Source organism: Ochotona princeps, chromosome 1 (genome assembly GCF_030435755.1).
Source record: "Ochotona princeps isolate mOchPri1 chromosome 1, mOchPri1.hap1, whole genome shotgun sequence".
Classification (NCBI taxonomy): domain Eukaryota; kingdom Metazoa; phylum Chordata; class Mammalia; order Lagomorpha; family Ochotonidae; genus Ochotona; species Ochotona princeps.
Genome location: NC_080832.1, coordinates 41,645,281 through 41,717,369, shown reverse-complemented (window position 1 = coordinate 41,717,369; position 72,089 = coordinate 41,645,281). Strand labels below are relative to the sequence as shown.

Genomic DNA, 72,089 nt, shown 5'->3' with positions numbered 1-72,089 from the left:
CCTCAAATGCAGGTGTGAGATAATGGGTTCAGCTAATGGAGCATGTGTGCTCAGCAAGGAATCCTGTTCTCCGTCTAGCACGTGATGACCTCTTGGTGCTCTCAGAGTCATGTTAGTGGTGAGAATGGGGATGTAACTTCAGAATCAGTAAAGAAATTTGATATCCTCAGAAAATTACAACTGCTGGGAAGAGCTCAGTAGGGTTCCCCTCCCTTTCTGTACTTTGTGTTTCTGGCTCCTTCTTGTATCTAGTTGCATGTCACCTCCCTTTTCATCCTGGTTCATGCTGTGTAGGTCACAGCAGTACTGCTCAAGAATGAAATTAAATTGTTTTAATATTAAAAAATAATGGATTTTATACCCAAAGGAATCATACTACCACAATGCTAAAGGAAGAGTGTTAGGCCAAAGTATAGTATTACTGTATGAAACAATAAGATACAAACCTGCACTGTGGTGAAGCTTAAGTTCATGTCTCAGTTACTACATTTCCAATTCAGCTCTTTGCTGGCTTGGTCCAGCACTGGCTGTTGAGGCCATCGGAAGAATGAACCAGTGACTGGAAGATTATCTTCTCACTCTCTGTCTCTCTGTAATTCACCCTTTCAAATTAAAAAAAAAAAAAAAAAAAAAAAGAAAAAAAGAAAAAAAGAAAAAAAAGCACTTGGGATGCCCACATTCCAATATGGACCTGGATTGAGTATCAATTCAGTTCTGGATTTCATCTTCCTACAAAAGCAAAATAACCCTGGAAGGCAGAGGTTACTGTTTAGGTATTTGGCCTTCTGGCTATCCACATGAGAGACTGGATAAGTCTGAGCTTCTGGCTTTGGTCTAGTCCGGGCCTGTTTTATGCAGGCATTCTGGGAGTGAACCAACAAAGGGTAGATTCTCTCTCTCTCTCTCTTTTTTTTTTCCTCTCTCTCTCCCTCCTCCCTTCCTCTCTCTCTGAATTCTTTCCAAATAAAAGAAATAAGTAAACAAAGAAACTTGAAAAGTAAATAGCTAGTTTTAAAAAATATATAGGACAAGAAGTAATCGAACCAGGCAATAAGCAAATGTGTTTTAAAAATCAAAATATACTTCTTTGGTGAGATCAAATAAGATAATAAAATAGTACAAAAGATTTAGTGAGAAAAACAGATAAGGCATGAATGATCAAGATCAGTCATAATTAAGGAGATATTTGTATAAATCATAAAGCTAAGAAAGTTAAACAAATTCCTTGAAACAGAAATTAATCAGATTTCTCCTTCCATTGAGCACCTAGGCACCTTTCTTCTACGGGGCTCTTATGTGGCTTCCAGGAGCCTGGATTTCCATGCTGGGAGCAGGTGTAGTTAAGAGGGCCTGAGAACTCCCCCACATGTGTTGGTTCCAGGCAGGCAGAGTGACACCAGGCTGACATGCTGGTGTGTTGTGCTGATGGACTGGGCCTGGGGACTTGTTAATATGCTTGAGTCTTGGATGGGCAGACGGGTTGGATTCCAAGCCAGGATGTGTGCCAGAGGACTGGATCTCGGGGCCCGAGTGGGTAGGCAGAGCTTCAGACCAGCACACCACCCTGCCTGAAGACCAGATGGGGGAACCCATGTGTTTACGAGCACAGGGGCTGTGGATTGATCAGGAAAGAGGGTATGAGATGTGTGCAATAGCGGACTGCTAAGAGAGTGTATTATAGGTGAGGAATGATTTCTGAGGGACTTCTGCCAAAAAGGTCGCTGTACTCCCAGGAAAGTGAGGGAACTGAAGTCAAGCAGTTTGGAGGAGGGAAGCTAGAGGACCTTTCTGGGTCAGGCCAATGCAGCTCCCAACGTGGAAGGCCTGAGCTGGGCTATTTAGCATCGAACACCACTGACCACCTACCACCCTCAGCTCACACTAAAGTTAGGGCTGGAGATACATCTGGCAGGGCTAGATCATGGTATCTGCCAATGAGTGTCGGGACAGGGATGACAGATCATGTTTGGCTGAGCCATGACACTGACCAGCACGTGAGAGAACCAGGTCTTGGAGAAGATCCTGTGTGGGAATTGTGGGCTCACTCCTGTGGGACTAACATACCAATTGATTTGCTAAAAAGATGATGGCTGTAGCGGGCAGAGCTGAGCTAAGAATGAGCATGGAAACCTGACACTAACGGGCACTGGCGTTGGGACCAGTTTGAACTGGCCCAGGCTGCAAGGCCTGGCAAACATGAGTTATGCATCTGGGAGTGGGCCTGGTGGGGGAACTTAGGGAACTTCCCTAGTGGGCTGTAGCTCCCACTGGTGAGCAAAGGAGTCATGGATGAGTCTTGGTCAGGCAAGGCAAGGGTACTCCACTTGTCAGCCAGTATGTGGGCTGGCTTAGAGGGGTAAACTGTGGAGGGCCTGGCCAAAACTTAGCACACTGGCAAGTGCAGGAACCAGGACGGAGTGTGGGCTATGCTGGGCTATGCTATCACACCTACCATTTTGCATGAAAACCAGGGATGAGGGCCCAACACAAGAGCCTCATGACTAAATCCTTGCCTTGCATGTGCCAGGATCAAATAGGGTGTCAATTCATACCTCATATGATCCACTTCTCATACAGCTCCCCACTTGTGGCTTGGAAGAACATTATAGAATAGCCCAAACACTTGGGGAATTGTACCCATGTGGGAGACCTGGAGGAAGTTCTTGATTGCTGGCCACCTGGGGAGTGAAATTGTGGATGGTTCACTTTATCTCAGTATCTCCTTATCTCTGTGCAACTGTCTTTCTAACAAAAATAAATAAGTTATTTTTAAAAGGATGCCAAGGGGGGACTGGCGCTGTAGCCTAGCAGCTAAAGTCCTTGCCTTGCATACACCAGAATCCCATATAGGTTCGTATCCAGGTGACCCCACTTCCCAACCAGCTTCCTGTTTGTGGCCTGGGAAAGCAGTCAAGGACAGCCAAAAGCCTTGGGATTCTGCACCCATGTGGGACACATGGAGGAGGCTCTGGGCTCCTGGCTTTGGGTGGGCTCAGCTCTGGTCATTGTGGCCACTTGAGGAGTGAATCAATGGACACATCTTCCTCTCTGCCTCTACTCCTCTCTGTATATCTGACTTCTCAATAAAAAATAATGAAATATTAAAAAAAAAACAGGAATGAGGATAAACTTGGATGGGCAGGGCTGGGTTGCAGCATCCACTAGCAAAAGTTGGGACATGTCATGGGCCAAGCCTGGCCAGGGTGCAGCACCCCATGGCAAAGGCCAAGGTGAGGGAAGGGCTATGCTGGGCTGGGTCAGAGCAACCACTGACATGTATAAGATCTATGGCTGGGAGCAGGTCTGATTGGGAGCTAAGGAGTTAACCTGGTTGGTTATGCTTCCCATTAATGAGTGTGACAGCTGAAATGGGGCCAGCAAACTAGGCTAGACATGGCTGTAGCATCCCTCAGCATGGGTGTGACCTGGGCTTGGGGTGTGCCAGACTAGGCTGGGCTCCAGCACCCACTAGTGGTTGCAGGAGCCAGGGTGGGTATAGGACTGGCTGGGCTAGATCTTGGCACCTGTTGGAACACGTGAGAGATGCATCTGGGCTGAACAAGGTAGGACTGGACTGTAGTACTCAACAGTAAGAGCCTGAATGGGTGTTGGATTGGTCAGGCAAGGCCACTTTGCCTGCAAAGTCAGGCTAGGCATAGAACCCACCAGTGTGTGCGAGATCTGTGACTAGAGGCGACTTGATAGAGGAGCTTGGGGAAATCCTCTGCTAAGACTCATTCCCTACAGGTAATCATATTAACCATGACTGGGAACAGCCCAGACCTGACCAGGTTACAATAACAGCCAGCATTTGTGGGGGTCAGGTCTGGAGGTGGGCCAGGCTGGACAAGTTCATAACAGCCACTGGCAGATATGAGAACCAGGACAGGCTGAATTGGGCCATAATACCAGCCAGTTCACACTGTGGCCAAGACTTGGGGGCAGTTCAGGCTGGGCTAGGCACCCACCAGCACAAGCTGGAACTAAGGGAAGACCAGGTTAAGTCAGGCTGCCAGTGAATGCCAAGATGAGGTGATAAATGCCAGACTGGGCCACAGTACACACCAGCACACATAAGAACAGATTGAGGAGGAAGGGTGAGCCAGGTAGGTGGACAGCCAAGACTTCCCTGCTGGGCCATTGCTCCTGGTGGTAAGTGTGAGAACTGGGACTGTGGGCACACCATGCTGGACTGGACTACAACACCTGTTGAACTACATGTGGGCTGGATTAGGTGAACAGCCAGGCTAGGCTTAGCAAGCATATCCAGTAGTGCACGCATGAGCAAAGGTAAGTACAGTCTGATCAGGATTTGCCGAGTAAGTGATGGTAATGGGGGCATGTCCTGTTAAGCTAGACCACAGAACCATCAAGAAAGTGCCAGACCTGAGGCTGGGACTGGGCCTAGTAGGAAACTGTGGGCACCATGCTGATGGCCTGCAGCTCCTATCAGTGAGCATGAGACCAAAGCAGAAAATGGACTTACCTGGACAGGCAATAGTACCCACCATTGGATTGTGGGATTGGTCAGGCTGAGTTAGGTTCCAACACCCATTGGTGTGTATAAAAGTAAAATAGTGGGGCTGGGCCTTGGGGTTGGGGGCGGCTTGCAACTCCCCAGTGTGGTGGTTGTGGGGGGTGCCCCTGCTGGGCTGGATCCAAGGCTGGGGACTCAGGCCAAAGCCAGTGCCAAAAGGTAGTGACTGAGTCCTTGGCTTTAGGTGGCCACTGCACCAAATGCTGCCAGGCTCTGCCAGCTGGCTGCCCAATGGCAAGCTCTGGGGTTTTTAAGGTATGAAATTGGTGCTTAGGATCAGCTGACAGAAGCTGGCACTGGGGGCTAATTCTGTCAAGTCAAATCACAGAACCACCTGGAGAGTGCATAATCTGGGAGTGGGAAGGCCTGGGAGGGAAATAGTGGACTCCTCCCTCTTGGGTTACCACTTCCACGGGAGGGCACGAAAACTAGGACAGGGGCAGGGGTGGCTAGACAGATACCCAACAGCATCTGTGAGGGCTGCATAGTGGAACTGGTTAGATGGAACTAAACTTTAACACCCATTGACATGTACGGAGCCGAATGGGGTGTGGGACCGACAGGACTACTGCTAAACATACTGCCAAACCAGGGTAGGGGGCCGGGCCTGGTGGGGGTTATTGTGGGTCTCTCCAACTAGGCTGCAGCTTCTACTGGTTTATGCGAGGGCCGAGTATGTGCTGTGCAGAACCAGGCTGGACTGCAACACCCATTGGTTCCAGTGGAAGTCGGAGCTGAAAACAGAACCAACCCAGCAATTGCAACCACCAGCTGATCGGGGCGATGGACTATGATGGGCCCTGTACTTGCTAGTACATACAAGAATCTTATCTGAGAACACCTCAGACAAAGTTTCTTTGGAGATCTCCCCAATCGAAATGCTGGACTCAGGACCCTAACCAAGAAAAGACAGAAGACAGAACAGGTCAATCAACCATCTCAGCCATCTCTTGGCAGTGAAATACAGGGCAAATGGAGACTCTATGATGAACTATGACAATCAGTGGATTCTTCAAAGACCTCACCATGCTTGGAGTGGTGAGATTGGCAGTGATTCATAACTGTTGAACCTTCAAAACCACTTGAGCAAGAACCTCGGAGCATGCCCTACATCCAGGACCTGGGGAGGGTGGGAAATTGGGTGGGCCTTCTCCCTTAATATCCCCCTTTAAACATGAAGCAAACAATATGGAAATAATAGTCTTACCCACTTTCCTATAGCCCTTGAACCTTTTTACCCTAAATAACTATGTAAAGATTATAAAAAATATAAAAAATATATTAAAAAAAAAAAAGAAAGAAATTGGTGCTTAGGGACACCCATGATTAATGCCAGCTTTAGTGTAGGTGAGAGATGAATTCTGGGTGATTCCCAGTAGCAGGGTCATGTAACTTTCAGGTAATCATGGGGACTGAGACTTGAAGGTTTGGAGGAAATGTCCACAAAATCTATTTGGGCCAGACTGATTCACCAGCCAAATTAGGAATCCTGAGATGGGCTGTTAGCATAGAGCATCACTGACTGCCTCACACCAGTCCACCTCAAAGCTGTGGATGGGGGCCTGTCTGGCAGGGCTAGGTACCATACGTGACTGGGTCATCACATTTGGTGGCGTCAAGACACTAACCAGCACGCGAGAAAACTTGGTCCGGGGTTGCTTCTGTGGGGGAAGTGTGGGCGCAATCCTGTGGACATGCAAGTCATGCAGGTTAGGTCACGAGCTGGGGTGGCGATGGGCTAAACTAGGAGTGACCGTGGTACCTGCCATCACTTACGGGTAAAGGAACTGATGGCAATCTGGGCAGGTCAAGGCAGCACCACCCAAAGCTGCAGTCTAAAATAGGGTGGGGGGTGGGCCGAGCTGCAACTGGAATGGGGAGAACCTGGCAGAGCCAAGCAAACTTCGCCTCACAAAAAAGAGTAGAAATCAGAATGGAGCACATGTCATTCCAATCTAGGCTCTTACACAAACTGGTCTGCATGAGGCAAGGATACTAGGCCACAACATCAAAGGCAAAGGCTGAGACAGGTGAGGGGCTAAGCCAACCGGGTCAGAGCGTCCACTGGCATGCATGCAATCTAGGGCTGGGAATAGACTCAGTTGGGGAGCTGTGCGAGAACACCCTTGCTGGGTTGGGATTCCCACAGGATGGTGTGGGGGCTGGAGTGGCGATTGCTTCTGGTCTGGATATGGCTGCAATCTCCCTAGGCACAAATATGGACTGGGACTAGGCACACAAAGCTGGGATAGATGCCTTCACCATCTGGTGCTCTGGAGAGCCTGGGTAGATGTAGGGTCTCTGCCCCTACTGAGCCATGTGTGAGCAGTGTCTGGGTATGGACAAGCCTTGGCTGGGGTGAAACAGCCAACACGAAGAACTGGAATGGATTGAAGGCCAGCAAAGAAGGCTGGCCCATGGGACTACCAGTATGCACAAGACCTGGCATAGGGAGAGGTTCTGAAGGAGGAGCTTGGGAAACTCCTCTGACAGAACACAGCCCCTACAGGTGAGCTCAAGAACCAAGATATGGAGCAACCTGGACCAGGCCAGAGGAAGATACCCACCATCATACATCTAGCATAGGTGGGAGGCAGACCAGGCTGAAGCCGTTCACATCAATGGCTGGTGAATCTGAGCGCCAGAACAGAGTGTGGTTCAGCCAGTTTCGGTCACAACACATACCAGTGCACATTAAGGAATGCCAAGGTGAGGTGAGCCGTAACAGATGTGGTTGCAGTGCCCAAACAGCACACGTGAGAACCAGGGGTTGAGTGGGGGAAGGGGAGGAGCCAAAGCCGGCAGTGGAATGTGAGCTTCCCTGCTGGACAGCATGAGTTGGGATGGGGTCAGACCAGGCCAGGCAGGGCTACAACACCTATGGGCCTCATATGAGCTAGATGGGGGAAGACCAGATTGGGCTGACTGTTCCAACTGGTGCAAGCAAAAATTAGAGTGGCTGAGGGTTGGTTGGGCTTTGCCACATCATCAGAGGCTGGCACTGGGGGCCAATTTTGTTAAGTTAAATGCCAGAACCACCTGGAGAGTGCCCAATTCAGAAGTTGGAGTGGCCTAGTAGGGAGATAGTGGGACCTCCCTCATGGGTAACCACTCCCACTGGAGAGCATGAAAACCAGGACAGGGGCAAGGGTAGCTAGACAGAAAAGCACCTGCCAGTATGTGTGTGGGCTGGATAGTAGGTTGGTTGGGTTGAACTAGGCTTCAATGCCCATTGACATGTACGAGAGTTAAATGGGATGTGGGACAGACTGAACAAGCCTGCGGTACATGCTGGCATGCATGGGAACCAGGGCAGGGAGCAGGCCTGGTGGGGGTTATGGGGATGTTGCCCCAACTAGGCTACAGCTCCCACTAGTTTACGTGAGGACCAAATATGAAGTGGGTAGGATCGAGCTGGACTCCAACACCCATTGGTTCAAGTGGATGACAGGGCTGAAAACAGAACTGACCCAGCAATTGCAACCACAAGCATATGCACAAGCTGATTGGGGTAACGGACTGTGCCAGACTCTGTACTGGCAAATTCACACAAGAATCGGGTTTGGGATCATCTCAGATGAAGTTTCTTTGGAGATCCCTCCAACTGAACTGCTGATCTCAGACCCCTAACCATGAAGAGACTATGTCAGTCAGTGGATTCTGAATAGGTTTCATCACGGTTGGAACAGCGAGATTGGCAGCAATTCAGAACTGTTGAAGTATCAAAACTGCTTGAGCAGGACCCTTGGAGTGTGCCTCACATTGAGGACCTGGGATGGGTGGGAGGCTGAGTGGGGCTTTTCCCTTTGTTTCTCCCCTGACCCCAGATACGGGGGGAGGGTGGATGATACTAGTGTGGAAACAATGGCATTACCCACTTTAAAAAAAAAAGTCAAATAGAAGTTCAAAACTTGCATTTTCTAACATATTGGTCACTCAATTCCATGTCAATTAACTCCATGATGTTGTAAATTATTGTTGATGTTATGTTGTGGCTTTTAATTGGAGGGGATGATATTCTGCCAGCTGTACTTTCAGACCAAGGAAACTGTGGAATTTATCTGGACAACAAGAGGCTGGACTGTATGCATAGTACATGCTTGCAAAGAAGGAATCATGACTGGATATGAACTGTACTACTGCAACAATGTGGAGGAATCCAACATGGAGAGAGGGCATGGGGAGAGGTTGAGGGAATCCCAGAGCCTATGTAACTGTGTCATAAAATGAAATTTAGAAAAAAGAAAAAAGGTCAAATGGGATGTGGAATAGAGCTGTCATGTGCAGGAACTAGGGCTGGAAGCAGGTCTGGTGGGGATAATTGGGGGTCACTCTGACTTGGCTGCTGTTCTCCCTGGTGTATGTGAGGGCTAAGTGTGTGGTTGACAGGTTTGTGCTGGACTGCATAAGAGATAGGGCTGGAGACAAAATGACCTGATGACTGCAACCACCAGTGTATGTATAGACTGATGTGGGTGATGGACTAAGCCAAACCCCACAATGGCTGGCACACACAGGAGTCAAGTCTGGGTCAACTCAGATGAGGTTTCTTTGGGGACCTTCTCAACTAAGCCAATGTATTCAGAATTCCAACCACAGGGAAAATCACAACATCTGTGGTCTGACTGTAGAACGCACGTGTCAGAACTGGACTTCTCATTTGTTGAAAACAGTAAATAGATGGCCTGGCCTGATACTCATTGGGGTGTGGCAGTGCACTGACATCTAGTACCATAGTAGAGGATGAAGGACAGAATCAAATTGGACAATTCTCCCAGCCAAGTTTTTACAGTAGGTATCTGGGTGAATGGAGACTCTAAGGTGGATTGTGTCAGCCCATGGACCTTGAAAATATTTCCTTAGCCTTGAAGCAATGAAATCAATAGCATTTCAGAACTATCAAAACCACTTAAGCAGCACCCTCAGAGCATGCTCCACATCAGGGACCCTAGGATGGCATTGGGTAGCCATCCTCTATCCCCAAATACTGATACTGTTAAAATGCTAGGTGCAACTTCTCGCCAGATACAGGAAAAAGAAACTTGCAAGCAGGTTTCTACTCCTTGACTCTTTCCACCATAATCAGTGGTCCACAAAGGCATGCATCCTTCCCAACTATGTTAAGAGCATCAAAAATTAAAGTAGAAGAAGAAGAAGAAGAAGAAGAAGAAGAAGAAGAAGAAGAAGAAGAAGAAGAAGAAGAAGAAGAAGAAGAAGAAATAATTAATCAAACTGATTAGCAAGAGAAAACCTGGGGACGCCTTGGGGCTTAGCATACTAGTCCTCTTCCTGCAGCACCAGTATCCCTATCCCATATGGAGGGCTGTTTAAGTTCCGGATGGATACTCCACTTCCCACCCAGCTCCCTGATTGTGGCCTGTGAAATAAGTCGAGGATGAACCAAATCCTTGGGACACTGCACCTGCATGGGAGACCTGGAAGAAGCTCCTGGATCCTAGCCAGGTTGCAAAGTTGAGGAGTGAACCAGTGAATATGCAAGATAAGAAATATAATAATAATAATAACAAAAGGTTAAAAGATTTTTATCTCCTCTGTGTAAATCTGCTTTTATGATAAAAATAAATACATTTTTTTAAAAGAGAATAAAAAGAAAAAACAGAATGAAAAAGCGGAGAAGAGCTCAAGTGTTTGTTCTCTACCCACATGAGACACCCTGGGGAAGCTTCCAGTTTTTGGCTTCAGATCAGTTCAGATCAACTTTAGCTGTTACAACCATTTGGGGAATGAACCAAAAAATGAAAGGACTCTTTTCCCTCTCCTTTTCTCTCTGTAATCTGCCTCTTAACTAAAAATAAATAAATAAATCTTTTAAAAATGAAAAACTCACATAACCTTATATAATTAGAGAAATTGAATTCGTAATTGAAATATTTACACAAAGAAAATTTGAAGCCCCAATGTTTTACTAGTGAATTTTATCAAGAACTTAAAGAAGTGATATTAATCCTTCAGAAACTGATTCACAAAGCAGATAGAACACATGCTTCCCAAATTATTTATAAGAACAATATTTTCTGATATGTAAATGAGACAAATACAAAGCAAGCAATATGATTTTAGATCAATATCCCTAATAAGTATAGATTCAAATAGTCATACTCTTCACAAAATTTTAATAAATCAAATCTATAATCAAAAAGTTGAATCGACTATCAGCAAGTGGGATTCATCTTGAATGCAAGCTGTCTCAGCACATGAAAATAGTGCATTTCAGCATAACAAGAGATCTGGAAAAATCACATAGGTCATCAACTGAATACCTAAAAAGAAAAAAACATTTTACAAATGCATAATCTGTTCTGACTGAAACTCAACAAAAAGGTGGGGGGGTGGGAAAGAGACATTTTTCAACTTGATGAAGAGTATCAGCAAAAGATCCAGAGCTCCAGCTGTATGTAGTTTTGGCTGGCAGGATGGAGAGCAGCTTAGGCTCCTGAGCTGGGATTTCCACACCACCAGCTCCCTAAATACAGCTGTCGAGGTCTTGGATCAGATGACCAGGACACCATTGGTGTCAGGCAAAGCCTTTGGGCCACCTGATGGTGAGCTTTGGGGACTTGGAGTATGAGCCTAGAGGGGTCTGGTGGATGGTACAAGTGGGGGCATGTAGGAACCTGAGGGTTCACGTCCAAGTGAGGAATGACTTCTGAGGCACTTCCATGGACTTTGCTACTGTTCTAAAAGGTAAGCAAGGGTGCTGAGACTGAGTTGTTTGGAATGGAGAATGGGAGGACCTTTAAGGATCCACACTAAAGTACCAGCTCACCTGGGAGGTCTGAGCTGGGATAGTTAGCATTGACCATCACTGAGTACCACTCACAGGCACACACAAAAAGCTGGGTTGGGAACCTTCCTGGCAGGGCTGGATCAAGTTGCCCACTAATAAGAGTTGGAACAGGAAATGGGGGATGTGTTTTTGGGCCATGACACTGATCAGGATGTGAGTGAATCAGGACTGGAGGCAGAATTGTGGGGCATATGGGTGCTCACCTGTGTAATAACAATCTCCATTGGCATGTGTAAAAGCTGTGTATGCAAACAGACCTAATTGGGGAGCTAAGGGGATGCTTCAGGTGGAGTGGGATTCTCACTGGTGTGAGCAAGAGTCAGAAAGGGGGCAGTGGCCTAGGCTGGACATTGATGCAGTCTCCCTCGGCATGGGTGTGGTCTGGGTCTGGGGAGTACCAGACTGGACTAAACTCCAGCACTCACTGGTATGTATAAGAGCCAAAATGGATGTAGAATGTGCTGGGCTAGATCTCAGCTTCCACTGAACCACATGAGAGCTGTGTCTCAGTGTGAAGCAGGTATGACTAGGCTGTAGCAACCAACAGTGAGAACCAGAATGATGTCAGCTGGTTGGGCAAGGTCACTGTTCATGCCAACCTGGGCCAACAACCCACCAGTGTGTGCAACATCTGTCATTAGGAGCAGACCTGATAGAGGAGCATGAGAAAACCCTTTCACAGAATGCAGTCCTTGCAAATGAGCTCAAGAACCAAGGCAAGGAGCAGCCCAAATCAGGACAAGATACAATACTGGCATACATGTGGGTCAGGTCTAGGGGCATTCTAGGCTGGGCCAGTTCATGACATCCACTGGCAGATCTGAGAACTAGAACAAGGTACAGGAGGGGCCAGATTAGGCCGAAACAACAGCTAGTCCACATCAGGACTGAGACTGGGGTCTCATGGGCCTGGATAGGCTGCAACCCACCAACATACGCTGGAATGGCGGGGTGGGGGAGGGGTGGGGGTGGGGAGCAGGCTGGACTGAGCCAGGCTACAGCACCCTCTGGTGGATGCTAAGATAAGGTAAGCCATGTCAGTCAGGGAGAAATGGGTGCTGGGTCTGTGAGCCCCAGGGAATAGGGGATCTTGCAGGGCCCAGGATGCCTGGCCCAGGTCCTTGGCCAATCTGTGTGGTGGGTGCAAGATCCATGAGTCCCAGGGATGAGGGGACTGGCAGGGCCTTGGTCACCTGGCCCAGGTCCTTGGCCTGCTCTTGAATTAGGTGCCAGTTATGTGATGCCCGGAGGCAGGAAGTCTAGTGGGGCCTGGATCACCTGGCCCCATCTATAGCCTGCCTGTGTGATAGGTGCTGGGTCCATGAGCCCCAAGGGTAAAGGATCCAGCTTGGCCTGGGTCACCTGGCCTAATCCTTGACCCACCTGCGCAGTGGATGCCAGGTTCATGAGCCTCATAGGTATGAATCCAGCAGGGCACAGGTCAACTGGCTTGGGTCCTTGGACCACCTGTGAGAACAGGTCCTCCTCAGTGGAAAAGATGGAGTAGTGGATGGCTGGCCCAGATACACATGGAGATTATGAAAGCACATGGAGCCCTGCAGGGGCCATCTGTACCATCCTAAAGGAAAGAGGACCGAACAAATTGTACAACTACCTCAGCCAAACAATGACAGTAGATATCTTGGCAAATGGAAACTCTGAGGTCAGCCATGTCAGCCAATGGACATTCAAAGGGTTTCCTTATCCTTGGATCAGTGAGATCAACATTTCAAAACTCTCAAAACCACGTGGGCAGAACCCTTGGAGTGTGTGCCAGATTGGGACCCTGGATTGATTCTGGGTAGCCATTTCCCATCTCTTGGTTCTTAGGCTGTTGGAAGGCTGTTAGTGGCCTTTCTCCTAACTTTTCTCCAACCCTTGACCCATCCCATTTTGATCCACTATGTTAATATCATATAAAAAAAAGATCCAAAAGAAATCTTATATCCAACCAATGAATATTTTATAACATATTTTCCTTCAGACCAGAGATGGTCTCACCAAGAAACCATTGAACTTACCAGGACAATAAGATTCTGGACTTTATGCATGGTAAATACCTCCAATGAAAGAATCTCAACTGAATTTGAACTATGGTAATGCAACAAGGTGGAGCAATCCACTGTGGGGGGAGGGTTTGCGGAGGGGCCAGGGGGAATCCCAGTGCATATAAAAATGTGTCACATAATGCAATGTATTTAATTTAAAAAAACATTTTTCTGCTAAATAATTTGAAAACATTACAATTATATGAGGAAGTATAAATAAAATCATTTTTATTTCTGTAAAATAAAACGATCCAGAGCTAACATCACATTTAATGGTTAATTATTGAGTCCAGATATTTTAATACTTCTTTATCTAAAATAAGGAAAAATGCAAAAAGGTATCTGCGTACAACAATTAACCCAGCATCATACTGGGCATCCTAACCAACACAAGGATAATAAAATAACTAAAAGGCAAAGGTTTAAGAAAGAAAACAATGCTTGCAATGGGGGAATCTCAACTGAACTTGAGCTGTGGTTGTGCAACAAGGTGGAGGAATCCACCATGGTGGGAGGGTTTGGGGAGGAGTGGGGAGAACCCCAAGTACCTATGAAACTGTGTCACATAATACAATGTAATTAATGAATTAAAAATAATACATAATAAAAAAAGAAAACAATGAAATTGTCTGTGTTCATAGCGCAAAATTCTTGGGAGTATATTAAATCATTTCTAACCTAGCAGTGGATTTTATAAAGTCACAGGATAGAATAATAAATGATAATAAATTTTTATGTATTGCCTATTAATAATTTCACATAAAACACAAAAATTTCACTTATAAAGTATCAATAGCAATAATACATTTAAACTTAATAAAGCATCTGTAGATTGGGATCTGTAAACATTATAGAAAACCTAAATAAATAGAAGGATATGCCATATCCATGAATTGAAAGATTCAGTAAAGATACCAGTTTTCAACAAATATGTACTTTTATACTATCCTTAGCAAAATCCCAAGAATTATATTACCTTTATCTCTCTTTTTTTGTGTGTGTGAAAATCAAGCTGATTTTTAAATCAGAACACGTAGTTAACTAGAGTCAATGCAACTGTGAAGAGTTAAAAAAAACTACAGAAATTATGCTAGCCTACATCAAGACATATTGTGTAATATGTAAGTAATACAGCATTACTTCTATTGATGCAATGAGAGATTAATTTACCAATAGAAAGAAATGTCTGATTTATAAAGATTTATGTGTTGGTGATCACTTAACTTATGATCAAGAAAACTGCAATATCACAATAAAAGCAAGATCTGTTTTTTTTTCTTTGTTTTGTTTTGTTTTGTTGTTTGTTTCTTTTTTGCGGTTGCAGAGAGAGACAATTCCACCCAAATCTCTCACATATGGGTAGCAGGGGCCCAAGCACTCTGGCCATCTTCTGTTGCTTTCTCAGTCATATTAACAAGGACCTGAATGAGAAGTGGAGCAGCCAGAAATTGAACTGGTGCCTATATAGGATGCAGGCACTGCAGGCAGTGGTTTAACCTGAAGCAGCACTATGTTGGAACCAAAGTGAAAGTTTCTTTAAAAGATTATAAAGGGGGGGGGGGGCAGAGGAGGGGGAAAGATATCATTGTGTAGTAGTTTAGACCTGCACCTCAGGCACCATCAACCAATGTGGACACCAATCTGAGTCCATGCTGATAGCCTGGAAGGGCAGAGGAGAATGGCCCAAGTGCTTCAGTCCATGCAACAACGCCGGCTCCTGGCTTTGGACAGGCCCAGCTCCAGCCATTGTAGCCATTTGGGAAGTGAGGCAGCAGATGGACAATCTCTCTGTCTGTCTTTTCCTTTCTCTATAAACCCACCTGACAAACAAAAATAAAGAAATCTTAAAAAATAAACAAGCAGGGCCTAGTAGCTAAACACCTCACCTTGTATGTGCTGCGATTCCATATGGACACCAGTTCATGTTCCAGCTGCTCCATTTCCTATCCAGCTCCCTGCTTGTGGTCTGGGGAACACAATGGAGGATGAACCAAAGCCTTGGGACCCTACACCTGCATGGGAGAACCAGAAGAATCTCCTGGCTCCTGGCTTCAGATTGGCTCAGCTCCAGCTATTGAGGCCACTTGGGGAGTGAATTAACATATGGAAGATCTTTCTCTCTGTCGCTCCCTCTGTGAAATCTACCTTTCCAATAAAAATAAATAAATCTTTAAAAAAAAAAAAAAAGAAAAAAAGATTATAGCGGGCCCGGCACTTTGGTATAGCATATTAAATGATTAAATGTTGCCTTGCAGCACCAATATCACATATGGGTGTTGATTTAGTCCAAGTCCTGTTTGCTCCACTTTTAATCCAGTTCCCTGCTAATGCAACTAGGAAAGCAACAAAAGATAGCCCTGCACCCACCTTAGAGACCAAGAAGCTCCACCTCCTACCATCTGACTACTCGGCCAGCTCTACAATTCCAGCCATTTGAAACTGAACCAAATGGTGGAAAATTCCTCTGTCTCTCTTCCTGTAATTCTGATTTTCAAGTAAAATCAATAAATCTTAAAAATAAATAAAACAAAAGCAAATAAAATGAGAGACAACCATTGTGAGTCAGCAGGTTAAGAGGGACATCTCTTGAGACACCAGCATCCCATGGCTGGGTCTCTCTTTCTCTGTTACTCTTTCAAATAAATTGCTGTCTTCTCAAAAATTCTTGAAAAAGGAATGATGCTTGTCTATACACAGTATGAGTACATTGGCAGCCTAGCCTCCCCTAAAAATAGAAGTCTGAGTTAACCAATGATGGTCTAGTTTATCGGGATTCTCCATAAGCAAAACCACGGAGATACTAGAATAAACAAGAGGTTTTCTGTAACTGCTTCTCCAATCTGAATCCAAAATTGCAGTTTTCATTGTCTAATTAAGGCCCTAAATGGAGATTGATTTTATGTCCTATCTTGCATAGTGGTCACTTCATTAAAATGTCTGTTGAAACTGGCCACATTTTAGAATTTGGTCTATGTACAAAATATGCCACCATTTTATGGATGAGTGTAATTCAAAAGACCTGATTCAGACTCTGCAGTGTTTTCTTCGCTGGGTAAATTGTTTCATAAAAGGCAAAGTTACCAGAAGTCTTAACATAGAAACACATAAAACCAGAACATCGCTTTGGTGCAGGACAGCTCAGGCTGCACAATATCCACAACCTTCACTTCATGTCAAGAAGGAAGTAGCAGCTAGTCAGAGATTGGCAGAACAAGCACCAAGAATTTCACTGAGAAAACAAAACAAAGATTCCACAGAGTGGGGCCTTTTTGAAGGGGACTGTCCAGTCTCTGAACTGTGCTTACCATTACACGGGACCTTTAATGATGGGGGAAGTGCATTCTAATAAAAAGGAGGAATATGGGTGATCCTTCTGGGAAGTAGGTGGAGATTGCCCACACTGGGTAGCCAATCCTCTCCCCTCTTTGTTCTTATGATTCCTGTTGTGGCTGGTAGGTGTGTCATTTAGCATAATATATTGTGATGAGTGTGTAATGAGCTGTAGGTCAATCTAGATAAACCTTGCCCCTTAAATTGATGTAACCCAAATCCAAACAGGAAGCCAATATATCTTCACAGAAAAGGGGACCAAATCCACATGCTGTAGGTCTCGAGATTTTAAGAATTAATATCTCCAAGTGATTCAACCACTTCTTGTCTCAATATCACAAAACTCCGTTACTTGCCTTCTTTAATGCCTCAGGAATTTTAAAAATATGCCATTATCTATATGACCATAAATTGCACATTCTGCAGTTTAACAATTCAAATTTCAGCCTTGAAAATCTCCTAATGTTTAAACAATTTAAACAGAAAGAACTATACAATACTAGGCAAGTGTTAAACTGCTGAAAGAAAAGCAGCTAATAGCTGGCAGTACACTGGACCTGGTTAATGCCAAATCTGTGTAAACTATACCAGCACGTCAGTATAGTTGCTTATTTTTTTAATCCTCACCCCCTTTTTAAAGATATGTGGGAAAGGAGGGGAATGCCAGGCCAGGACATGCCATCCCAGTCCCCAAGTCAGGGCAGGAGGAGCTGCAGATTCCTTGAGGAAGAGAGTCTAGGGATATATTAGAGTGGGAACAACTGAGGGCATGCTTGGCTGGGGAGGAAGGGCTTCCAGGGGCTTCCATGAACCAGGCCACTGTCCTCCCAAGTGGGTGAGGCAGCTGAGATGCAATGGTTTAGAGAGGGAACCTGGAGAGCATGTCTGGGTCATGCTGAGACACCTGCCCACATAGGAGACCTGGGCCGGGCTCTATAACATTACCTGTCATCCACTGATGCACACAAATGCTAGGTCAAAAAAATGACTGGCTGGACTAGGCCACAGAACCCACTAATGAATGTCAGAGCAGTGAGTGGGTCATGTCAGGCTGAGCTGCAGCACCCAACAGAACAAAGGATAATTCTCAAAAGAAGTTGTGTGCTCACGTCTGTGGAACTGTAGCACCTACTGGTTTATGCATGCACTGGTGGTGGTAATGGACCAAGCCAGGTTGGACCACAGAATTCACCTGAAAGGAATCCACTTGACATTCATAAGAGCTGAGAATGTGCCAGAGTCCAGCTCCAGCTGAGTTCAGAACTCGAGAAGGGTGCGGAGAATAGGCATAGAGAAAATAAACGAACCACTACAATTTCAGGATCATTAATGGACAATGTGAGAAAACTGTCCACTTTATTTATACAGAAGCCTTCACAAAGGTTGGCACAGACTTCACACCTGGTCAAGCGGGCATTCCTAAGGATAATTCTGCCAATTGTTTCACCTTGAGGCAGGATACCAGCCATTCTATTCCTGAGGTCAGGAGGTTCTCAATAGATAGCACATATCAATCAGTAACACATTCCTGCTACAATCCTCATTCTACAACTTAGTCTTGAATCAGTTAAGGGAGGAAGTAGACCACAGAAGGAGGGACCTAAAGACCAAGGAAAGAGGGAAAGGATAGATTCCCATTACACCTGGGGACTTAACATCCTTGATTAGCATATGGTCAATGGGGGAGGAAAACCCTAAACACAGGTTCCTACTGCACCTAGGGACTTAGCACCCTTGGTTAGCATGTGGTCAATGGGGGCAGCCTGAATAGTAAAAGACCCTTTTGCTAAGATGTTATCAGTAACATCAACTTCCAAGCTCACACTGATAGTAAAGACCAACTGCGCAAAGGCAGACAATGGCTAAATAAATTACAGAAATCTCAGGGGCGTTGTCTGGTGTTCATGCAAAGGGAGGTGGAGCTGCATTCAGGTGGTTGTAGAGATAAGCTGCTGGGCCCTGCCATACAGCGGGAAATTTCTTGCGGCCTTGCCTGCAATGGGATAATACTCTTCACACCTTCATGTCTTCTACACCCACCACATGGACCCCAGCAAGAATGAAAAAAGGCCAGACTAGGCCAGGCTGTAGCACCTGCCAGCACATTCAAAGGCTGGGACTGAGGGCAGATCATGCTAAGCAAGGTTGCTCCCTGCACTGGCACATGTGAGGTCTGGGGTTCGGAGCAGGTCTGGTGGAATAACTTGGGGATTTCTACTGCTAGGTCTCAGCCCCTGTTGGCAGCATGGGAATCAGGACTGGGAGCGGACAAAGCCAGACAAGACTGCAGCACTCATTTGCATTTTGGTGGCCCATGTAGAGAGACAGGCAGGACTGTGCCAGGCCTCAGCACCCACTGGCATACATGAGAACCAGAATAGGGTGTGGGCCATGCTCAGAAAGGCTAGGTTGCAACACCTGTCAGCAGAAGCTGAGATTGCAGGCAGACCATGCCAGGCTTGGTCTAAGCACATGCCAGTATGCACAAGATCTAGAATTTGGAACAAGCTTGGTAAGGGAACTCTGGGGACTCGCTTGCCGGGCTGAAGCTCCCACAGGTGAATGAAAGATCTGGGGCTATAGGTGACCAGGCTTGGCAAGACTGCAGCACCCACTGTTTCATGCATGTGGGCTGGCTCTGGAGGTGGACCAGACTGGACTAGGCTCCAGCACCCATCAGTGAGATCTTGAGTGGGTGCAGGCCAGTCATGCTAGGCTGCAGTACCCAGGACCAGGGGCCATCCATGTCAGGCTGGCCCACAGCACCTGCCAGTACACATGAGTTCTGGGACTCAGAGCATCTTCGTAGGGGAACTTGGGGAACTTCCCTGCTAGGCTGCAACTTCTGGTGAGCATGAGAGCTGGGACTGAGGTTAGGCCAGACCAGCCTGGGTTGTAGCACCCATCAGCATATGTGTGATTTTTTTAAAATCAATTTATTATTTTTTATTTGAAAGACAGATCTACTGAGAGAAGAAGAAAAGAGAAAAATATCTTCTATTCACTGATTCACTCCCCAGAATTGAGCCAATCTGAAGTCAGGAGCCAGGAGTTTCTTCAAAATCCCCCATATGTATGCAGAGAACCAAGCACTTGGACCACTCTTTTTTTTTTTAATTTTAACTATCTCGTAACTTTATTTTTTTATTAATTACATTGCATTATGTGACATAGTTTTATTGGTAATGGGATTCCCCCCACCCCTCCCCAAACTCTCCCACCATGGTGGATTCCTCCACCTTGCTGCATTACCACAGTTCAAGTTCAGTTGAGATGCTTTCATTGCAAGCATATACCAAGCATAGCGTCCAGCATCTTATTGTCCAGATAAGTTCAATGGCTTCTTGGGGAGGCCACCTCTGGTCTGAAGGTAGAGCCGGCAGAGTATCATCCTGATCAATTAAAAGCCCCAACATAACATCAGCCACAATTTATAACGTTATGGAATTAGTGGACATAGTATTGAGTAACCAATATGTTTTAAAAAAGAAAAATGCAAGTTCTTAACCACATCCTGTGATTTCTTCATTGACATTTCAATTTTAGTTTATATACAACTGGGTTCTATACACCTTAAAATGGCTATGGATTACTATCTAGCTGTCTCGTGTCTATTTTCAGCGTAGTATTTAGCATTTTATAGCATTGAAGCATAATTTTGCTGAACCTGGCTTTTTTTTTTTCGGGTAGTCTAGGCTGGCTTATAACTCTAACAAGACATATGTCAGCAATTTAGGTGCAGAACAGTTTTAGGAGGGGTGTTCAGAGAAATCTTCAATACCCTAGTGAGGAGTAACTAATCTTTGTGATGGACCATTCTTCACTGCTTCCCAGGCCATAAACAGGGAGCTGAATGAGAAATGGAGCAGCCAGGACACAAATCAGCACCCATATGGGAGACCAGTGCACGCAGGTAAAAGGACTAGCATGTTGAGCCACCATGCCAGCCCTATATATGTAATCCAGGTCTAGGGGTGTGCCAGGCTGGGCCAGTTCAAGCACACACTGGAACAAGTGAGAGTCAGGACAAGGTGTAGGTCAGACCCGGTTGGATGGCAGTATCCACCACCTGGTTGATGGCTGGTGGTGTGTTAGGCTGAGATAGGCTACTGTACCTACTGGCAAGAGCTAGATCTGTGAGCAGGTGAGGCCAAGTCATGTTGTAGCACATACTGGTAAATGCTCATCTCAGAAGTGAGCCATCTCAGACTGGACTGCAGCTCCTGCTTCCAAACACAAGACCCACGGTTGGGAGTGGAACTGGTAGGGGAATTCTGAGGATTCCCTTGCTGGGCTACTGCTTCCACTGATGAGAGTAAGAGCTGGGACTGGCAGACAGGTCAGGCTGGGATAGGTTGCTGTACCTACTGGCATGAATGAGAGCCAGAATGGGTGCGTGCCAGTTAGGCTTGGCTGCAGCACCAGCTGGCAGGTGCCAGGATTGGATGCAAGTCATGTCAAGCTAGAACACAGCATCCCCAACAGGCACAAGATCCAGGGCTGGGAGCAGGTCTGGCAAGGGAACAATGGACACTCTCTTGCTAGGCTGTACTTCCTACTGGTGAGTGAGCACAAAATCCAGGTCTGGGATGTGTCGGGCTGGACAAGGTGGTGGCACCTTTCATTGTGTATGTGGACCAGCTCTGAGGGCAAATTGGGTTGAGCTAAGCCGCAACAACCCGTGGGCATATTCATGAATGCTAGATAGGCTGTGGGTTTGGCTAGGCTAGACCACAGCATAGGCTGTCACATGCAAAAACCAGGACTGGCAGAGGATCTGGTGGGAGTGTTTAGGGCCACCCTGACTAGGCTGCAGCAACCACGGACGGATGTGTGTGAGGATCATGCCGATGGAGGGCTGGCTGGGTCAGGCTGTAGCACCCATTGTTTCACGCGAGATATAGAGCTGGGAGGAACTGACTGGGGAGTTGGATTCACTGGCATATGTGTTGGCTGGTGGAGGTGACAGACCAAACCTTACATAGCACTAGATGGTGCACAAGTCAGGTTTGAAGTTACTTCAGCCGAGGTTTTTTTGGGGGGTGACTCCTCAACTAGACCACAATACTCAGACTCTGGCCACAAGAAAAATTGCCAGATTTGTGGTCTGAACTTGGAGAGCATGTACTAGACGTGGGCCTCCTCAGTTGCTGATATCTGTGCAATGGATAACATGACCAAATGCACACAGAGGACATGACAGCAAGTTCATCTAGGCCGACAGAGGACATAGAGTGCCTCATTAGAAGATGGAAAGCAGAACAGGTTGGTTAACTCTCCTGGCCAAGCTTTGAAGCATGTTACTAGTTCTGTGGACGCACTGAAGTAGAACTGGTCAACCAATAGACATTGGAAAGATTTTCTAAATCTTGGAGCAAGGAAACCAACAACATATCAGGACTATCAAGTAGCACTTTTAGAACATTGTTCCCCACAACAGGGTCTTTAAGGCAACATCAAAGCAATAACCCCCATCCCCATGTAGTGATATAGTTTGACAGCAAGGAGCAGCCCCTCCCTCTCACCTGCTAACCCAGTGGAAAGAACTAAAAGATTTCTCGCACTCACCGCCCTCCACACCTGACTCTCCCCACCCTAACAGGAAACCCACATAAGCATGCATTCCTCTATATAACTATCTAAACAATATTAAAAAGAAAATGGAAAACGTAAAAAATATTAAGACCAAATGAAACAAAACTGAAGAGAAATCAGCTACCGGGATTGTGTTCACATGAATCTGTAAGAGAGTAAATTATAGCACATCACTATACTAATGAAATATGTGAAAACTCTTCCCTTTATATTAACGAGAATTTTAAAAGCCTAAAAAATAAGGTCCTAGCACCATGGCCTGGTGGCTAAATCCTCGCCTTGCACGTGTCAAGATTTCATATGGACACTGGTTTGTGTCCCTGATGCTTCATTCCCCATCCAGCTCCCTGTTTGTGCCTGGGAAGGTAGCAGAGGATGGCCCAAAGCCTTGGAACCCTGCACCCATGTGTGAAAATCGGAAGAAGCTCCTGTCTCCTGACGTCTGATTGGCTCAAGTCCAGCTGTTGGAACCACTTCGGAGAGTAAACCAATGGACAGAAGATTTTTCTCTCTGTTCTTCTCTCTGTAAATCTGACTTTCCAATAAAAATAAATAAATCTTTTTTTTAAAAAAGAAAATATATTGAACACAAGTAAATCTGAACTTTATATGATACTAGATTGAATTAATTTGTGAAATATTACTATTGAACCAAAGTTATAATGGAAACACTGGACATATCCAATCCATTTATATAATACATACATGACTTCCTAATATGGTAACTTTTTAGTGTAAAATTGATCATTGATTCCTACCTGTTATTCAGTTTTCCCAATTCTGTTATCTCCTTCCAAAACCTGGTTTTTCCTTCAGCTTGATAGCCTTAAGGATCAGGATCCTACGACACAGCATTTTAGACGAGCATTCACAATGCAAACATCCATTCCGCATCAGAGTGCCAGTGTGAGTCCTGCTTATTTTGCTTCCAATTCAACTTCCTACCAACCTGCTAGGGCAGGCAGCAGCAAAATCATGAACCGTGTGCTTAGGCCCCTGCCACCCATGTGGGAATGCTAGACTGCCAAAGTTAGCCTGGCCCAGACCTGTTTGTTGCAGTTATCTGGGGAGTGAACTAGTAAATGAAAGATATCTCATTTCTTTGTGTGTATTGCCTGTCTCTAGCATTTTATTTTCTGAAGAAATAAGTAAATGTTAAAAGAAATCCAGGAGAAAATACACCTTTTCCCAGTGTACTGAATTGAACAGTATAGGTTCCTACTACAATGTTTATAATTAACTGTAAAACACTCTTGCCAAGAAACAGTGCTATCCGTGTGTATGTTGGTTAGTTTAAGCTACATGTGGGGTGGCTGAAAACTTTAATCAGAAGCTCAAGATCTCATGTTGTAATCGTAAACTCATCAGAAAGGCAATCTCAGGGAAGGCTACAGATGTTCCAGATGAATCTCTGAATCACTCAGACATTTTTTTCAATTAGCAGCCTGAATGTCAGACACGAATTTTCACCAGTGGATTTAGCAGTTTGTTAACTATCAAAATGAAGCTAGAAATTAACTCTCCTTGGTTAAATTAGCAGTATATCCCATCTGTAAAATGGCTGTGATTTAAAGACATCAAGAAGGTTTCAGAAACCAAAGCCTTTGCTGTAAAATGGCTCCCTGTTCAGCCACTGTCTTAAAGTGATTAGAACTTAGGCGGGCAGCTGGCTCAGGATCACAGGTTTGGAAGCCACACTTGCCCCACCTATGTAAGCTGTGTTGCCCACCTTTCAGTCAAATGATGCCTTTCCAGTGAACACCTGTCATTACCAGTTACTTGAGGGGAGTGGTATCATGTGGCCATGCCCCTTGCTAGCCTCTAAAAGCGCATAAGAAGTGCTTGCTCTCTTCTCATCATATGGACAGACTTGGAGGACAGAGGGAAGGCAGCAAACTCTTTGGCACTTTCCCTTTCTAGCCCACCATCTCTGAGCATCACTCATGTGTGTCTGTGTTCCTCACCTTCTGAATAAGCCTTGTCACTTTCTTAAGCTGTGCGTAAGCAGTGCCTGGGCTTAAAATGCTATTTAATTTTGAGGTAGGAAGCTAGAAAATAAATAGGTCCTAAAAATAGATTAGGTCCTAATCTAGACTGCAACAAGAAGACATCAGATATATGAGGAGGTTTAGCATAACCTAATGTCATTTTTTTTTCATAAAAAGAACCTTCCATGCAGTGGCAGTTTCATCACCTGAAAATTACAAATGCTATATTTCCACAGAAAATAAAAAACAATTTGTGTGAAATGCTTAGCATTTGCCTGCTAACACCTATTAAGTATTTTGACTGTTAATTTTCTGCATCAACTTGAAAGGCTATGTACTGCCCAGATGAAACATTTCTGGGTGGACCTGAGTGTTCCTGCGTGAGATTAACCTGGGAATCTGCAGACTCAGTAGATTGTCCTCCCTAGTGTGGGTAGGCAACATCTAATCTGTGAGGGCCTGATTGCTGCCTGCCTGCTGAGCTGAGATAGCTCATTTCCTCCTCTCTGGGACAGGCACTGCAATTTACACCACGGGTAATGATACCACTGGCTTTCCTGTGTCTCTGGTTACAGAAGCTGATTGTGGGGCTTCCCTGCTTCCATAACTGTATCAGGCAATTTATGAATCCTACTGTTTCTGTGTAAAACCCTAACACAATATCCAAATCAAGATAAGATTTAGTCAAAGGTTTAGTTTGTTATAAACTGATGTTAATGTCATGTTGCATGGTGGGTAGCCTCCATACAATGCAGTCTTGTGGTGGCCACAAAATATTGTTTAGGGGAAATGGTGCAAAGAAGGAAGCAACCTCAGTTCTTGTGTGATATGAAAGAGGAATTTCCACGTGGACAAACCAGTGAGCCAAGTAAGACTTATTAAAGTCAGAAACTTTCTGCCATAGCAGTCAAGAATGGGGCTTCTAAGAGAGGAAGACCCAAGAAAATGGTAGACGTGGTGTCTTTTAACCACAGTTTAAGGAACAACAGAGGTCATGGACAAAACCCTTCAGGAGGCCAGAATTGTAATCTAGTCTAGCAACATAAACCAAAAAAAAAAAAAAAAAAAAAAAAAAAAAAAATCAGAAGGATGAGATTCTATTGTATCTTTCTATTCTTATGATTAGCTAACAACTCAGAAGGGTAGGATCACTGCCTCCTTACTGTTCCCATGATAAGACTAGAAGCTCAGGAGTGGGAATGATATTTTGTCTTTCTAGAGGCAGCTTCTGGGCAGAAACAAGCGTCTTAAATACTGTTGAAGGTACTATTCCTTTCCTCAATCCAACTGGGGCGTGACTCTACCTATTAGCCCGTCTGTCATGGTATATGCTCAAGAAAGAACGTACAAGTGGGCACAACTAAATTGCCTCAAACCATTTTACAAATTCTATTTTATTTACATTCTCTGTTTACTTCTGATATTCTCATCAGAGTTTATATCCCAATACTTCTAAAATTAGTTCTTTAATTGAAAAGCAGAGTGACAAAGAGAGCTCTTTCAGCCACTGACTCATTCCCCAAATGGCTGCAACAGCTCAGTCTAGGTCATGCTGAGACCAGAAGCCAGGAATTTCCTCCAGGTCAAACATAAAAGGAGCAGGGTCCAAGCTGCTCTGCTACCTTCCCAGACACATTAGCAGGAAGCTGGATTGGAAGCTGAGCTCAATCCCCAGTGGCCACAATGGCCAAAGCTGAATTGATCCAAAGCCAGGGGAGCCAGGAGCTTCTTCCAGGGCTCCCAAGTGGGTGCAGGGTCCCTAGGCTTTGGGCTGTCCTCTACTGTCTCTCCAGGACACAAGCAGGGAGCTGAATGGGAAGTAGAGCAGCCAGGACACAAAGCGGCACCCACATGCGATTCCAGTGTGCACAAAGTGAAGATTTAGTCAATAAGCCACAGCACTGGGCCAGATGAAAACTTTCTGTTAACATTTTTTTTCCCAAAAACTGTATTTACATTTACTTTTGATTCTTAATGATTCCAGATGCAGAACTCCAATAGGGAAAAATAATCCACCATCCATGGAAGACCAGTGCAGTGGCTTTACTGTAACAAAGTTTCAGAAGTCCTCAAACTAGGCCTCACAGGCTGTGAAGTCCAGCCTTCACCGAAGGTCAACCATGAGTCTAGAAAATAAGTCACCAGAACCTTCCAAACATATAAAGCTTGCTTAATAGTTTTGAAACTTACTTATATATTAGTAACTGTGTGCCACTCGTTTTTAGTGGCTAGAATTTCAATTTTTTATCATTTATGGGCAAGTGGCCTTGAGACAGCAAGGCAGAAAGAGCAGTTGAGCCATTTGGCAATAAAAATTCCTAATATCTCAAGATCTCTAAGACATGCGTTTAGTCCCTCTTACTCTGAAGGCTAACAGATTCCCTGCCTAGAGTAGAATCATACCAGTTTAGGGGGCCTTGGCTGACCTAGACTGACCTACATTCACTGTACACACATTGAAATACTTCAGCATATTAAATGACACATCTGTCAACTTCCATTATAGGAAACATAGGACTATACAAGCAGGGAAAAGGGGTGATAGCTAGATTATGGGCTATGGTTACCTACGTCTCAGCAAAATCATACACATTCCTATCCCGCATCAGAATGTACCACCATAGGGGTGGTGTGGAGGGTTAAGCTCTCATTTGTAGCGCCAGCAGCTCATATGGGTCCTGGTCTGAATCCCAGCTGTTCCACTTCTGATCCAGCTCCTTACTAATGTGCCCGAGAAAACAGCAGAAGGTGACCAAGTGTTTGGACCCCCTGAAACCCATGTAAGAAACACAGGTGAAGCTTCTGGTTCCTGGCCCTGCCTTAGCTTTTGTAATCAACTGGGGAATAAATCAGTGGATGGAAGCTCTCGCTCTCTCGCTCTCTCTATTTCTCTCTTTCTAGAACTCTAACTTTAACAAAATAAGTTAAGGGAAAAAATAGTACCCCATTATAAGAAGTTACCACCACTTTCATCAGGGACACTCTCTTTGGAGGAAGGCCCCATATTATGCAACCTGTCATTGGGTTCTCAATAAAACCCTTGCTCCTCCTTATTCACTATTCTCTGCCTTGTCCTTGAATGCCTTCTCGAAACAAAGTCAACAAGGTCCTGGGTACCAGGCAGCACTTGCTGTCTGAGACCAGGCTGACATATTTTCCATATATATAGTACTTAGAGTTAAATGAGTATGTCGCATGATTTCTTAATCATTTTATTGTGTCGTGATGTGCTAGGTGACAACGCTACTAGATTTGGTGACGCACATAAAGGATGTATCCAAACTGTCCATAGGTACCTCTTCCTGGACACCAAAGCAGACTTAGACATACAACAGAAAGGCATTTTAACGACTTTGGTAAGTGGTGCTATAACCAAGCATTGTAAATATTTCATTTGGGAATTTTTATCTCAGCTGACTTTTGAAGCAATGCTAAGTCCTTTGCTGAACCTTTTTTTTTTTCTTTTTGACTTCTGCACAGGAAGTATGTAAATAGTATTGTTTATATGTTTGTTATTTGAACAAACTGGATTTGCTAATGCTCTAGATCTGAAAGACACTAAAATTCGCACACAAAGAATTTCTATTTATAAAATATTCTCTATATTTTCCAAATTTCTGCAGCATCTAGTATAATGCCAATATAAATTGATGATGAGTTGGCATCATGAGAAGAGAGCTGCTTCACCAGGTGACTTTAAAATAAATAATGTTCATTTTATGGTCCCAAAAAGATTTTAAAAAAAAAGCTATTAGAGCATTTCCTCATGAATTAGATAATCCTCAACAAACAACCAAAAACTTATTTAGATGGTTCAGAGACCATGTTGTCTCTGTATAAAACTGATACTTGTGTAGCACAAAGTTTCAGACTCTTAGCTCCCAGTTTAGCTTCTTGACAATTTTTTTTAAATAGGCATACTATTAATGTTAGAAATTGTGCCTTTATGGAAACAAAGAAAAAAAAAGTTTCTTTTTAAAACACATTTACTTTTTCTACTGTAGTTTTGTTGTTTAGTTTTGCTTTTGGGGAATTCTTTTTAAAACAACTCAAAACCTAAAATTGAACATACTTCAAACCTGATATTATTTTTGCCTTCGTTGCATAACTTTAAAAATTCTAACATCTAACATAATCCCTGAAACATAAATGTTTACTAAATGAATGATTGTAGGCATTCGCAAGTGATCATAAAAAATTGAACAAGCTTTACTTAAAATGTGAAATTAAGAGGATTCCGTTGCTTCTTCCACTGTCGATTTTCCCTCTGCACAGAAGGTGGCGCCAAAGACGTACTCATCCAATGCCTAGGATTCCTTAACCGTCAACAAGAAAGCAAAGCAAAACAAAACAATCTTCCCTTTACAGTTGCTTGTGTGTGTGTAGCTTCCAGTAGGATGCACCTGGAGATAAATATGAACTGCTAGGAATTGAAATTTTACCCAAGTGTAGTCAAACTTCGATCCCTAATCCTTTTTCAGGAAGATAGATGCTGTGAAACAAATTTTCAAGGAAGTAAAAACTCTGGAGTTACCAAGCAAATTGTCACACTTCAGAAATTATCTGTTGAACAAAGCTTCTAGCTCAAGCTGGTAATAAGGGAAATGGGGTTGTGATGGAAATGGGGAAATGGAATTGACCAGTCACCTTAAGGTCTCATTATCTGGTAGTTTTTACCATCTGGGATGTAGTATTTCTAAACTTGCATACCATTGAGCTGCAAATTGACTTTCTCCTTCCTGTTGTTCAATCAACATTGGTTCAAATGGAAATTGCTGCTCAGAAAGGATTGTTCTGATGCAAATGAAAGTAAATCTGAAGGATAACACCTTTACAGCTCAGTAGAAAGTTGACTAGACCCTCTAAGTCTTTGTCCTTTTATCATTCTACAGATGCCTTTTCAACTCCTTTCTCTTACTCTCCTCTCACTGTTTAAATCTCACCTGCTCTGAGAAATTACCTTCAAATTCTCAAATTCTTTTTCTCAAAACTCCTTCTTTGTGATCATTTGCTCCTATTTTAAAGGAATGATTTCTGCAAAGCTAATGATTCCCCCAGTTTCCTTGCCAATAAACTCACTTGTAGCCATTTCAAATATTCCTCGCTTTCCAGTGACCTCACCTCCGCTTCATTCTTGTTCTTTGTCTGCGGTACACTAAGCACCTATACTGTCTTTTTTGCATACTGTCTGCTTCCCACACCCCAGTAATCTCATATGTATGGGTACTTTTAAGTTTACCTCGATGAGACTACTCAGCGATCTTTAGAGCACTTTTAACCCGAATTCCACAATACATGTTTGATCGTGTCAGTCAGAGCTCTACCTAGATATGTCAATTCTTCACACTAAAATATTCCAAACTGACATGACTGTATCTCTTTCAGCACATTAGGCCATCCCCAGCTTCCTTTTTGGTGTTAGTAATATTTTCCCAATCAAACTCCAAAACTGTTTCCACAGCCTCCTCTCCTGTCCCCTCATTGAATCTGTCAGCACCTATGACATTCTCACCTCCACTCCTTTCCTACTGATACTGTGCTAGATTGTTTCAACAGCTCAGTCCTCTTCGATAGTAATCCTCATTTACTGGCCTCTAATCTATACTCACCAATCACTTTCCCGAATGTATGTTACTCGCCAGAATCTGTGTGAGACGGCCTTAAACGTTCTTAAGATTATTCCATTTATTTCTTCAATTTCCAGAAATTCGTACTTTGAAGCCAAGGTAAAAATAAAAACTACAGATGGTTCTCATATTAGTAAATGCTTCTTACTATTTTGGAAATAATATAATCTCTATTGTGCCAGTAATCTGTGCTTCTCAAAGTGCAGGGGCATGGATCAAGTTGGTTCTAAGGCCTGGTGGGTGCATGGTGGAACTGAAGGAATCCCTTAGAGAACAGGAACTCTAAATGAGTATCCCTCTTTCTCCAAAGAGTAGTGTTGCCTGACTCATAAATAAGCCTGATTCCATTTCTTATACAGGAATAAGCCTAGGTATTCAGAGCAGATACGGTTCTGGAAAGCCAATGTTTGTATTCATGAAATATCACTGGCGTTTAGAGACTATGGAAAAAATCATGTTTTTGAAAATCTGCCCCTTGTTTTGCAAAACATTCCAATGAAGACAAGTTTCTAAGGATCAGATAAATGGGATTTTAAAAAAAAACACTTTATCATTTGTCAACATAGAACTCGTCAGCGCGGCCCGGGTTGAGGTTGTAGCAGAAGCGGCTCTTGTTCTTTTCGAGAGTCTTCTCTGTGTCCAGGAGAGAACACTGAGCTGCCAGTGCTCCAGCAAGAGCCCACTCAGCAGGCCCAGCTCCCCTGCACACGCTTTAGCGCGTTTTTCCAGTGGAGCAGCAGAGAGCGTAGTGTCTTTCATCAATGCTTTTTGATAAAGTCATCTTGAGATCTTTTTATCAGTCAGCATGGGAAAATTAGTTTAGAACCAGAAGATATAGACCTTCACATGTTATTTAACCCATAATCCATGCTACAGAGTAATCACTTTGGTTCTGAAGGGTTTAAAAGGTGTCCTTGAATAATTTAATCAGTATAAAGAAACTTCTCATTTCTAAACGCCATCTAGGTAAGAGATTGTTAAAAATGGTAGCTGAATATTAAGATAGCAATATCTATAGGCCTATCAAATGCATTAAGAATAAACAGAAGTTTCTTTGCTTTAAAATTCTTTACAAAATATTCAGTAGCAAATTTTTTTTCACATAATTCCAAATTAGCAACATAGGCATATTTTAAAATAAAATGGATGCCACAGTAATCGTTCTTACAAAAATTGTCTTACCAAAATAAAGCAAACTGTTTCAAAAGCTAAATGTAGATTAGGTTTCTAAAAGGAAGAAAAAACATTTTCCTACAATGAAAAATCATATTTTCATGAATTTGTTCTGTATCACATGAAATAATTTTCACTTAAGACAAAGCGATAGACTCGTTTGAAGGAGAGGATAATATAGACAAAAGGAAAACGATACCTGAAGGATGTGAGTCTGAGAACTCAAAAGTCAAGTTATGATTTTTGCTTCTTTAGCATGCAACCAATGAGGGGTAGATGCATGTCTCGAACCAAAGATACTTTACCAGTCATTTGAGCAATAGTATATTTAGGGAAAGGTATTTACCAGGAAATGTTTGCCATCCTACTTTTTTTTTCTGGTATTTGTATTGCTGAGAAAAAGAGTTGGGTATATTAAAGCTGGATGAGTTTGCGTTGTTTCCAGAGAATAATGGCCAAGATATTTCCCTGCCCAAAGTTTGCAGCATCACTGAAGCCCATTTATAGGATTACCCTGCCATACAGCCCTCTGCTAGGGCATTTGGGTGGCCATCAAAGGAGCTGCCCACTCGAAGAATAGAGCCGCATGATTCAGGCCATCATAAAACCTAAGGAGAGTCCCGCAGCGTGAGCCTGTGGAAGCGGCTTAGAAGCCTCTGTAGGCTACAAACCCAGTCCTTCTGTTATCCTGCCGACAACTGCAGGGGGTTGAGAACGGAGACGACGGTAAGAAGGATTGTAGTTTGGGGAATCCACTATAGCCAACTCCATTAACTGTAGTTTGTGTTTGATTCTGGAAGAAAACAAAACAAAACAAACATAAAAGCTACCTGAGAATTCCCTACAGATTCGGATTTTATTGTGTTGGCATGAAAAGACTAAGACAATGGAAACTTTCGATTCCTTGGAGTTCAGATCTCAAGATTTCACAGCCACACATTCAACAGGTGGCATGAGCTCACATATGAGTATATATGAGCATATTCTTGCTGCTCCCTGAAAGAAACAAAGCAGTCGAAGGACGGGAAGACTGGCTGGAGATGAATGGAACACCATTTAGATTTTTTTTTTTTTTTTTTTGAGATGTCTCCCTCACATTCCCACATTGCCTTTGTTAATTGTCCACACTCAAATTAAAAGGAAGGGAATTAGATCATCAGCCAGGCCACTCACACCCACCCCTAACTTCACACACCTTAGCCATTATAAAACAAGCTGGCACCGGTCGCATTCTTTATCACTCCTTAGTGTCATACATATATGTATATACATATATATTTTTTTCATTTTAGAAACTCTTGTAATATTTAAAAACATATGTTTTCAAGATCCCAGGTCTTTTGGAAAAACAAGCCCTAAAAAGCAGCATTTTTTTTTTAATCTGTAAGGAGTAATTCCAATGTACCTAACGTTGCTTTGTCTTTTGTTGTCAGCAAAGTTAACTGCAACTTTTATCTCGACCTCGCTAGGTCTTCTTTGCCTCCTCCCTCCCCCTACATTCGCCAGCCCCTTTCCCACCTCCTCCTCGCCTTTCCTTCTTCCCTCCCCTTGCTTCTAGCCCCTCCCCTAGTTGAGTCAGTGGCTTGAAACTTTTAAAAGCTCTGTGCTGCAAGTTAGAAAAAAGCTTTTACGAGGTATCAGCACTTTTCTTTCATTAGGGGGAAGGCGTGAGGAAAGTACCAAACAGCAGCAGACTTTTAAACTTTAAATAGACAGGTCTGAGTGCCTGAACTCGCCTTTTCATTTTACTTCATCCTCCAAGGAGTTCAATCACTTGGCGTGCCTACTTCACTTCTGTTAGGAGAACGAGTAAGTTGAGAAAAAAAAAAAAACTTTATTTGCTAGTTTCTTTTTCTACTAATAGAACTTTACTCTAAACTTTTCAGATGCGTCAACTGTAACTTTGATGTATGGTGTTTTTAAAGGGACTTGAAGTTGAAAGTGTTTCTGCTGTTTTAAGCTCAAACTTTACTATACCGGACTTATATTTTGACTGTTAGAAAAAGTTTCTATTAATAATGCAACAGGTAAATGGTTCAAGCCTTGCGTATTAGAATGAAGAATTTATAGCTTGTTGACCATTTGGTTCTTTTTAGAGTGTAATTTTGTTTAATCTTCTGCAATCAGTAATAGATTAGGTGTCCTGTTACTTGGGGGTTGGGTTGGGATTTGACTGACTAGATTAAAAAAAAAATCAAAGTGCAGATTCGCTTTGTTTGAGTCCTCTGGTATGCATCTCTAGGTGCCCCTTCCTATGGTGGTAACCTTGAATGATGTTCCACAGTCTCACAAAGCAAACATCTTTTGTAATATCTGCTTTGTTAAGACGTTGTGGTGACTGCACTTCCACGTGGTTCTTTCCTAGAATTCTCCCCATTAAACAACAAGATACAAAATCCAGAGTATTCATAGGAAGACTTAAGGATCAACTGATAGTAGTTTGTGTTAGTAACCGCTGTGGAACGATGTGGGACCCTCGGGAGAGCCAACTTTTTGCTCGACCATGCTTGCAGCTCCGGAGATGAGCAGCTTCAATGGGTGGAGGAGGGCGAACGCTCCGGCTAGTCGGCCGGAGTGTTCTCACCGGGGCTGGAGGAGGAAAAGGGCGAAGGAGCGCCTTGAGGAGGGCGAAGGAGTATCCGCACCCCAACCCTTCGGCATCTAAGACCTCAGCGTTCTGGGACAATGGTGTATGTGGGTTGTGGCCGCCAGGTTGTTAGCCACCAGGCAGAGATCCCGCTCATGGGTGTTTTGAAGGGTTCGGTTTTTATTTCTTAAAAGCGTCGTTTATTGGGAATATATTCAGTTAACCAGAAACCCATCCATGCCTTTTGCTATCCGATGAGCATTTTCCGCCCAGTCCGAATCCACAGACTGTGACCCCCCCACCCCCCAGTTCAAGTCTTTGCACCGGAGGACGCGGGAAAGCAAGTAAAAATGAAAGCTCTCCGAGGCCGGGGGCCAGCGCGAGGCGCCTGGGCCATCTGCGCGGCCGCGCCGCCCCTCCAGGCCCCTGCGCGCCCGAGCCGGGGGCTGCGGATGCTTCCCCGCCACCCCGAGCGCGGGGGCTGGGCACCGGGCTGCGCGCCAAACCGCCCCAGAGCCCGGGATCGCTTCAGAGTTGTCCGAGTGATTTCTCACCCTCCCTTTTCTTTCAAACCCTGGCGGGGAAACTTGAGCACCTTGGGAATTCACGTGCTGAAAGTGCACTTGTAACTCCCCGGACGTGGATGAAACGTGTTCCGAGGGCGGTGGGGCTGGGGGAGGAAGGTGAGCAAGCCCCTTCCTGGAGCCCGCCAGGAATCAGTGACCAGCCCCTGGGCCAGGAGGCGCGGGTTTCGGAAACGCCAGGCTGGGGTTCCGAGCAGCCTAGCCCGGGCTTTCAGTGACGCACGTTTGCCGGGCATCTCTGATAAGGTTTATCTCGGGGGGCCCTCCTTGACCCGCCTCTTTGATCCCCGTCCCGGAGGGCTGCCACTCTTCCTCCCTAAGTGTGTCCCACAACCGTGCTGGGAAGCGAGAGCCCTCACGTGTTGTCCTCACACACACGGCTTATTTGGCGGAGATTTCCTCTGCTGCTGAACCAAGATAATAACACTCTAGAACTCCCGTATGAAGGGTCTTGCAAAAGAAGACTCCTTTTTTTTACTTGTGCAAGAGGATTACTGAAAATAACAGAAGGCAGTAATGTAAAGAATCCGGTCCCAACAGTGAAATAAGCCGATTGCAGATTAAGCCTTTGGGGGTGACAAGACGAGTTCTTCTGGGTAGGCCTAGTGGAGAATAGTGCCAATCTCGGGAAGGAAGCTCTGCTGTGGTGGTGTGTTGAGTTCTGAGTCGCTTGAAAAGTGGCACGGTGAGTGGGTGCAAACGTGGAGCGCCCACCTGCCCCTTCCTGGGGCAGTGATGGGACGTTGCCACTTCTTGACTGTGGAAGCATATCCCACATTTTTCTAAAACCTTCTGCGTTTTCTCACCCCAGCTGCTCCTGCCACTCGGTTTCTCACCCTAGGCTGTTAAAGTCCTACAGTGTTGACCTTTCACGGGAAACAGGTTCCACAGAGGGCAACAGTTCAGATCTGGGGGATGTCTTAGTTACTTAGACGTTTGTAAATTGCAGCAGCGGGCAGGGTGGGGACCCCTGTCTCGCTGCTTGATGTCGCTTCTTTAATATTATCCAGAGGTATAGCTGGCGCCTTTACATAGCCCCAGGGAAGATAGGAAAGTCACCAGTGATTAATACCTTCTGCCCCACCTTTCCTGTTGTTCTGACTTCCCCTCAAGATTCTCAGTTGTCTGAATAGATATGTCAAAATCTTATCTACAAAGTTCAGCTTTGTAGAGAGAGAGTTAGGTATCTAGTATTTACCATTAATGTCACTATTCAGTAGAGGTAGTTAAAGCTAAGAAGAGAAATCCCCAGACCTTTTCTCCTCCAAGGGAGGTCAGAATTCTTGGGATAACTGCCTGAATTATCCACTTTGCTTTAACTATTTGAATTCACCATTCAGCTGTGTGTGTGTACAGACTTGTTGCCAAAATTCAAACCACGGTTTGTTTTCCTAGTGTCGGTGGCTTTAGAAAAATCTCATAAATTTGACATCCTAATTTTCTTATTTCCCTAGCTTTCTAAAATTTTTTGAAAAAAGTAATGTGTGCTTATGTTTGTGATTGGTGTTTTGTTAAAGATACCAAAAACAAAATGATAAATGTGTTGTCTAAAAGCTTTTCAAGAGTAATTGCTGTACGCTCTGGAGCTCTCACAAAGAGCTTGACAAGTGTGAGCTACCTCATTCTTTCCTTACTGAAAAAAATAGACTGTTCCGAACACACTTGGGCCCTAAGGATGTGTACCCATGATTGCAAAATAGCAGGGCTGGTGAATATAAAAATAGCCAACTTGGAGGTGGGAGTGAGGGCAGAGGCGCAAGAAACACCAACCCTGGGTAGAAATATGTAAAATTATTTAGCTCACTAGTGAACATAGCTTTGGGCTGCAACTTCTGGCTTAGGGTTTTTCCTTCAGCATCCATAAATTGACCTTGAAATTTGTGTAGGCGAGGGAGTGCAGGGTAGCTGCTGAAGCAGAGAGGGAATCCTGGATTGGCATTCTTTTATTGGAGAGTGTCCTTGAGTCTTCAACTTGTAACTCATCTCTTTATTGTTTCCAGGTTGAGGCAAGGTGAGGCTTCTGCAGGAGTAGGGGAAGATCAAGGAAGAAAAAGCTTGTATTTGCTGTTCTGCTCTCCACTCTTCACCACCCCCGTTCCTGGGGTGAGGGTGGGGAGGAAGAAAAGTGTTAAGCAACTCAGTGGCCTATATGAGACACCTGTAGAAATGTCAGTGTTGTCATTCTGAACAGAATCTGAGCAATCAAAGAACAATGAGGCATAATTTAAAACAGATGTTTGCTGCATCAGGCGTATTGGCTGCAGCACATTGTTAGGCTAACTGTCCAGGGTCAGAATGTGAAACTGGGAGTATGCTCCATGGCACCTGGTTCAAATCGGTTCATTGCCCACAGACTCTTACAGAGTCTAGTTAATACCAGCTGCTGTCCACCTCCTTCAAAATCCTAACCACCTCTATTTGTCATTCTTGAAATAAAGACAATTTTAAGCAAGCCATTTCTTTCAGTACTGGTTTGAGTTACAGTAAAGTGTGGTGAAGTCAGGGTATCCCAGAACAGGAACGCACCACAGGTTTGGTGTTGTCATTATTTAATTTAGCCCGTAACATCCTAACATGAAGCTGAATGTTCATCCATTGCGCCTACTCTAGTTCTGCAAAAATCTAATGATTCTCATCTAAACAGTTCTATGAAGCGCTTTGTTGCAAAGCCTCTTCATTCAGTGCTCTTGCCTGTTCTAGACGATTCGAAGCAGATTTCAGCAATTGTCACTTGAAATATTGGCAAGACTTTTTGTTTTAACCAATAAGGTTTCTTTTTAAATATTCTCGAACGCTTAGAAGTTTGAGACAAATAAAATTAAAAGAATCCTAAAGAGATAGTAAAAACAAGTTGCGTTGTATAGACTCCATTTAATCTATGCAACATCTTCTAAGGGGTAAGAGTGATTGCCCCAGTGTAATTACTCACATAGCTCATTCCAGTCGAGAAAGGCAGAGTGTGATAAAGACAAATGTCGGGCAGAGCTAACGCTTTTTATTTTGTTTTTTACTATTATTATTATTTTCTAAGAAAGCAAAAACGGGGCAAAGGGGATAGGAAATGACACCACTGGGTAAAGGATGTTGCTGTTTCAAACCTGATGGAAATTGTCTGTTGAAATGAAACAAATGAGGAAGTAAGTTCTGTGGATAAAGGGAACTGATCAAAGCAGATTAGTGGATGTTGATTTTTGAGCAGAGTGACCAGTTGCAGGAAATCTGAAGAGAGGTAGTGGTGGCTGACCTATAGCCAGTTCATGGGTCTGGGTGTATTTTGAGGCTAGTACCTATAGTACTTTTTTGGTGAATTAATTGTACGTTGTGTTAATTGTGTGCATAGGAGTTCCACCAGAGAACATCATACTCTAGCACAGTAGTTCCTACTGAGCTCAAAGACGTTTCTTGCAAGGGGCAGGAGTTCTTAAATAAAACTGAGAGAAAACCGTAAGGAAGTCCCACACACATTTCCTTATGTGCTTTTAGATTTCTTGAATTTTTAAGCACCTATTTTTCTACTTGTTTATAGTTGCCTGCTGTGGAAAATCTTATTTTCTAATTCCAATGAAATTAATGGTATAGAGAGGCTTCCACTTTAGGGGACAGTATTTGTGAGGTTTTAGCCAAAGAGAGAGCCAACATAAGGTAAATTAGAAAATTTGTTTTTAAACTGTTTCATTTACATCCTGTGCTCTCAGGCAGTGCAGATGGGGTTGTGGGATATAGGGGTAGTCCTGAGGCCTTGGAAACCCTAGTGAGTACAGAGCCTGGGTACCAAGAGAGCCAAAGTTCCTCATGCTGAGTCACGGGCCTTCTGTAAACCTGGGCCCTTTCAGCTCTACTACCCTTTTTTCCTATTTCTGAATATTTTGAACAAGAAAGTACCCCGATTTTTAAAAAAAATTTATTTATTTTGATGGAAAGGCATATCTATAGAGGAGAGACAGAGAAAAAGATCTTCCATGTACTGGCTCACTCCCCAAGTAGCCACAAATGGCCAGAGCTGAGCCCATCTGAAGCCAGAGGCCACGCAGATGCAGGTTGCAAAGGTTTTGGGCCATCCTCAACTGCTTTCCCAGGCTATAAGCAGAGAGCTGGAAGGGAAGTGGAGCAGCTGAGACACAAAATGTCCATATGGGATCCCAGCATGTGTAGGGCAAGGATTATAGCCACTAGGCTGCTATGCTGGGCCCAACACCCCAAATTTAAAGAAAAACTTTGCCAGCTTGCCTTTTTTTTTTAAAAGATTGATTTATTTTTTATTGCAAAGTCAGATATACAGAGAGGAGGAGAGACAGAGAGGAAGATTTTCCATCTGATGATTCACTCCCCAAGTGATCACAACGGCCAGTGCTGAGCAGATCTGAAGCCAGGAGCCAGGAACTTATTCCAGGTCTCCCAAGTGGGTGCAGGGTCCCAAGGCTTTGGGCTGTGCTTTACTGCTTTCCCAGGCCACAGGCAGGGAGCTGGATGGGAAGCAGAGCTGCCGGGATTAGAACCGGTACCCATACGGGATCCCGGCGCATGCCAGGCAAGGACTTTAGCTGCTAGGCTACCTTGCTGGGGCCCAGCTTGCATTACTTTAAAATTACCTGTTAACATTGGTTTTAAAAAGTAAGCAAAAACTCATTTTTTAGATTTTTCTCTCAGAAATCAAATCTTCCAGACTGGTGATGGTCTGGAATGGAATTTTTAACAAGTACAGGCAATTTGATTGTGATAGCAATTCAGGAACTCAGTTTTAAAAAAAAAAAAAAAGGCAGAATCTCTGAAACAGGTTGCATTTGGTGCTCGAAGCTCTCCTAGTCTAGGGATCTGTACAGGGTAATGGAAAATGTGATCTAATGTGGTGCACAGAAGGCACAGAGCGGTCCAGCTGCTGTCAAGAATCTGGGCTTTGCGCAGGTATTTGGTGCAGCAGTAAAAAGGCTCCTTGGGACACCATAATCTATCACTTCCTGCTGATGTGCACCTGACAGGCAGCTGAGTAAGGCTCAACTATTCAGGTCCCTGCCACCCACACATAGAACTGATGTGGTTGGAGTCCTGGCTTCGGGTTTGGCCTGGGCCACCCCTGGCATTTGGAAGTGAGCCAGCAAATGGAAAATTCATTTCTTTCCCTCTTTGTCTTTCAAATAAAATGAGGGAAGGGGGAATTTAAACAATGAGTCTGCATAGACCATGATCCACATATATAAAACTCCAATCAGGAAAAAGGTAAAGACATGACTTAAATGACATGCTTAGCTATGTTGGTTTTTCTATATCTGTTTAATCTGAATATAAGTTTATGCCTCGGATTCTATAAATCTATTATGCCTTTTCCTTATAAAAGGATGTTAATTCTGCTACAAAAACTTGGGAAAATGAAAATAGTATACCAGGAATGGGAGCTAGAACAGCCAGCTGCTCGAATTTTGGTTCATGGAAGAGTGATTCAAGTCATTTGGTTGTCACAAGATGAGCCATCACAGTGAATACTGTTTGATGGTCCCTGATGGTGGTAATGACATGTTACAGGGTTATGAGGAGTCCAATTAGCTAATTTACATCTTATCTAGATGAAAGAGTATACCTCATTAATGCAAATTATAACTCTGGGTGCTTTAAAAAAGAGAGACAACTTTGCAATTAAGTTGCTGGTGTATTAAAGCAGAACTATGACCCAGAGAGTGGCCTGCTGACCCAACTCTCACTGCAGTATTGTGGAGTGTCTTTGTGAAATAACAATTTTTTGAAAGCAAATTTCATTTCCCATAGAATGTAAAGAGCTTCGTAACGAATTGTGACAACCATCTATGCAATCATGTTTTAGTGGTCACATTTATTTCTAACAAAACAGACTTATCCTGACCTTTCATTGCATGAATGTGATGAGATGTTTGCAAACGGATTATCGCTTTACACTTGACTGTCTTGGGTACATTTCTCTCCCAATAATTGGACTATCTGAGCAAAAGCAGATGATACTGGCAGAATATTGTAATTCTTTACAAACAGATTTAGGGCCAATTTACACATCATCACATAGAAACTGCCTATTGATGAAGCTCCAAAAATTCTGTTATGTTTGTTTGACCCTCATGGACTGTACTTTATTCCAAGTTTAGTGCTTTCATTTATATTCTCTTAATCAGATTCCATCATGACTGAATTGCTCTTCTCACTTCAGGCCTTTTCTTGGCTGCTGAACACTGTCGGTCTACAGCCTTTGTTCTGGTCTAGCTGCTCTTTTCATACTTCAGGTTTCCTTTTCTAACTTGTCACTTTAGAATCTAAAATGGTCCTCCTAAAAGCAGAAGGGAAGTTCTTTCTAATTGACACAGGGTAATTGTGGGAGACTGTCTTTGATGACCGGTGGGAGAGCATTATTTCTGGGTCCTTCCCATCTGCTTCCTCTCTTATTACATTCTTTGGCATCCGTTCTGGGTCAGCCATCTCTTTTCTTTGTTCCCTTCAGGAAATCCCAGGTCTAGTTTCCATTCCATTTTTTCATGGCCTCTGTCTATAGCCAGGAGATGCAGTGATTAGACAGAAATGTGATATTGCATGGGAAAAGATTTCCCCCTTCCTCCTGTCTTTCATTTAGTTCATGCATGGAGAATATGGCTCATAGATCATTATGGAATGAGGAGCTGCTACACAGGATACATCAAAAGTTTGTGGAGGGGTGGTAAGCATCTCACATTATGCATCAGAATGCCTTGGTTCAACACCCACTTCCAGCTGCTGACTGTAGCTTCCAATTAATGCAGCCCTTCGTAGTATCTGAATTGATTCCTGGCTTCAGGGCCCCATGGCATGAAAATAATAAACCTTTCAACTCTGTTTTTCAAGTACCCTCATGTATATGTGAAGGTTACCTACGTGTATTCTTGTCTCATTTTTGGCTACACTATAACGTCATGAGGGTTTTTGCTCGTTTTCTAATTACTGAAATTTTGTCTGCTTCATCAGTTTCTAAACCTTCCAGTTACTACTGTCTGCATATTTAGCCTATATTCTCTTCGTCTGTCACATCATGTCAGTTGTTTCTTCCTGACTTCCAGCCTTTGTTAAGATTGTGTGTATCAAACTGTGAAACATGAGTAGCTTTCACAGCTTTTCATATTAAAATCAAAGGAATGTACTAGAGAGCCTTGTACATGGGGATTGTACCAATATGTGAATAGTTCCTGTATCTTTAGAACATTCACTTCCCCCCCCACCTCAGGAAAATGAACAAGTGACAATTAGAGGCAGAAATTGAACTAGATAACCTTTTGAGATCCCTATCAGTTCTACAGACAGATTTTTTTTTTCATCCCTAATAAAAAGGAAGTTCTAGGCTTGAAATACTAGCCATTGAAAGAGAAATGAAGATAAATGTGTATACTGAGAGTCCAAAGCCCAATAAAATAATTTTTATTATTATTATTATTTTTTAAGTGTCAGACAGGGAAACCTCTTATGCCAGTTCACTTCTCAGATAGCTGTAACTGGCAAGGCTGGGCCTGTTTAGGACTAGAGGCAAGGAACTCAATCTAGGCCTTCCGTGTTACTGGCAGGAAGCAGAAATTGGAAGCCAGGGAAGAGAATCAAACCCAAGCGCTCAGAGGGAGACACGGATAGTTTCACCAGTCCAACACCCATGCTAGTCTGTCCTCACATCACACCCAAGGCACTTCACAGTATAAGCAATCCAAACAAAAAACTATTTTTTTCTAGAGAAAATATTGTGATTTCTAGGTAGTATTGAGATAAATTGAATGTTTTACATGAAATAATGATGTATACTTAATCTTCGTGGAAAGTAGGTTATATAAGTAATAGAGTATGCATAAGTACTCATAGTAAAGTTGAATAATAAAGTATCAGTTTTTTAAAAGATTGTGTGTATATGAGTTCATGGGTTTTCTTGTGCTCAGGGGTGTTCTTGCATGCCTATGTTTTGAGTAACACATCAGCATTGTGCCCAGGCTTGCATCCAGTCATGGGCCTACCAGGCCAGCAAGAACTGTCCTCATTTATCAAACAAATAAAATAAGCAGAGACACTTAGCACAGACAGCTTCTCAAGTCACGTGGCAAGGCAACAGTTGAGTAAGCCATCCATCTTCTCAGGTTGAGATTACAAATCACTCCGCTACATTGCTGCATCTGGGACTTGTTTTTCTAGGACAACATAAGAGCTCTTTATGAAGAGATAACAGGACAGGGGGATTTTCAAGGGGAAGAATGCTAGAAAAATATGAAATCCTTTGCAATATCATCAGGAAAATTCTGTATCTTGAACTATGGATTTGTGATCAGTGATCCTTTAGTTGTTTTTCTGTTTCTTTCTAGGTGGTGCTCAGGCAACATGGGTGATTGGAGTGCCTTAGGCAAACTCCTGGACAAAGTCCAAGCCTACTCCACTGCTGGAGGGAAGGTGTGGCTGTCGGTCCTTTTCATTTTCCGAATCCTGCTACTGGGAACAGCAGTTGAGTCAGCTTGGGGTGATGAGCAGTCTGCCTTCCGTTGTAACACTCAACAACCTGGTTGTGAAAATGTCTGCTATGACAAGTCCTTCCCAATCTCTCACGTGCGCTTCTGGGTCTTGCAGATCATATTTGTGTCAGTACCCACCCTTTTGTACCTAGCGCACGTATTCTATGTGATGAGAAAGGAAGAGAAGCTCAACAAGAAGGAGGAGGAACTGAAAGTTGCCCAAACTGACGGTGTCAACGTGGAGATGCACTTGAAGCAGATTGAGATAAAGAAGTTCAAGTACGGCATTGAAGAGCACGGCAAAGTGAAGATGCGAGGGGGCTTGCTGCGCACCTACATTATCAGCATTCTCTTCAAGTCTGTCTTCGAGGTGGCCTTCCTGCTGATCCAATGGTACATCTATGGATTCAGCCTGAGTGCTGTTTATACTTGCAAAAGAGATCCCTGCCCCCATCAGGTGGACTGCTTCCTCTCTCGCCCCACTGAAAAAACCATCTTTATTATCTTCATGCTGGTGGTGTCCTTGGTGTCTCTTGCGTTGAACATCATTGAGCTCTTCTATGTCTTCTTTAAGGGTGTGAAGGATCGTGTGAAGGGCAAAAGTGATCCTTACCACGCCACCACTGGCCCACTGAGCCCATCCAAAGACTGTGGGTCCCCCAAATACGCTTATTTCAACGGCTGCTCCTCACCAACTGCTCCTCTCTCACCCATGTCTCCTCCTGGGTACAAGCTGGTCACCGGCGACAGAAACAATTCTTCTTGCCGCAATTACAACAAGCAAGCAAGTGAGCAAAACTGGGCTAATTACAGCGCAGAACAAAACCGAATGGGGCAGGCAGGAAGTACCATCTCTAACTCACATGCGCAGCCTTTTGATTTCCCGGATGATAACCAGAATTCCAAAAAACTCGCGGCTGGACATGAACTGCAGCCTCTAGCCATTGTGGACCAGCGACCTTCAAGCAGAGCCAGCAGTCGCGCCAGTAGCAGACCTCGGCCGGACGACCTGGAGATCTAGATGCGGCTTAAGCAGCAAGATTCCACGCAATCTGTGGAGAAGAAAACAAACAGGTGCTGTAGAAAGTGCACCTTAGGTGTTAATTTTGCTCTAGTGGAGGTGGTACTCAACAGCCTTAGTCATGAGGCTTAGAAAACAAACATAAAGACAGTAGAATTCTTAGGTTCATTGGGGGTATCTGGGATAGGTGGGTGGAAGGGGAGGGAATGAATACCAATATGGGAGGTATATTTGGTATTTAATGTAGTGAATTCAAAGAACATAAAATAAGAGTTGCATTAGGTGATAATATAGATAAGGGCTTTTCTTCCCTTCCCATTCCCTCAAACCCTCAAGAATGATTCTGTATATGTGAAAGAGTGGGTGATTAACTGCCGCTAAATATTTTGCTTTCTTTTACCAAGAAACAGAAATAGCTTTTTAGCAAGGATTAAATACTTCCTGAACATCTTCCTTCTTCTGAGCAAGGAAAAGACAGGATTATCTTTACATCCCTGCTAAAACATTCCATTGTCAAAGTTTGCACTTTGAAGGTGAGCTTTCTAGGCCTGACCCTCCAGGTGTCTAAGGACTTTTGCTACTATATTTTTTTATTCTTGGTATCAGTCAAAAGTTCTGACAAGGCCCACAGAAAAAAAATTTTTTCATGCATTTGCATCACAGCCAGTTCTGTATGCATTAATTTTTACATCCGCTTTTATCACATCATTGCCATCACTTATTTTCATCATTCCTCTACTACTATTCACATTCATTTAATGGTTTTGTAAACATTCTACATCAATTGGGATGTCATTTTTTGAGCTAGAGTCAGGGAAGCAAGCCATGCTCAATATTTAACAATCACTTGTACATGTATGTGTGTGGAAGAGAATGTTTTTATTTGTCATGTATTGGTACAAGCAGATTCAGTATAAACTCACAAACACAGATTTGAAAATAATGTGCACACAGGGCTCCAATTTGAACTTTTCTCATGGATTTTGTGGTGTGGGCCAATATGGTGTTTACATTATGTGATTCCTGCTGTGCAAGTAGAGCACATTTTTTCCCCGTGAAGTGTCTCCCCCTACTCCCCTTACATCCTATGATGGATACTGATTTTGTTAATTATGATTTTTTTCTCTTTTTTTCCTCTATTTTAGAACATAGCAGTAATGCTATTACTGAAATGTAATCATCGATGCTTGAATGATAGAATTTTAGTACTGTAAACAGGCTTTAGTCATTAATGTGAGAGATATAGAAGAAATGCTTAGAATGAAATATTCAGTGTGCCTAAATCAATTTTGCAGTAATTGGTATTCTTGATTTTGTCCTACTTATTAGTACACATTAATTCAGAACTTGTATCCTACAATATAAGTTTGACAGTCTATGGAAGTGACCAGCAACTTTGATGTTTGCACTAAGATTTTCTTTGGAATGCAAGGGAGGTTGAAAGGTTTCAGTAGTACACATGTAACTAATTTATTTGAAGTGTATGCTGAAGATATGTGCCATTTTCTACAAATGACTTTCTCAAAGTCATCACAGATGATTGGTGAAAATGCCGAGAATCATAATTTTCTTCTTGGACATCAACTCCATAAAGAGTTTTGTACAATGAGAAATTGCTAATTTGTTTGACATTCCATGTTAAACTACTGTCATGTTCAGCTTCATTGCATGTAATGTAGTCCTGGTCCATCAGATCATGTGTTCTGAAGAGTGTCTTTTATTCAATAAAGTTTTAATTTAGTATAAAGATAGCCTGTCTATAAACTGTGTGGTTTTTTTAGAAGGTTAAAAAACACGTATTGTCGTGACTCCTTGAGATCATTAAAGACATTTCCACTGATTATGCAGAAGTGGACAAAAGATTCCCTTTTTAAATGAGATGAGAGTTTTAAAATAGGGCAGGATTGAGTGATCTAGATTATACATGAAGAAGTAAGTGTGAAAATAGTTTGCTGGAATTTTAAGACCATGGAACTCCTAGAAAGAAAAGTAGAAGTAAGAACAAAGTCTGAGTATAGTTATACTGAGTGGCAAACTAACCTTAGTTGTTTTAAGACATTGTGAAGATGCAAGAAATTGCAGATTAAAAAACTTTGGCACCCAAAGATACATCAACCATGCAAAGAAAAATCAGTTTTGACAAAGCTGGTTTAGTGTGCTTTACCTAAAGTACTTAAGACTAGGAGAAGCATTTAGGATTTGAGGGTTTTGAATATTTGTACATACATAATAAGATGTCTTAGCATAAAATTAATTTTAGTACATATTATAAATACCTTACTTGAAACTAATATTTTTTTCAGTTTTCCTTTTTGATGATTTTTACATAGCTGATCAGAGTGTGAAGGGTTAAGGGCTAGAAGAAAGTGGGTTAGATCATTGTTTCCACATTTTCTTCCTAACTGTTTCCGGAAGAAGAGAGGAGATAAGGGTAGATGCCACTCAGCCTCCCACCCCAATGTGGGGTATTCTGCAAGGGTTCTACTCAAGCAGTTTTGATAGTTCAACAATTCTATATTGCTGTCGATCTTGCCCTGGTTCCCTTGCCAGTATGAACACAAACTGGTCCAGTCTGTGCCACACCCCATTCTACTCATACATGTCAATGGGCGTTGAAATCTAGTTCAACCCAACCAGCCCAACTATCCAGGGCATACGATGCCACTGTGTCTAGCTATGCCTGCCCCTAGTCCTGGTTTTCATGCTCCCAGTAGGAGTGGCAACCCAAGAGGAAGGTATAGACTCCCCGTTTGGTCCACTCCCGGACATTGAGCTTTCCAGGTGGTTCTGCAGTTTAGCTTAACAGAATTTGCCTCCATGCCAGTATCTGCCAGCTGATGTGACAAAGCCCAACCAACCCGCACACACTCTGGCTTATGCATACACCGGTAAGAACAGTCAACTCGGCCTGGCTTTTGCCTGATCCAGTTTGCATGCAGGTCAGCAGGTGTTGTAGCCCTGCCGGTTTGATTTGCCCCTGATCCCAGCTCTCGTGCTCACCAGTGGGAGTGAGTAGTACCCCAGCACGGGGACCCTCTTCAGCCCCCTGCCCACCGGGTTCATCCCCTTACCCTCGGTCTCACGTGTGCTGATTCAGATTTGCCAGCAGGTGAAATGAACTGGCCCAGCCTGGCTCATCCTAGACCTGAGTCAAAAGTATAAATCGGTGGGTACCATTACCTGGCCTGGTCTGGGATACTCCCTGTCTTAGTTCTTGCATTCACCTTCAGGGACTATGTCCCAACAGAGGAGTTTTCCAAGCTCCTCCATCAGAACCTCTCCCAATGCCAGATCTCAAGCATACTGTTAAGTCCATGGGCCAGCCCTACTTAGTCTACCTTCTGTTCTAGCCAGAACAGTGACCTTTCCTGACAGGCCCTCACCCATTCTGGTTCTTACTGTTGGGTGCTGCAGCCCAGATAAGCCTGATCCACATCCAGACACAGCTCACACATGGCTCAGCAGGAGAAGAGATCTGGCCCAGCCCTTCCTACACCCAACCTTTGCTCTCACCAGTGGATGCTGAAGTCTAGCCCAGTCTGGCATAGCCCAGTCCACACCAGTGCCAAGGGAGACTGCATCCATGTCCTGACCAGATCACAGCCCTGACTCCAGCCCTCACGCTCACCAGTGGGAACCACAACCTAGCCAATGCAACCCTTAGCTCTCCAACCAGGTCTATTCCCAGTCACAGATCTTGCACGTGCTAGTGGTTGCTCTGACCCAGCTTGGAAAAGCCCCTCACCTGTCTTGGCCTTTGCCTTTGGATGCTGTAGCCTGGCCTGACCTTGCCTGTCCCCAACTCTCACTGATGGATGCTGGAACCTAGCCTTGCTCAGTCTGCTCCCATTCCTGGCTCATGCAAGCCAGTAGGTGTTTTAGCGTAGCCCGGCATGACCTTAACTCCAGCCTAGTTTCTGTACTTGCCAGTGTGCTAAGGTTTGCTCTGCCCTGCCTGGTCCCCCACTTCAAAAGCCAACCCATGCAGTTGCTGAAGGATGAAGCTAAATTGCCCAACCTGCTCAACACCCAGGCCTGGACCATGTGCTCACCAGCGGGAGCAATGATGCAGTAGGGGAGTTTCCCAAGTTCCCCTGCTCAGACCACTCCCAGACCCAGATCTCATGCATGATAGTGGGTGCTAGACCCTTACCCAGCATAACCTACTATCTCTGTCCCAGCCTTCATATGAGCTGGTGGATATTGCAGCCTGGCCTGCCCCACACCTTATTTTAGGGTGTGCATGTGGGTGCTGCAGCTTGGATCTTTACCCAGCCTGTACCCAGCCCCAGTACCTGTGAGTGTCAGCAGGTTCCATAGTCATGCCTAGCTCAGCCCATCACTACCCCATCTCTAAAGACAACCAACAGGACTTATAGTTCCACAGGGTTAGACCCAAATATTCCCTACAGAATCTACCCCCATACCTGGTTCTCTTGCATGCTGGTTAGTGTAACGGCCTAGGCTAACGTGACCCTGTTCCAATACTCACTACCAGATACTGGGATCTAGCTCTGCTAGACAGGCCGCCAGCCCTAGCTTTCGGGTGGGGTGTGTGTGTGGTGATCAGCAATGTTTCATGCTAACAGGCCCAGCTCAAGTCTCCATGTGGGCTGGTGCATCCTCCTGACCCATAAAGGTCTTCTGGTCTCTCCCCTCCAAACCACCAGGTCTAAGACCCCTCACTTGCCTGCCTTGTTGTTGGGAGTCCTGCAGGAGTCCTTCCTCACCTGCAAGATACTCCAATGGCAGTCCTCCCTACCCCATATCCACTTGCTCCTTTTCCTAATCAATCCACAATCCTTGTGACCAGGAGTGCATAGGTTCTCCAGCCCAGCCCTCAGAAGCCCAGTGGATGGTGTGTGCTGATCCAGAGCTCTGCCTGCCAGCCAGAGTCCCAAGCTCCTGGCACATGTGCTGGCCTGGTGCCTTACCATTCCACATACCCAAGATTCAGGCCCATTGAGGTTCTCCAGACCTGGTGCGCCAGCACACCATGGCAGCATGCTGACCTGGAGCTCTCCCCTCTCTTCGCCCAAGACCAAGCACACAGGTAAATCCCCAGGTTCACTCCAACTGCCTAGAGGTGAGCGCCCAGATCTGAACTTGCCCACCAGTGTTATGTCCTTAGCCCCCTCTTCCCCACCAAAACCTGCATCCTCAGGCCCCCGCTGGCTGCCTACCAACTCCCAGCTGCAAAGGCGGTGCAGGAGAATGGCGGCAAGTTGCTGCTCCCCATTGATTTTTTTATTTTTTATTTTTTTAATCTTTTTTACAAAGTCAGATATACAGAGAGGAGAGACAGAGAGGAAGATCTTCCATCCCATGATTCACTCCCCAAGTGAGCTGCAACAGCCAGTGTGCGCCGATCCAAAGCCGGGAACCAGGAACCTCTTCCAGGTCTGCCACAGGGGTGCAGGTTCCCAATGCATTGGGCTGTCCTCGACTGCTTTCCCAGGCCACAAGCAGAGAGCTGGATGGGAAGTGGAGCTTCCGGGATTAGAACCGGCGCCCATCTGGGATCCCAGGGTGTTCAAGGGGAGGACTTTAGCTGCTAGGCCATGCCGCCGGGCCCAGCTGCTCCTCATTGAAACATTAGTATTAAATTATTAAATTTTTATTAAAATTATATAATTATTAATACAGTGTTTTTTATGTTCCTGTGCTTTAATTACAACCATCACATGAGGTCAACCATAGAATTTTCTATTTGATATTTCTGCACTGAGTACAAGATTTGCGGGCCTTGTACATATTGGAGATAGGGGAGGGAGTAAAGGTATGCATTTGTTGCAACTGGGATGCTACCTGCTCCCTTCCATTACCTGGCGCTTGGATTTTTGAGACCTGGCTCTTTATACTTCTGGCTTCCTGAGGCTTGTCTTGGGAACCAGCAGGTAGCTGGCTCAAGTACCTGGGTTGCTGGTACCCATCAGAGTGAACCAAATGCAGTTTTCTCAGCTCTCAGAACAGAGCTACTGTGTGTGGAAAGTGAAACAGTGATTGGGAGGCATTTCTTTCAATTCACATGCTTAAAAAGGGACAACCCTTGGCTGTGAGATAGCAAGTTAATTCTTCACCTGCGGCTTTGGCATCCCAAATGAACTGTGCTACTTCCCTTCCAGCTCCCTGGTAATGACTTAGGAAAGCAAGGGAGGATGACCCAAAGCCTTGTGCCCCTGTATCCACATGGGAGATGCACCAGGAGCTTTGTATCTTCTTGGCTTCAGCCATTTCGGTCAGTTGGGGAATGAGTCAGAGGAGAGAAGATTCTCTCTTTCCTTCTAAATCTTTTTAAGTAAAATAAATCTTTAAAAAAGAATGACAACCAAGTGACAATCTTTACTTTTAAAGATTCAGTGTTTGGGCCAGCACAGTGGATCAGCACACTAATCCTCTTCCCTGTGCCGGCATCCCATATGGGTGCCCATGTCCTAGCTCCTCCACCTCTAATTCAGCCCTGCTTATGTCCTGGGAAAACAATGGATGATGACCCAAGTCCTTTGGCCCCTACACTCACCTGGGCGATGTAGAAGAAGCTCCTTGCTTCTAGCTTTGGATCATTTCAACTCTAGCCAAGGTAGCCACTTCGATAGTGAACCAATGGATGGAAGACTTTCCCTATCTCTCCTCTCTGTAAATATGCTTTACAAATAAGGTAAGTAAATCTTTGTAAGAAAATAAAAACAGAGAAAGAATTATTATTTTAAAGGCAACATTACAGAGAGGAAAGAAGAGACAGGTCTTTTTGGTTAACTCCCCTAATGACTGCAATAGTCAGAAGCCTGGAATTCCATTTGGGTTTTGCACATGAGCAGCAGGGGCCTAAGTACTTGGTGCTCTCTTATGCTATTCTACTACTATGGGCATTAATAGGGAGCTGAACTGGACAGAACTGCCAGGACTGCAATCAGCATTAGTGGCGGCACTGGTGTCTTAATGCACTGTACTACAACACTACCTTTATATCAGCTTTTTGAAAAATAAATGTGGATTAGAGGTGTTCAATTTGTATCGTAGCATTAAATATAAAATGTACTATTAATGCTTCTAAATCAATTAAGAGGGGTCTAAGCCCTAATTGTTAAATTCTTACCTTACACACTTCTGGATCCCATATTGGCAGTAGTTCATCTCCCGAATGTTCCGCTTTCCATCCAATTCCATGCTTGTGGCCTGGGAATGTAGTAGAGGATGGCCCAAGGCCTTGGGCCCCCATACACTTGTGGGAGACCTGAAAGAAGCTCCTGTCTCCTAACTTCACTTTAGCTCAGCTTCCATGGCCACCTGGGGAAAGACCCAGTAGATGGAGGATCTTTCTCTGCGTCTCCTTCTCTCTATATATATGCGTTTTAAATAAAAAACAATTATATCAACAAAAATTACATCAAAGAAGTTTCCTACTGATTATCTGCTTCAAAGCAACTTTCTGGAAAGTAAAAGTGTTATTTAGTAGTAACACATTAATTGCTTCATTATTTTAGGATGTGGAGTTGAACAAAGTTATGTGATTTGTATGAACTGAAGATTATCTTCAATAGCTAGCTTTCCAATTATTTGATGCAGTTGATAGCATCAACATTTAGAGTCATTTTTAAAGATTTATTTGTTTTCATTGAAAAGGCAGATTTAGGGCCCAGAGCAGCAGCCTAGTGGCTAAAGTCTTCTTGCATGCATCAGGATCCCATTCGGGCACTGGCTCATATCCTGGCTGTTCCACTTCCCTTCCTGCTCCATGCTTGTGTCCTGGGAAAGTATTAGAGAATGGCCCAAAGCCTTGGAACCCTGCACCTGTGTAGAAGACACAGAAGAAACCCCAGGATCCTGGCTTCAGATTGGCTGAGTTCTGGCCCTTACAGCCACATGGGGAGTGAACCAATGGATGAAAGATCTTTCTTTCTGTTTTGCCTCTCTGTAGATCTGACTTTCAAAAAAAAAAAATTAATCTTTTTAAAAGGTAGATTTATACAGAGAAAGAGAAATAGAGTGAGAAAGGTTATCCACTCATTAGTTCATCATGCTCCAGATGGCTGCAGTGGCCAGAGCTGGGCTTATCTGAAGCCAGGAACCAAGAGCTTCTGATCTCCTATGACTGTATAAGCTCCCAAACTTACGGGCTGTCATCCACTGCCTTTCTAGGCCATATGCAGGAAGCTGTATAGGAAATGGGCAGACTGACACCAACTAGTGCCCATATGGGTTACCAGTACTGGCAGGCTGGAATTAGCCAGTTGAGCCATTGCTCCAACCCAGATATTGTCAACATTTAAACTACTGTCATTTGGCTGGGAGGAGCAAACTGTGTTTGTGTTTGTCTGTGTGTGTGTGTGTGTGTGTGCTGCATATTTACTATGGGGGGACAGAGGTGATACATTCCAGCAAATGTATGTATCTAACACAGGCAAACTATATGGGAAATAGACAGGCAAATGATTTAAATTTGAATGGTGAGTGAAGCTGGAGAAAACATATATAACCTGTACGTGAAAGGGACAAAAACAATAGTCACTTAGGCCATCTTAAATATTTTCCAATTTTAAGGCTTTTCACTATTTCAAAATATTGTGTCCACCTGATATACTGTATACTTATTTGCAGCTTTAGAAAATACAATGGTCTATAAAATCAGAAATACATTAGAGAAATCCCAAGTCACAGAGGAAACCCAGGTTAAAACTTTCAAACATCAACCATTTATCATTTTGTTAAGTGGAAAATGACTACAGTTCCTGACCTATGAAACTTACACTATGAATCCTTCCAGAAGTTTCAAAAAATAATTTTGGTTTTTGTTTTGCTTATCTTGACAGTCTGCTTTTACCAACTAATATTAAACTTAACTCTTTAAAAATTATGAGAAATTTAGGCAATTTCAACCACAAATAATTATTAGAAACTTTTTAAAGATTTATTTATTTGGGCCTGACCGAGTAGCCTGGTGGCTAAAGTAGCATGGCCTTGCATGCATTGGGATCCCATAAGGGCACTGGCTCATGTCCTGGCTGTCCCACTTGCCTTCCAGCTCCATGCTTGTGGCCTGGGAAAGCAGTTGAGAATGGCCCTAGTCACTGAGACTGTGCACCTGTGTGGAAGACCCAGAAGAAACCTCAGGCTCCTGGCTTTGGATTGAGCTTTGGCTGTTGCAGCCACCTGGGGAGTGAACCAATGGATGGAAGATCTTTCTGTCTCTCCTTATCTCTATAAATCTGACTTTCCAATAATAAATAAATTTTTAAAAAATTATTATTTTTTTATTTGGAAAGGTAAATCAAATCTAGGGAGAGAATGAGAGAAAAAGAGAAAGACTTCTATCTGCCAATTTACTCCCCATGTAGACAGAAAGGCCAGAGCTGAGCCTATCTGAAGCCAGGAACCAGGAGCTTCTTCCAGGTCTCCCACGTTGGTGTAGGATCCCTAGATTTTGGGCCATTCTTTACTGTTTTCCCAGGTCATATGTGGGATGGGAAATAGAGCAGCTAGGACAGGAACCATTGTCCGTATGGGACCCCAGTACTTGCAAGGCAATGATTTAGCCATTGAGCCATTGCTTGGGCCCCCACAATGTTTCTTTCTTTCTTTCTTTCTTTCTTCCCATAAAACTTCAGGTTTAAAAAAATCTAGGCCTTCCTTGTGAATGACAAGGATTCAAGCACTTGAGGGATCTTCTGTACTTCCCAGTTTATGCATAGGCAGGAAGTTGAATTGGAAGACCTGATATGGGATGTGGGTGGCAGTTTAGTTAGCTGTATTGCTGTGCCTTCACCAAGAAAATCATTTTTTTTTCCTTTTTTAAAAGATTTATTTATTTTTTATTGCAAAGTCAGATATACAGGAGGAGAGACAGAGAGGAAGATCTTCCGTCGGATGATTCACTCACTCCCCAAGTGACCGCAATAGCCGGGTGCTGTGCAGATCTGAAGCCAGGAGCGCCAAGAACTTCCTCCAGGTCTCCCACGTGGGTGCAGGGTCCCAAGGCTTTGGGCCGTCCTGGACTGCTTTCCAAAGCCACAAGCAGGGAGCTGGATGGGAAGCGGGGCTGCGGGAATTAAAAATGGCACCCATATGGGATCCCGGGGCTTTCAAGGCAAGCGCTTTATTCGCTAGGCCACCATGCCGGCCTCTGCTTTTTTTTCTTTCTTTATTTTTAAGAATGTGGCATTTTTAACTTTTTATCTATTCAAAATACAAATAGAACTCCAAATTGCCTGTTGCTGAACAAATGTTTGCAAGAGTCAGGGTTAGCTGAGAACTGGATGCCCGCGTTCCAGAGATACCTACAGGGGCCCACCTGCTGCCTCCAGGACACACGCTGGCAGGAAGGTTGAATGGGGAGCAGAGCCTGAACCAGAATGTGATTGGGATGTGGGTTTTCCCATGCAGTGCCTCAACCACAAGAATTAGACACTGAGGCCCAGAAGTCTTATTTTAAGCAAGACATCTCCCTTACATAAAATTCCCTTTTATTTGCGAGTTATTTATGTACTTTATATCATTGTTTTGATTCCAAATTTTATTAGTGTTTTACATATCTTCAGTAGAAGAATTAGCTAATGTTTCTAGACATTAGAAAGAAGTCCAATGCCATTTCATCCTAACTCCCATATGTTTTCATTAAACTTCCAAGACAGGAGGTACTCATTTAATGTATTTTGTGAAAATTGCTGAACCTCTCGACCTGCCCACGGGTGCTAGTTCCCCACCCACACAGTGTCTCTTCTAAAAATTCCAAACTTGAAGTTTCAACATGTCAAAACATCTGTGCTTTGTACTTGGAGGGAGAGCAAAATAATGAAGTTTGGGGGCTTATTAAAGTCTTAAAATGAGCTCTCTCTATAAACAGTGCACCAACAGGGTAGAAACATGTTTATAATCTTTACTGGCTCCAAGATTCTGTTTTTACCTTTCCTTGGTTGGGCAAATATAACCTAGTGCTTGGCATGTCAGAATTTGCAGCTGGCAATTTTCAGAACTCAAGAGGAGGCATGGAACAAACATCGCAGAGGCAAGGCTTCTGGAAGACTCCATAAGTATCATGTAGGGGAAAAAAAATCTATTTTGAAGGACATTTTCACATTTGTTTCCTGGTCTTCAGAAGTGTTGAAATTTTAAATCACATTGTTTCTTATGACTCCAGATGTTTCTTTCAAATGGCCAAATGCTTATTTGGGCTATGACGTGTAGCGTAATTTCAATGCCCACACAATTTTCTATGAACATAAAAACAGTCTCAAGACAGCCACTTTGACCCTCTACCTGTATAGGAGATCCAGAAGAAGATCCTGACTCCTGGCTTGGGATAGACTCAGCTCCAGCCATGCGGGACACTTGGGGAGCAGACCACCCCGTGGAAGATCTTTCTGTTTTTCCTTCTGTTTCTCCTTCTCTCTGCAAATCTGCCTTTCCAGTAAATATAAATAAATCTTTCAGAGAGAGAGAGCTTGAGAGAGAGAGAGAGAAGGACTATTTTAGAAGGTAAACTCTAGTTCTGAGTCTTACGTATGAAGAAATTAATTCTTTTTTTTTAAAGAAAGTATAACTGGTTACGACGTTTGCGCTGGTTTCTTATCAGTCAGTTATTCTCTATAAACCTGTTCATTACAATTAGCAGAGGCAATAAATTTAGTTTTAGTTTCTACAGGAGCAGGAACCATAAGGGTTGTTTTATTTTAAAAGTAACTAAAGAGAACAGTAAGATTGTTTTTTTGCTTTGAAAAACTCATATCATAATTATACATTTAAGATATTCATTAAAACTGAATCAATTAACTTAGAAATTTTTCTTGGCAAAACTTTAAATAATGCTAGATACAACTTAAAATCCTAAAAATTGATATGTGCTTTAGCATAATTTAAAAGCAAAAGTTCAGGCAGATCTAAAAGTTTGAATTGGCCATTGCCTTAGAAGATTATAGTTAATGGTTCAATTCAAGTTTTCTTTAACTTGCAGCAACTGAAATGAAATTGACTTTGATAATCCTTTTGTATAATTTCTATTCATCTAGGGTACTCAGTATGTAAAGACTTATTCAAAGTAGACACTACTGAAGCATTGGGTAAAGGCAGTGACTAATTGACAATTTTCCAGAGTTTACCAAAACTTGTCAATGATTGCATGGGTTGGGTAATTTGAAAACCGTTGGGCAGACTCACCTACATTCACCAGTTTCAAAGTTCAACGAGCCTAAATTAATCTGGAGGCAAAATGCCAGGTGTTTTCACCTTCCTGTCATACCTAATTCAGGTGTTATGTTAAAAGAGAGATTTGTCTTATATTACGTTCCCTATTTTTACAATATCTCAGAATTGTATAATTTGCCATTAAGAATTTAAACTGATAGTAGATAACAATAAATTATAATTTATAATTTAGGTTATTTCTTCCAGTTAAGAGATTTCAATGATACTTTTCCATTTCACATTTCTACATTCTTAGTTTCCTTAAAAGAAAAAAAAGATTTATCTATTTGTTAGTTTGAAAGCCAGAGTTGCAGAGAGAGGGAGAGACAGAGAGCACTTTCCTTTTTGATGATTCACTCCTTAGATGACCACAGTCACTAGGACTGAGCAAGCGAAAGCTAGAGGCCAAGAGCTTTTCTCAGGTTTTCCATGTGGGTGATAGGGCTGCAAGCACTTAAGCAATGTTGCATTGCTTTCCTCAGCTACAACCAGCAGGAATCCAGGCTGAAAGCAAAGCAGCCCAGGTAGGAACTGCTACCCACATGGAACGTAGGTTGGAAGCAGTAGATTTACCCGTAATGCCACAGCACTAGCCAAACCTTAGTTTCTTCAGTTTAACTTTTCACTAGAGTTTTCTGTGAATTTTTGGATTCACAGCATGATAGGCTGAAAACCCTTACTTTCCTCTTAGATTTTGTTCTTTACCTAAGTTTCAATTCAGTAACTTGTTTCCCAACCTGAATTTAAAATTGAAGTTAGCGTGAAGTCAACAATATAAAGCTTTTATGATACTCCTCTCCTTTTTTCTTTATTGATTAGATTTTGTTTGCTAACCTGAAGTATCAAATACTTCTGTTTGTCACATACACTTTGACACCTTATGTCTTACTCCCATAAATATTTATCTTTTAGTAAATCAGTTCCAAGTCATATTGCAATAATAACTCTGGAAAAATGTGTAGATGTTTAACCTTCATAATTAGAGAGTGTCACTGGGAACCATTAAAAAATTTGTTTAATTTTCATCCTCACTCAGGTCCTCACTTGTCTAGAGGACGTTCAGCACTTTATAATTAAAGAACGTAAGAACAGTAGGTGATGGTTATCTCAAACTCCAAACATAGCAAATGTGGGAATGAAGGTGCCATTTGGCACTTGACCAGTGATTTTCAGTCAGCATTACAGCTAGGCTAGATTCCTCTAAACTGATAATTAGCTGTTATGTGTGAGAAAAAGAGCAAAAGAAGTTCTACTGCACTACAAGAAACTGGCTAGAGAAAATTTTCAGCATGGGAATCCTTGCCTAAAAGTACTCTAAACTGGTAAGAAAAAAATATTATAATAGAAAAGAGTAATTAGTTCGCTAGTTAAGACATCAAAAGGAATTTGCAGCTTTTTTCCCATTTTGGTTTACAAGAAACATGCTTGCTTGAGAAAAATGACTGAAAGAAAAAAAAAATTCACTCTTTCAGTTTGTCATGAATCAATTTAATGCCTCACCAAGCAAATGGTTTGTGGTAACAATGATAATCTGGTGATTGGTTCAGGTATTTAGTAAGTATTTTGCTTTTCACTTAAAAAATATTTTTACCATCCTCCTTAACTTGTGCCACAGTGCAACATGACCTTTGAAAAGCAGACAGGATTTAAAAAGCCACATTGCGCTAAAGCTGCAACTGCTTTCAAAAGTTAGAAGCATGATGCCTTAAAACTTCTCCAAAAAATCCCAGAACTTCTGGGGGAATTTCCAAAACTTGTAGGACATAAACTCCACTGCTTCTTGAAAAGTGCTCATAAACTGAAGGGTCAATAAAAATGCGCTCTGTGGTGAAATTTTATTTTTAAGAAAAAAATGACAAGTGTAAAGTTAAGTGCAAAACAAAGGTGCCTAAAACGGAGACTTTATGATGGACCATATCAATCAGTGGACGACCTCATCGAGCGAAACGGGCAGCGATTCATAACTAGAGAACTATTAACACCACTTGGGCACATATCTCGGAGCATGCCCCACATCCGGGACTTGGGGTGGGCGGGAAACCGGGTGGGGCTTCTCCCTCAATGTCCCCCTTTACCTCAGATGCAGGATGGAAACAATATGGACATAATGGCATTGCCCACTTTCCTATCCCCCTGAACCTTTTTTTTTTTCTTTTTCTTTTTCCTTTAACTGTAATTAACTATGTAAAGATTGTCAACAACAATACAATAATTAAAAAATATATATATATAAATTAAAAAAAAAAAAAAAACAAAGGTGCCTAAACAATTCTTGCCTTATTAGAGTAAGCTTTGTGTTCGTTCATGTACATTACATGTTTCTTTAAATGTTGCTTTAGACAAATTTTACGCCCTTTCTTGTTATTTTTAGTATTCCCCCAAACTATAAATACAACCATATGTCAGAGCAAAGTGGTATTGATGGTTTGAACGTGGTATTCTTATTTCTATTTTTGTCATCCTTTTCCATTTATAGAAAATAACATGTATTTTTCATCAGCTCCCAGATTTGGCATATTTTTGGCTGTTTCATGGGATAAAGATTTGAGAATTACCACATATTTCCCCTCACTCATTTGAATATACATACTATCAAACATAAATTTGTGGAGAGTCTATCTAGGCTTAATTTTTGTTTTTCCTTCGTCATTTACAACTCACCACTCTAGTATTTTTTGAATCTAGTAGAAGTATAAGTAAGCAGAAATTAATTACTTGACAAAGTTGTAGATTTTTTTAACAGTTTGAATTTAAGACATAATCTTTAAGCCCCAATCTTTCAGATATAAACAAAAATAAAATTTCATTCCTGCACAATAGTTTTGGCAGTTAAATGAGGTTATGCATAAGGTGTATAGGACATGTAGTATGTCCTTGGGAAATGGGATGTACCAACTAATGGTTACAACTTCTTTCAAGGGAAATGAAAAAAAGGAAAAAAGAGCTTCCAGGAAAAAAAAATGTAGATTTTGAATGTTAAAATATTAGCAGTTACTCTTACTTCTACAAAAATTCTGATAAATTAAACAGATATTCCAGCTTCCGAAATGCCACGAGACCAATGGAAAACAAAGCTTAGTGCTTCACACTACCTTAAATGCAGTACAAGAGGACTAGAAAATAAGAACAGTAAAATATGAAAAGGATATGAGATGAGACATACTCTTAGTATGTTTGGTACCTATCGTGGATGGCATAGATAGTTAGGTGACTTTCAGAGCAGAAAGATTTGATGAGTAAAAATCAACCTGTAGGAAAGATCAGAATGAGGCCTCAGTTTAAAGCAACTGGTTGGAGTATTATTAAGAGTTTATTTGTTTCTTTGTTTGTTTTAAAAGATTTATTTATTTATTTTTTTATTGCAAAGGCAGACTTACAGAGAGAAAGAGACAAAGAGAGAAAGATCTTGCATTTGCCTGCTGGTCCCCAGTGGCCACAACAGCCGAACTCAGCCAATCAGAAGCCAGGAACTTCCTCTAGGTCTTCCATGAGGGTGTAGGGTCCCAATGCCTTGGGCCATCCTTGACTGCTTTCCCAGGCCCCAAGCAGGAAGCTGGATGGGAAATGGAGCAACCAGGATATAATCTGGTGCCCATATGGGATCCTGGTGCAAGCAAGGTGAGGATTTAGCCACTGAGCCATGCCAAGATTTGTTTATTTTATTGGAAAAGTAGAAAGAAATAGAGACAAAGAGAAAGATCTTCCATTCACTAGTTATTCCCCAAGAGGCTGCAATGACTGAAGCTGAGCAGATTGGAAACCACGAGCCAGGAGCTTCTTCCATGTCTCCTATGTAGGTACAGGTTCCCTAGGAATCAGGTCATCCTCTACTTCTTTCCCAGGCCACAACAGGGAGTTGGAGGGGAAGTGGAGCAGTCAATGCACAAACTGGTACTCATATGGGATCCTGGCATTTGGAGCCAGAGGATTAACCAGTGAAGTCATTGTGCTGGCTCCCATAATGAGAATTTTTAAATGCACTTGAAAATAACAAGAATTTGATAGTGATTTCTGATACTTTGCAAATAATCACTTGATCATACCTATTTCATCTCTCTTCTCCATATCTTTTTAATCTGAAGCATTTTAAAATGTCTTCTAGACATGTTGTCATTTCAACCATAAATAATTTAGCAAATTTGTCTCAGGAAGACAACTCCATTTAGAAATAAAATGGTTCTGTCTTTATCTTATCGAAAAAATTCATGATAATTCTTCAATGTCAAGAAATTGTTCATATTTTTTGATATCTTAATAATTTAATTTTAGAATTGATTTGCTTGTTTATGAGAACAAAGTTCATACACTGCATTTTTTGGTGTTTCTCCATTTGTTTTATAGGTTGTTCTCATTCCTTCTATTACATTGATTTGCTTTTGGCCAACATAATTTTTAAAATTATCTAATGGGTTAATATTTGTTTATGATGCTTGCTGTATTTATTGTAATTTACACATACAGAATTGGTTCTGAATTCGTTTTCTTGAACTGTGTTTAGTGTTATGTTATAATGGCCCCATAAAGTTATTTTAACTTTAGAACTGATTTTGTAACTAGAAGCACATTTTAGAGTTCAATCCACCATTTTAAAATGTATTTTAAAAGTAATTATTTATTTGAAAGGCAGAATTATGATGAGAAAGAAAGTTGTATCTGTTATTTCACTCCCCAAATGATCACAACAGCCACAACTGGGCCAGACTGAAACCAGGTGCCAGGAATTCATCCTGGTCTCCCATGTGCACGCAGGGACCCAAGCGCTTGGACCATCCACCACTACTTTTCTAGGTCCACTAGCAGGATAGGAAGAGGAGCAGCTCAGTTTTTAGCTGGTACCCATTTGGGATGCTGACATCATCAGTCTGTTTACTTAACCCACAAGTTCTCAATGTCTGCTGCTAAAATCTATTTTTTTAAATGTTCTGAATTCTTTCAGATAAGCTGAGATCCTTTTTTTTTTTAAAAAAATGTGAATTTTATTTATTTTATTTTCTCAAGGGCAGATAAACACAGAATGACAAACAAATGGAAATCTATCATCTTTGGCTCATTCAATTCCTGCAAGTATAGAGGTTGGGCCTGATTAAAACCAGGAGCCACAAACTCAATCCAGGTCTCCCATATGGGCACTAGATAGCAGAAACTTCCTGTTTGAGTGCACATTAGTAGGAAGTTGGATTCAATAGCAGAGCAAGGGCTGGAAACCCAACACTCTGATACAGCGAGCAGGCATCCCAAACTCAATCACTAGAAACAAAACAAACAAACAAAACCCCACTTGTCCCAAATCCTTTGTATTTTCCAAGAAAATAGATTTTCAATGATTTAGTTCTTAGATTCTTATCATATGTAAATGATAGGGTAAATCCTCAATACATGGAATAATGTATTGTTTTCAAGACTGGTGATTCTCAACATTTCTGAAAGAAAGAAAGAAAGAAAGAAAGGAAGAAAGAAAGAAAGAAAGAAAGAAAGAAAGAAAGAAAGAAAGAAAGAAAGAAAGAAAGAAGGAAAGAAAGAAAGAAAGAAGATCTCGAAATCAATTCTACCTTAGTTAGGGGTTGTGGTGATGGGTTAAGTCATTGCTTGGGACAACCATATCTCATGAGAGTGCCAGTTCAACTCCTGGCTGCTCCAGCTCCTGTCTGGCTTCCTGCTAATGTATCCTGGGAGGGAAGAGATAATAGCCCACGTGCTTGGGCTCCTGGTACCCAGGTGAGAGACCTGGACAGATTTCTGAGTTCCTGGCTTCAGCTGGCCTCGTCCCGGCTGCTGCAGGCATTTAAGGGGTTGACCAGCAGACAGAAGGTCCCTTTCTTCATTTCTCTGCCCTTTAAGTAGGTGCAAACATTAAAAAACAAACTTAAAAAACTTTAATAATGCACACAAAAAGCAATTAAATCTATTCAATACTTTTATTTCAAAAATCAATTCAAGAAAGGAATTAATTTACCTAGGCACAATGCTAAAAAAAAAATAAAGCAAAAAGCAATGCCATGGAAAATTGGGCTTCTGTGGTGCAAGCAATAGATGAAGACACTTATCTCTACTGTTTTTTGAATTGAATCCAGGTGAAAAGTTAAAAGATGGGAAGTTAAAGATAAAAATGCTTATGAAATGAAGGTAAGAGTTCAAGAACATTTGATGGATTTAGTAATATTTATCCAGAAGGAGCAGAGCTGGAAGAAAAGATGAGGAATTAAGCTTATGCATTTTCATTCATGCCCTAGAAAAAATTTATTTTTAGATCCAGCCTTACTGCAGAGTTTAGCTGATTCAATAAGTGTTATGCTCTGCCGTGCCATGCTGAGTTATGGTGTGTTGTGATCTGTAGACACCGCAGAGATGTGATTTCCAGCTTTTGCAATTTGTTTAACATGTTTCTGAGAGACATGTTAGGCTGGTTAGGGGTAACTGGCTGATTTCTCAACTCAGGTAGGACTCTGTGTATGGAGGTGAAAAGGAACGTAAAGACAAATTACGTAGTATACTGAAATTCTGAAGACTAGAACCCACCTTCTCACCCCCTACAAATAATCCCAAATACTGGGATCCCAAAATATAGGCCTGAAACACACATTTTTTTGGAAATATTATTTATTAATTTTACTAGAAAGGTAGATAGATTGACAGAGCTCTCCCATCCACTGATTCACTCTCCAAATGCCTTTGACAGCCAGGAATGGGTGAGGCCGAAGCCAAGACTCCATAATTGAATCTAGGTCTCTCTTGTTGGTGGCAGGGAACCCAGTATCTGAGCTGGGGCTGGGCCTGGTGGGGTTCATTGTGAATCATCCAACTAGTCCCCCGCAACTTTTGATAATGTGGGAGGAATGATTCTGTAGTAAGGTGGCTGGGCTGGGCGGCAGCACTCATTGGTTTGTGTGAGATATGGGGCTGGGAGGAACTGACCAGGCAGCCTGAATTCAACAGTATGTATTGGCTAGTGCAGGCAACAGACAAAACCTGACATTGCACTGGCTAGTGCACGTAAGAATCAAGTCTGATGTCATCCCAGGTGAAGTTTCTTCAGGCAATCCCTTACTGGACTACTGGACTCAGACCCTGCAAATCACAGGATGTGTAGTCTGATCTTAGAATGCAAGTATCAGGACTATGTGTCCTCAGTTTCTGATGCCTGTGCAGTGGACAAGATGTCCAGATGCACACGGGAAAATGACAGCCAACTCCTCTAGGCCAGCAGGTGATGGTGACTGTCTCGTCAGAGGATAAATAGCAGCACAGGTTGGATAGTTCTCCTGGTCAAGCTTTGCCGCATGTTGCTGGGTCTGTGGATGCACTAATGGTGGACTTTATCAACCAATAGACCTTGAAAAGATTTTCTTAACCCTGTAGCAAGGAAACCAAAAACATCTCAGAGCTATCAAATCTACGCAAGTAACACTACAGAACACTCTTCCCAAGTCTCTAACCAAAGAACTCCCCCATCCTTGGGTGCTGATGTGGTTTGAGAGTAAGGAGTTGTCCCCTTCCGTTACTCCCCTGAGGACACAGGTGAAAAAAAAAAGAGATTCAAAATTGTGTGCCACCCACCTTCCTCCATACCTGATCTTCCTAACCCTAATTAGAGGCCCACATGGGCATACATCCCTGTCAACTATGTAAATGATATTAAAAATATTAAAAAAAAGAAATACAATAAAGTTATAAAACAGTCATGTGCTGAACTATTTGGCTGCCATTTTGAAAGCCGGACCAAATTTTAATATTAGAACTTCAAAATTTTATCACTGAATGAATATTTACTCTTGGTGCTATTTAATCAGATATTAGATTATTATGTCAAACTTGAAAATGCCTCATAAGATGAAATTAAAATAAAATCTTTGCTCTGTCATGAGAATTCAGATTGAAGACTAACCATAATCTGAAAACTTACGTAAACCTTTAGTGACTGTAACTTTTAAGGCATTTTGAGTAAGGTAAAAATCTGAGGCAGGATATTGACTTGTAATAATTGTAAATTTAATAACGTAAAACTCTCACTCATGGATCCATAGAAAGTATTGTGAAATAATGCGTGCTTTCTTAAAAGTATTTTTGATATGTTATTTATAACTATAATGCTTTAGATTTGAAAATTTGCCATTAAAATAGTAAACATTTTTTCCTTGGTAAACACTCCTACCTAAGAAGCATAGTTAATTTTTATACAGCATGCATCCATTTAGACCTCTCAATTCAATAACAATAATTAGGTAAGGAGTACCCTAAAAACTTAAGACCTTGTGATATGTTCAGTCAACATATTAAATATGACTTATTTTTATCAGATCATTGAATTAAGATGGATTTATAAATACTGAATTACAAATTTTCTTAGTTTTTTGTATTTAAATATTATAATTTTTCTGTGTAATGTTAAGTAATGTGCCCAGATAAAGTAATAAATTTAGTTTAAATTCAAAGATGTAAGACAATGAACAAGCATAATTCTCTTGTTCTTTGTTAAAAAGATACAAGTTTAAAAGTATATAAATATACCTTTGCAGTATGATATCTGATTTTCTACTTTTATTTATACCTGACAAATAGCTTTCTGTTAGTTTTATAGCTGTTAGCAAGGGACTACAGCAATGTGATAATTTGGGAAATAATAAAGGAAGGGAGAAACAGGAAGGGAGGACTTGTAGGGAAGAAAGAAGCCATATATCTGCAAAATATGTTGTGTTAAATAATAAGTATGTTTAAAAAGTTGCAAGTTAAATAGGCACTTATAATGTCAATTCTGAATACAATGAATTACACATAGGAATTAGAATTTATCTAGGAGAATTCTGCTTTTTTTTTAAAGATTTATTTATTTTTATTACAAAGTCAGATATACAGAGAAGAGGAGAGACAGAGAGGAAGATCTTCCGTCTGATGACTCACTCCCCAAGTGACTGCAACGGCCAGTGCACGCCGATCCAAAGCCGGGAACTAGGAACCTCTTCTCGGTCTCCCACGTGGGTGAAGGGTCCCAAAGCTTTGGGACGTCCTTGACTGCTTTCCCAGGCCACAAGCAGGAAGCTGGATGGGAAGTGGAGCTGCTGGGATTAGAACCAGTGCCCATATGGGATTCTGGCGCGTTCAAGGCGAGGACTTTAGCAGCTAGGCCATGCCGCTGGGCCCGAGAATTTTACGTTTTAAAAACACACAATTATGTTGTAGCACACTGTAGGCTTTATAATTTGGAACAGCTTTTTTTTTTTTTTTTTAAGAAAAGTTTATTTTGTAACTCAGTTATCTTTTCTTTATATATATCTTAGATACTTGGGCATTTAGCTTAAACACATACATACATATATATTCTTATGTTTTTCTTGTTTCATTTAGGAAGTCAAACTTCTCTTTGAATAATTACTGTGGTAGATGGAAACTGTCTCCATATGTAAATCCAAGTAAAGGAGAAGTACAGTTGGCTTCCCCAGCCAGCGCTGGGCTCAGCTCCTGGTGTCCCTCATCAAAGTCCCAAGCAGCAAGCTCCTTCACACTTGGCCTAGGCCAGTAGATTCTTGCAAAATCAAAAGCCTTCGTGATGATACCTCCTGCCAGCCTGGGATTCTTAGGAGTTTATCACACTTGCTCCTGGGTTTTGTTGTTAATGTTGTTTTTAAAAGGAATCCACTTGATTTGATTACAGATTTGGATCATGTATCAATTTGCTTGCTGTCTATGAATGTATTTGTAATGATAATATTTTAAAACAATGTTTTTAATATCTTGTTTCTTCCATAGGCTCTTGTGATTCAGCATGTAAACATGATCAGGTCTCTCCCAAGAAAACATCTAAAACAGGAAGTAACCAATCTCACCTCAGCCTCTATCTAGTAACAGCCTGGCTGTCTTCTTTTTCTCCTTTAAAAAAATCTTTTGAAGATCACATATACATTCTGTTTAAACACATCCAACTTACTCTTGCACTCACCGAAATCTTGCTTCTGCTGCATGTTCAAGGTGAATTGTTGTTACTATGCTTCTCAATGACACATAAGTTGCCAGAAGCAAGGGGGGGCTTTCTGTTCTTCTCCCTTAGAAAGTCTGTATATGCCACTGTCTCCTCTGTACCCTAGAAAATACTTTGGTATTTCACAAAAATGCGAAACATACCCTGTTCGAGATAAAATTTCTCTCAAATCTGCTTCTTAGCTGGAATTCTGCAGTTTATAAAAAGCAGGTATAGTTTTAGTGATTAATATTTATATTTTCATTATTTTAGAATATATGGATGATGATTGAGAGACACAAATATGCTGTGAAGTAGAATGTGAAAGTTAGCATGTTTAAATCAAATGATAAAAAAAATATACTTTTTCTTCCCAATATAATTCTATTTGATGAGCTGCCATGAGACAAAAAAAAAAGTTTATGAGTGTTTGAGTTGTGCCTGGAAATTATGTGTGTGTGACTCCATGCCCATGGGAAAGATGAACACCGAAAGTAGAACTCTTAAAATCTCCAGTATTGAGTAAGAGTAGTCATCGGTGGGAGTCACCAAAAGATGGCTTAGATTTCTAACTGGAGACATTGAAAAGATTCAGAAATTGAAAGACGCATTCTGATTATCTCACTGGAATATTTAGGAAGCTGAAACCCAATCAACTAAAAGGAGAAAGGGATATTTGGCTAGAAAACAGAAATCAAAATGTCCTTTTGTCTAATATTAAGATGTACATTTCCAAAATCTCAATTCTATGATTCCTGTTGTATATTCTACAGTTTATTTATAAACTGACTTTCCATGGAGGTGAACTCTCATGAGAACAGTTTCTCTATATGCTTCATGAACTTACTGACATAGAAATGAAAGTTGCCTCCACAGATTCACTTCATTCTCTCTTGTTAGTTTCCCCGATTCCAGTCATCTGTGTGTTTCCGGAACATTAAAGTCTGCTTCAAGTAATGTAACCTCCTTGCAGAACATCATTTTTACTTGGGAAATCACAATGTGCATTTTCCACGAACTTTTTAAAGATTCCTCATATGAATGGATTTCAAAGCTTTTTGCTTTTTCCATTTTTTTTAACATTTGAATTACCCTAGTATGTTTGTGTAATGATTCAATTGTCAATAAATGTATTGTTAGTAACTATAAGATAAGCATCAGTGATTAAATGCTATATACCTTTTTATTTTCCGTTTGTTAAGAATCTTTTATGTGAGTTCAAATCTTGCTAGTTTAAATCTTAAATTTTTCTTATTCTATCACAAAGTGGTAACCATGTTCACACACTTGGAATTTGTTACTCAGTTGAGAATTTAGCCAATTTTTCTTGCCCCATTATTGTGAACTACCAGAATGATCTCATTCCATGCCAACATTCAACGTGAGTTAAATGGTGAGAAAGAAGCCCAAACATGTCATTTCAGTACGCATCCTTTGGCTTGATTCTAATCTCTTGACTCTTCTCAACGTTTCATGCTGTATTTCTCACTGTTGATTTTTCCAAAGATAGAAAACTTGATATTTTATTTTTCTTTCTTAAGTGTATTAATATTTAATAATCATTGTTATCAAAATAATTTTCAAATATTTGTTCAAATAAATGAATATATTTATGTAAAAGTCAGAGTTACAGGGAGAAGGAGAAACAAAAAAGGAGCGAGATCTTCCATCTGATGGTTTACTCCTGAAATAGCTGCAGCAAACAGAGCTGAGCTGACCTGTAGCTACGAGCTTCTTCTGGGTCTCCCACTTGGGTGCAAGCTCAGTGGCTTGAACTATCCTCAGCTGATTTCCCAGATCATAAGCAGGGAGCTGGCCTGGAAGTTGAGTAGCTGGGATTTTAACTGGTGCCCATATGGGTTGCCAGAGCTTCAGGCAGAAGCTTCATCTACTATGTCACTATGCCAGCCCCCAAAGCCATGATTGGAACATAGTCTCAACTCGCAGTATACCTGTGTATCTGGCATTTTGGATTTTTCTTTTTCTTCTAATAACAGGTGCAGCTTCCCCCCCCCCATTTTCTTTACACTTTCTTTTACATCTCTAATATTCAGCATAACAACTAGGCCCTGATTGCTAGAGATACAATTTCTGTGCTGTTCTTTGATGCAGAGACAGCTTTGATCTCTATAAAGAGACTGCTAGAAGTCTGTGTTTTGGCTTTTCAGAACGAAGTGGATAACAAAGCTATGTATGATTTATATTAGAAGGAGTCCTCAACTAAGTATGTCTGTACCATATTAGTTATAAATTATTAAATGCAAAAATAGGAAACATTAAATACAGTCTAGAATTTGATTCAGAATTTGAATTTATTTATTTTTTACTTTAGAGTGGGGGCAAAGGGAGAGTGAGATTATCTTGTTTATTCCTCAAAGAGTATGGGAACGTCTAGGGAGGAATCTAAGAGTTGAATAGAAGTTGAGAGTCAGAAATGCAATCCCAGGCTCCCTGTTAGACGATAGTAACTCAATTACTTTGAGCAATCACCATTGCTTCCCAGGTATGCATTAACAAGAACCTGAAGTTAGGAACCCAAGCTTGGCTTTGAAACCAGGTACTCTGATGTGGGATGAGGGTGTCTTAACTGCTAGGTTGAATGCTTGCTGCTGAATCAGTGTTTAGGTAATCCAAAAAACAGTATTACCATATAATTAGAAGTTTTTGTGATTTCGTGGGAAAAAGACTTAGAACAAAGAATTGTCTTGACTGCCTTTTCCTTTTTCTGTTTTCCCTCAAACCAAAATTATAATAGACACTGGAAATAATTTTTGATTTTTGTTCTGCACTAAGTGTAGTCCTTACAAAACAATAACAATTCTTATTCTCAATTAAAAAATGATAAGAATTTATTCTTTTTTATTATTTACTTATTTTTAATAGAAAGCCAGATTTACAGAGAGAAGGAGAAACAGAGAGCAAGACCTTCTGTCTGCTGGTTGACTTATCAAGTAGCCGCAAAGGCTGGAGCTAAGTGGATCCAAAGCCAGGAGCCAGGAGCTTCTTCCGGGTTTCCCATGTGGGTACAGGGTCCCAAAACTTTGGGCCATCTTTGACTGCTTTCCCAGGCCACAAGCAGGGAAGGGGAGGGGAGAAGCAGGAACACAAACTGGAGCCCATATTGGATCCCAGCACATACAAGGCAAGGATCTAGCCACTAGGCCGTCATCCTGGGCCCCAGAATATTTTTTTTGTTGAGCATTTTATGAAGCCATTTTTAAAATTCCCCCCCCCCCTTTTTTTCTGCTAGAGCTTCTTCTATACTTGTATACGCATTTTATTGAAGTTTTAACGTTCTCATTAAGTTAGCCTTAATTGAGTTGTGCCTGCTCAATATTCTTTTCTAATCTTAATTAACTAATATTTTTGTTGCCTTTCTAAGTCCTTTGGGGGTTATCTATAAATTCAGTATGAAATACTGTTAACTTGTTTGGACACTCACCATGAAATGGTAGTACATTGATGTGACTCTCCCATTTCATCTCAGTTGATTAGATTCTAATCTTGCATGATTATCATCTATAACAATGAATTTTTATATATTTTTTTGAGTTAACAACTTATTAAACTTCAGAAGAATTTTCCTGTTCCCATTGCTAGCCCATTGCCTCTTTAGGATATAATTCTGTCTGGCTCATTCTTTAGTTTTTACAATGGAATGATTTAAGTTTGGAAGTTAATTGTGGGAATGAGGGTAGGATTCATGTTGGCTTTTTCTGAAAGCAATGATCTATGATTACAGGAACCTAGAAAAGAGCAGTGGGGGAGATAAGTGCTTCTATTGAGAAAGTGTTAATTATGTTCATTAACGTTGAGGCAATCTGGCTACTTTGCATAAAGGGAGGTTTTTGTAATGAGGTTGGTACTGAGTGGGTGTATTCAGGTGTGGTCTTGTCTCCGCAATAGGGAAGGGTTTCACCTTCCTGCTTTTTAAGTACACTGCATTTTGATAGATTCGAATCTCCAAAACTGTGGCTCTCAAGAACTCAATGATATTCTTTCATTTCGTGATTTATTTCCATAGCCCCTCTCCCTCATTTCCCAGAGCTGCTGAAATGACTAGATGATAATAATCAGTCTTTTCTTTTCCTTCAATTCAGATCTTTAAAAAGTCTATCCATTGCTCTGCATCAATAAAAAGAAGATGTTTTGGACCAGTAGCTGTGCAAACTCTTGCAGTAGATAGCAATAGGAAAAAGTGAAGGCTTTTTGCTTGTAAAAACATTTACTGTCTCCTAGCAATCCGCAGTGATGCTATGCAAGTCTGACAATAGATAAATGTTTTCCAATGTCATAAAACTTTACAGTAATACAGGAAGGTTGCTTAACTATTTGCCTCATTATTTGATGTCAGGAAGCTCTGGCTCAATGCTAACTTCATGGAATCATCAGTCAAAAACTAAGTAGACTTAACACCATAGTCGTTTTGTTCAACATCTTTAGTTTTTAGATTGTGAAAACAGAACCTTAAGATTAAATAAGCTTCCAGAGTTATCACATGATTGTTTTAATGATAGATCTGAAACTAAAGATTCACTGTTCTCTATTTAAATCCACCACTTTCTTCTCCCCTGAATGCTTAAGACTAAAGCTAATCTCAATAGTAGATTGCAGAACAAGAACCTCGGTGGTTAAAACATATATAATTGGGTTTAACAATACATAGTGTAAATGTGTCATTCTAATAAAATAATATGCTTCTTACTTTGAAGCGAATAAGAATGCCAATTGAATAAGAATTGAGTATTTCAATAAGAATGCCACAGCTGGAATGTGTGTTCTACTACCTCATTTGTAAACATGAAGAGTGGATAAAATCAAAGTCAAAAATTCAAGTTTACAGGATTCAGGAAACAGAAAAGAGTCAGGAAGAGACTGCATCGAATTTGAGAACAAACGATCACCAGTAAAAGAGTTCCAGTTAGTTTAATGCAAGTTTGTGAGCTCAGTGATGTCAGATACTTCCATTTTATAGGTGTCTTAATAGTACATACACTAAATAAAATCATCCTGCAGGTAGAATTACCAGGCCTAAGAAACTTTCAGTTAAATTTGAATTTGCTTATCTGTATTTTTTTTATAAACATAAGTCATCCACCTGTTTTCAAACACTGATTAAGGAAGCCATGATATGTTGGCTCCTGTTGTCTGTACCCACCTCTGAGACTTGCATGTGAATGACTTAGAGTAAAATGTATCGTTCTAAACATTTTGATTCAGAAACTATTGCTCTTCTTTTACACAGTAGAAAATTATTTTAATGTTATAATTTTTTAAAGTTAAAAACTAGTTTCATTTTATATTGATAGATAGTGAAGAAAGAGAGCGCTTCTATTTTCTGTACCTGGTTTATTCTCAAAAGCCCGCAATAGTCCAGGCTGGAGCCTTGAGCCAGAATCCCAATCCAAATCTCCCCCAGAGATGACAAAACCCACATAGTGGAGCAGACATCTTCTGCTCCCTGATGCACATTATCAGAAAGCTGGAAGTGGAAGTGGAACTGACTCTTAAGCCCAGGCTTTCTAACATGCAATGCGGGTGTTCCAACAGTGTTTGAACCTCTGCACCAGTGTCCCCCTTGAATATCATATTTTTGGGATAATACATTTCATGTTAGTATTTAAGAACAAAATATCTGAGTTTCTTTTAATCACCTTGATAGCAGAAATTGCATAGGTTTATTGTTAGCTTCTAGTAAAGATTAATGTTTTTAATATAAAGATACTCCTATAAAAAGTTTCTGGGAAGAAAAAGTGCCTATGGAACCCAGCGTGGTGGTCTAGTGACTAAAGTCCTTGCGTTGCATGCCCTGGGATTCCATGTGGGCACCTGTTTTAATCCTGGCTGCTCCACTTCCCATCCAGGTACGTGCCTATGGCCTGGGAAAGCAGTCAAGGACAGCCCAAAGCGTTGAAACTCTGCACCGTATAGGAGGTCCGGAAGAAGCTCCTGGCTCCTGGCTTTGGATCAGCTCATCTCTAACCATTGCAGTTGCTTGGGGAATGAACCAGCAGATGGAAGACTTTTCTCTCTCTCCTTCTCTCTGTATATCTGCCTTTCTAATAAAAAATAATAAATAAATCTTAAAAAAAAAGAAAAAGAATGTCTTTGTATTATTACAGGCAAACTGACTAATAATACAGGCAGAAGACTCTTGGTCTCTTTCAAGCATTCCCCCTGTTCTGTTCATAACATCAGAT

At 42.1% G+C, this 72,089-nt stretch overlaps 1 protein-coding gene across 1 annotated transcript; it reads left to right on the top strand.

Moving 5' to 3' along the window:
- The first annotated feature begins 32,702 nt into the window (after window positions 1-32,702).
- Window positions 32,703-45,510, top strand: GJA1 (gap junction protein alpha 1). Its single transcript, XM_004587210.4, has 2 exons — window positions 32,703-32,915; window positions 42,599-45,510. The coding sequence occupies exon 2, from the start codon at window positions 42,615-42,617 to the stop codon at window positions 43,761-43,763; it is 1,149 nt and encodes a 382-aa protein (XP_004587267.1). The 5' UTR covers window positions 32,703-32,915; window positions 42,599-42,614; the 3' UTR covers window positions 43,764-45,510.
- The last annotated feature ends 26,579 nt before the right edge of the window (window positions 45,511-72,089 follow it).

Coding starts and splice junctions, on each gene's coding strand:
- GJA1 (XM_004587210.4), top strand. CDS start 42,615: ATGGGTGATTGGAGTGCCTTAGGCAAACTCCTGGACAAAGTCCAAGCC.